At 38.7% G+C, this 59,963-nt stretch overlaps 1 protein-coding gene across 4 annotated transcripts; it reads left to right on the forward strand.

Annotated features, from left to right (window-relative positions):
• Positions 1 to 1,230: 1,230 nt before the first annotated feature.
• On the forward strand, positions 1,231 to 57,413 carry Tab2 (TGF-beta activated kinase 1 (MAP3K7) binding protein 2). 4 transcript variants are annotated; one of them, XM_085688434.2, is made up of 8 exons: positions 1,234 to 1,577; positions 23,486 to 23,626; positions 35,629 to 35,816; positions 40,304 to 41,804; positions 48,811 to 48,971; positions 49,180 to 49,273; positions 50,261 to 50,341; positions 55,446 to 57,413. In XM_085688434.2, exons 3-8 carry the CDS (start codon positions 35,715 to 35,717, stop codon positions 55,586 to 55,588), a joined length of 2,082 nt encoding a protein of 693 aa, XP_085544560.1. In that variant the 5' UTR covers positions 1,234 to 1,577; positions 23,486 to 23,626; positions 35,629 to 35,714; the 3' UTR covers positions 55,589 to 57,413. The 4 variants fall into 4 exon arrangements, with proteins under 4 accessions (XP_085544567.1, XP_085544563.1, XP_085544560.1 ...); XM_085688426.2 differs by lacking the exon at positions 23,486 to 23,626; XM_085688441.2 differs by lacking the exons at positions 23,486 to 23,626; positions 49,180 to 49,273 and having other exon boundaries at positions 1,231 to 1,577; positions 55,446 to 55,583.
• Positions 57,414 to 59,963: the final 2,550 nt, after the last annotated feature.

A 59,963-nucleotide genomic window follows, 5' to 3' on the forward strand; every position in this document is an offset into this window, starting at 1 on the left:
CCACCCCAGGTTTTTTTTTAATTAGTATGAAAAGAAGTGGAAGGGTTATATTTAAATGTTAAGAAAGAGTTTTTAAAACAATAAACTCCCACACCCGTAGAGTTTATACTGGAAATGGAATAATAAAAACAGTCCTTCGGGATTTTTCTCGGGAGTAAGAATTTCTTCAAGGAAGAAACTGGCAGCGATATGCACGTTTTGGACAGGGTCAGAAAAAAAATTTTTTTTTTGGACATACGAAAGCGCCAGGATTTTCAAATAAATATATCTTACTTTGTGAGAAACATCTGAACGTTAAACATTTCCCCCCCGAAGGAAAATTAATCCCATATATCTTTAAGAAGATAGAAACTCGAAGTGTCCCCCTCTCCCCTCCAAGCTAGTGTCTTTGGCTCGGCTTCTAGGACTTCTAGGAACGCGCAATTAAAATCGAAACGACTCTCTTGCACTAGTGAGATCCTTTGCTTTTTCTCCCCTCCACACAGCGGCTCAAGGAAACTCCAGAGCCCGATCCAAACTCCGCGGCTTCCAGGACGCGTTCCGCACCCGCCCGGGCTCCGTCCCCGCGCGCGGTCCCTCCCGGCCTCTGCCCGGCCTCGGCGCGGCCGGGCTCCAAGGGGGTGTGTCCGGCTTGCAGGCCCGGAGGTCCCGCAGGCCCGGCGCTCGCCTCCGCCACGGGCCCACCTGCTCCGCGGCGCACCCCGCCTTCGGGGACAGCCCCGTGAGTGGCCGCCGACCCACCCGGGCGGCCTGTCACCCGCTTCCGGCCCCGCGCGCACGAGCCCCTCGGCAGTGAAGGCGGCGGCGACGCGCGCGCGGGTCGGGGCTCAGCGCGTCCCTCTCCCGCCCGGGTCCGAGGGAAGCCGCGCTCGTCTCCCCAGCCCGCGCGCGCCCCGGCTCGCCGTCCCTCCACCCCCTCGCCTCACCCCCGCCGCCCCACTCCACCACGGCGAGACAGACGGGCGTGGGGACCGCAAGCGAGCGCCGGAGGTGGGGCGGGGAAAAGAGAGCATCCCCGCCACCCGGCGGAGGGAGGCCTCGTCACAGCCGCCGCCTGGGCCGCGGCCGCAGATCTCGCGGTGTTTGCCGGCCGCCGCGCCGCCATATTGTGTGGCCGTATTTTGATGCGGACTGGGCTGGCGGAGCCGCGGCGGCGAGAGCGAGCGAGAGCTGGGGGGTGGGGGGAGGGCAGGCAAGCGGCCGGGGGGTGGGGGCGGAGGGAGTCAGGGCGGCCGTGCGAGCCGGAGCCGAGCAGCGGGCCGCGGCCACGGCGCCCCGGCCATCGCTTTGATCCGCGGCAGGCGCCCCAGGCCGACCCCCCTCCCCTCCCCCTCAGCCGCGAGCGGTGGCGGCAGCAGCGGCCGGAGGGAGTTGTTGGCGGCAGCGGCGGCGGCCGGGCGGAGGGGGCTGAGCGGGGAGGGAGGGAGGGCTGAGGTGTCCCCCCTGCCGGGTGGAATCGGCGCTGGCGGCGGCCGTGGTGGCGGAGGCGGCGGCGGCGACGACGGGGGAGACGGCTGCCCAAGTAGGAGAGGCGGCGGCGGACGAGGAGGAGGGGGAAGCCGCGGCGGCGGCGAAGGGTAAGCGGACGGCGCTGCGGGGCCTCGGCGGGATCCCCCAGCCCGCTTCCAGTGTCGGCTTCGGGTCGGGGACCGGCTGTCCCCGGCGCGCGAGGCCCTTGTGGGGGCGTCCGCGCCTTCCTCGCCTTCTTCCTCGCTCCGCCCGGGTCCTGCCCGGGGTGGCGAGGCGCCGGGAGGCCCCCAAGTCCTGCAGGGCGGGTGGGGGCGGGGAGCATAGGGCCTGGCCTGGGCTCCAGGGCGCCGGGGGAGGGGGACCGAACGGGCCTGTCCTGGAGCTCAGCGCCGGGGAGAGCCGGGGTGGAGGTGCCTTGCCCCCGGCCCGCCCCCAGGCCTGTGATCTGGAAGCGGGAGGGAGGGAGCCAGACGACTTTGAGGGTGGGGGGAACCCAGTCTGGATAAAGCTGACTCTAGGGGGCCGAGAGTTGAGGGAGAACCAGGGAAGTTATGTGTGTGTGGGCTGAAGAGGAAGCACATCGCTCCCTTTCTTTTCCGATTTTGCTTTCCTGCCGCCTTCCTCGAAGTGGGGAGCGCGCCCCGCTGTGACTAGGTGGCCCCCTTAGAGTCACCAGATCCACCGTGAGACTGTGGTTGAAAGCGGGAGGCTGGCGAGGGTCTCTGGGCGTAGCTGACAGGTGACAGGTAGATCTGTCTGTTGCGGATGCTGTAGAATTGTCCCTGCAGGGTTGTAGACCCAAAGTGTCAGGGAGCGTGTGAGTTTGTATTTACGTGTTTGGCCAAGTTTCATTCCATATATAGTATATTTGAGATGCTAAGTTTCCATTCAAGTCAGCTTAATTGTTAAGGAGGAATTCTTCAAATGTTTCTGATAAGAGGGGTTTCCAGGAGACTGTAGGGGATGTGCAGCCACACAGCGCTTTTCTGCTAGTCTCTTGAAATTTGGGTTCCCCGAAGCACAGGAGGCTGCTGGTAGATGGGCTTTTATTCATTGGAAAGTTCTCGGACATTAACGTTGTATTCAAGGCAACAGCCAGGCCGTATAGTTTTGCATCCATTTTGTCGGTTCTAGGTAAGTTAGTAAAGTGCCAAATTTTAGGGTCAGGTTGATTGACATTTTAGATTAGGAATTAGTTTCTGTCTTAGCATACTCAAAGATGTTGCTCATTATGCAATTTTAGATTTCATTGGGAATTTTGGTGGGTACAGTTCAGACTTTTTTTGGCTTTCGGTTACCACTCTTGGTACAATAGCAGATTTTTGACACCCTTTAAAAAATACCCTTATTGTTTCTGTGAAGGTGAATCCGGAGTACTTTTTAAACTTGACAATTTGAAACTTTTTTGAAGACATAGGCGTTTCTAGTAAATGAAGAGTTGCATTTTACATTACTGTGTATGCTTTAGCTGTCTAATTTGACTCCTTAGGAAGAATTAGATTCATGAGTTAGGAGCTGATTTAGTAGTGAGATAGTTCAGGAAGGGTTCTGTAGCTTTTAAGTTGTGTGTGGAATGAGTATGTTGAATGGTGGGACTATCCATGTGTTAACAGGAAATAGAACAAAAATTCCAGTGATTCAGAACTTCTGTTTGCCGCCCCCCACCAGTTTGTAATAGAGAGGGCTTTATTTTTTCAATCTTAAAGAATCAAACTGAAAGTTGAATATGTTAATTATTATGTTATCCACTGAACATACGCCATCACTTCACTTTTATTTGTTTCATGAAGTATCTTTTTCTGAGTTAGAAATGGTTTCCAAAGGACACTATGAAATATCACTATTCAAAACCTGTGAACTCTCACAAAAGAACCTATGTTTGTGTAATTCACTTAATTAATAAGTGGATGAAATTATCAGAGGTGCAAATGATACGCTTCCTGTAAAGCAAATTTTAAGTCAATCCCATTTGATTGAAGGAGTCACCTGTGTTTGGTATTCCATGGAAAGAAGCCCTTGCCTTTAGCTAAGAAGGCTATGGTAAGTTATGACGCCTAGTAAAATGAGGGAAATTCTGCATAGTTAGGTGGGTACTACATAGACCCTAATTACGTCAATATTGAGTGTTTTATACTCTGCCAAAAGTCAACATGATTGGTTTTGTGCCTTGACAGAAATAAAAGCTTTATTCTACTTCTGTGTAAGGAAAATTACAAAGAACTGTGTGGAAAGCTGTTATGTACCCGTGAGCCGCATACATTTTGTAAGATAGGCATAATGTATATAGATTGCTTGATTTTTATGAGTTATGTTCTAGCAAAGCCCCTGTAGGATGAATTTTCTAAAACTAAAGTTACACACTTACACATTAAATGTTTATTTTTATCAATATCAGGATACTTTTGAAAATAAATTTTGCTTTACTCTATTTTTTTAAGTTCCTAGAAATATTTGTAATATATGAAGTTCATAGATTTAAGTTTTATTTCGTATCTGCTTGGCCAGATTCACATGCCCCAGGAACACCAACAATGATTTTTTTGTTTTGACTGACTTTTGCCATCTTTCTTTAATAAGAACTCTTTAAAATCGAGGGTTATGCTATGATAGAGACAAGTGTGAAGATAAGTACGGCAGGAATAGGGAGGAAGATGCTAGTAGAGGATTGGATAAACAGTTTGCAGAAGTGTAGAAATGTGGGTAGTGATAGCTGCAAGCACTGGAAAGTGGCGTCTGGACGATGTTAAGGAAGTTTCTTTCTGATGGGCTCTTGTAAGCTGTGTTTGTCTCATTTACCACTATATTCAGATGGTAACAAATTTGGAGATACTGGCATTAAATAAAAATTAAATGTATGTTCTTATTGTTGACTTCAGGCTTATGTTTCCCAAGTATTTAACAGTATTCTAATATTTTATGTCCCAATTCTGATTTTTAAAAAATTAAGAACACACACTTTCTCAGAAAGGCAAAATCCCTAAGGAAGTACTCTTGGAGTTGCTAGGTACTCTAGCCTGCATCCTTTAGTTAATCTCATCTGTGAATGTTGTAACTTGGAGACCAGCATTAAGGAGAAGGCTCTGTCTTTCCTTTTCTAAGTATCCTCATCTTTCAAAACAGCCTGTTTATTATAAGTGGTGCTTTACCTTCTAGTTTTTGTTTTTTAAAGGAAATGGGAGGGGGTTACATATTTGACTTAGATTCTCTTGATTCTTTGCAGTGTTTCCGATCATATCCTGAGCATGATGAGAATTGACAGCTGATAAGTTGTTGATGTTTGAAGATTTCTGTGAGATAGCTTTAGGTCTTGGCAGTTAAGAAGTTTATTAATTCAAAACTTAATTTATGTAGATCCTCACCTCCATCTTCCAGTGATGTTTGATAAGTAAGGCTTACTGTGACTGCTTTATTGAGCTCATTCATTTTGTTTATTTGTTTGAGATGGTGGTCTTCATTTGAGCCCAAGCTGGCCTCAGTCTCCTATTGCAGTACTTACAGGTGTATACCTGGCCTGTCTCATATTTTTAATCATAAGTTTCATTTCAGAATTTGGTACAACACACATGGTATTCTTGTTAGCAAAGAGAATGATTCTAATGATCAATGAATTCCCACTGTGTACCAAGTTTTCATTCACTTTTTAAGTATTTGGTAAGCCCTAGTAATGTCTGGGACTCCTCTAGATCCTAGAGATGCAGTACTAAATAACAGACAAAATTTTCTGTTCTCATATAGTTTACATATTAGTGGTAGAAGATACAGTAAATGAGTAAAATATGTCTGGGGGCAAACACTGGAGAAAGAAAACAGGGAAGCTGAGCAATGAACAGTGCTTATTTGATCTGAGATCTGCAATGAACACCAGTCTTAATTTCAGAAAATAGAACTATCCAGTGACTTTCCTTCTTAGAAGAAGAATATCCTTTAAATCTTGGAAACAAAATTATATTTGTGTTTCAGTATTACAAATTGTTACAGAGCTTCAATTAGTAGGGATTTCCTATTGTTAGTATTTTTAAAAGCTACTTTGTGACTCAGTAGAAAATTCCAGAATTTACCATCCTTGTTTGAACCCTACTTTTGGCCACTTACCACTTTGCCACTGTATTTGGGGCCAGTTATGATTTCTGAGGTTCTCTGAGCCCATTTTCTAACCTGTAAAATAAATTGTCTAAGGTTTCTATGGTGATTAAGTGGGACATTTTATATGCAAGTCATAAGCAGTAGAGTGTGGTTAAGTTGTACCATTTTTGTTTGTTGTCTTTCTGGAACTCTGAGTTGGTGACTGCAGCAAGCTCTCCCAGCACTATTGGACATTGTCAAATCTACATTTCATTTGGCCACTTAAGGCAGCCTCATCGTAGTATAATGTTAATTAAAGAACAGTCTGTACCTGGTGCTTTCTGGAGAGTTGATGTATGTCATGTAGTCAGTGTAACAGAGGAGTACCATTATAGCTTCAGTGGAGGAGCATTGTGGACCTGGCATCTAGGTTGATAAGCTGGATCTAAACACTTTGACAAATGGACAGCAAGTACTGTATAAAATTCCAATTCATGTTAGTCACTTGACATTTAGCACAGTGCATGCGTGGCACATAGAAAAAGTTGAGTAAAATGTTCACCTGTCAGTTTTTCCTTTATTTCAAAGACTTTACAAAATATTAAAGAAAACATTTACAAACGTGAAATGTGCCACTTGTGAATGATATTTTCAAGAAAAACTGAATAGCCATTCAAACTGGAAATCTTTATAACACTGGAAGATCACTAAACTGAGCTCCTGGGGTAGAGCATGCCTTCCTTTCCTTGTCTCCTTGGTCTTACGCTGGGCAGTGCTGGCCCTGTAACTAGTTCAGCAGGATGTATCTTGAGTGGTTTGTAATGGACATCTTTTGTTCCACTACCACTGTTTTTGTGTTTGAGACAGGTTCTACTGTGTAGACTGGACTGGCCTTGAACACACAGAGATCTGCCTGCCTCTGCCACCAGAGTGCTGAGATTAAAGGCGTGCTTTGCACCACTATTTTTAGTAGTAAACTCCTGTGTTTGGAAGGTTAGATGTTACACTAGATTTTGTTTTGAAGCAGAGGTTTGCTGCGTACCCCAAGCTGGCCTAGAATTCAGTGCTTCTCCAGCATCCTTCTGCTTCTCCAGTGCTCTGATTATAGATGTAAGCCTGGTTGAACTTCTAATCTTAAGTATAGCCTAAATTGTTATGTAAATTTTTTTAACTGTCATGTTTTTAAGCCTAGAAAAACTCTTGAGAAAGAAAAATCCTGGAAATCTCAAGGAATGGATTAATTATTTGCATCAAGGCAATTGTTTATAAACTGTTCCTATGCTTTTGACATGAATGTGAAAAGGGTAACAGTGCTTCTTCCTGCATGGAGGACCAAACTCCGTGCGTGCTAATCAAATACTCTGCCATTAAGATGGAGCCCCCATCCTTCTTTCTTTTTTAGTTTGGTGCACGGTCTGGCCAAGTTGTCCAGACTGACCTCTAACTTACACTTCTGCCCCAACCTTAGGTGTAGCTGGGATGGAGGCATGTCTACCACATGCTGTGGAATGTAGCAACTTTTAAAGACAAAACAAAACTAATTCATAGATAATTATATACCTTAACTAACTTAAAGTTCAAGCTTATTTAACCTCTTTGAGGTAGTTTCAGTGGTATTGTTGATCTGTATTGAGTTTATGAGTTTAAATGGCCCAGTCATTTACTTCAGTTCCTGAAACTGAAGATAATGGTGTTTCCTCAGAAAAGAGAGAACCAGCACTTTCCTTAGCAGTGACCATTCTTTGTATGTTTAAATGCTCACACCGGTCAGCTTTTTCCTGTTCTGATACAACCTGCCCTCTACCTGATGGATAACAACTGGATTTCCTAAAATTTAAACCTGTCTAGGTCAAAGACCCTTTAGCCATTTGCACAAAACATTTTTTGGATTAAGAAAGGGGGAAAAATTCACTGGCCTGGAGAGATGGCTCAGCAGGTGAAAGTGCCTATGTGTAGACAAGCTTAACAACCTGAGTTTGATCCCGTGGACCAACATGGTAGGAGAGAACCGAATCCTACATGTTGTCCTCTGACCTCTACAAATGTACTGTCGCAGGTGCATGCACATGCGTGCACTCACAGACACACCCAATAGTGATAAACCGAAAAAACACCCTCACAAACCATGTACACAATGCTGTCTGTTTAAATCTGGATACTGCAGTATTATTTGGGAAATAGATGAAGTGCCAGTTGAGTGGCTATGATTCTGTGGTCGTTACTTGTCTGCTAATCAGCTGTGGAAAGAAGATAGCACGAGGTGTCAGTCACCTGCTGAGGCTCTTGAAAGAAAGTCTGATTCACACACAGGTACAACAGAAGAGGACAGAAATAAAAAATTTGTTCTAGTTTATTTGCCTTATTTAAAAAAAATGGCATTCTTGTTTCACTTAAGGAAATACATGGGTTAAACCCAGGTGTCCTAGTTGAAGTCCCAGAAGCTAAATACTAATGTAGAGGTGGAAAGGTCCTTGGAGGAAAGAAGTGAGACAAGAATGTAATACGAATTTTAGTAGAATTGTGTAGATGCTGATCATTATTAATAGAAAAGTGCTTGAATCCATTATAGACTAGTTTTGATTAGTGAATTTTTACTTCCCAGTTTATTAATTACTTTGAGTTATTAAATATGACTAATTTTGAGTGTTAACATTTTACTAACCTTTATTTGCATTAATGAAATTTTCACTTGACCTTGTATATATTAACATTAGCTTTATAATGTTAGCAGAATTAAGCACATCATGGTGGTTTCCTGACTGTTAAGTCAGGTGGTCCAGTGATACTGTTAGTCATGTCAATGCAAGGCCTATGACAGCTCAGCGGGATGAGAGAAAATACTTGTAAATACAGATGAAAATTTCACCTGGACAATTTGATTGTGCAAATCCAGGTAGGGAGTTTTTTCGGCAGAGAAACCAGTGAAGTCTGAATTCTAAAGAACTGGGGCTACGGGTGTAGAAAATTCACCTGATTTTATTCCCCTTAGAAACTGGGTCAACACTGCTTTTGAGTTAATCTCTTTGTTAATCTGTCAGATTGTCAGTCTCTGTCATATCAATTAAATTCCTTAATTTTAGTGTATTGGAGGCTTGATAAGAAAAGATCTGGCATTAAAAATCACTTGAGTCAGTTTCAAATTACTTAGAGTTATAAAATAACTTGTTTAACTGCTCTGTTATCATTGAAGTTTGCTTGTTAAATTAATCATTCAGATTTATTTAAAGTTTTTTAATTATGTATTTATTCAAAAATTTTAAAAACCTGTGTGTACACATGAGTGAGTCAGATGCTTGGGAGCTGGAGTTACAGCCACTGATTGAGAGCCATGTGATGTGGGTATTGGGAACCAAGCTCAGGTGCTCTTCAAGACAAAATGTGCTCTTAATGGCTTAAGCCATTTCTTCAGCCCCTCTTTCAAACTTTCTGAGCCAAACTTGTCTTAAGAAAATGAATATTGTATTACCTGATTTTATATTTTCTGTATTTCTTATTTTACCTAGCAGAGTACCTATCTACCAGAAACCCAGTAGGCATTAATGAGTAGCACCAAAAATGTAAAATGGATCTTATACTTTTAAAAATAATATTCAACTGTACATACAAAGCTTCTTGTATAGATAAGTATTTGCTTTCATATTCTCTTTTTGTGGGGGGAGTAGAGCAGGTTGTGAGCCTAGTCTTTAAGGGGTGAACCATCTTTCCAACCCTACTTCCTTATTCTTGACGTTCTGTGGACTGTTTGTATCTCCACTTTTACTTATACTAACCTTTATAGATTATAGGTTTTTATTGGTGCTTATCATAAGTAGACATAGAAAAGTAGATAATGTAGACACAAACAGTTTTGATTTTAAAAAAAGGATTTAAGAATACCTGTAATCCCAGTACTGGGGTGGCAGGCATCAAGGAGGCTCATGGTTATCTGTAGGTTCATGGTGAGTTTGAGTTCAGCTTGGAATGCATAAGACTGTCTCAAAAAAGGAGAGAGAGAGAGAGAGAGGGAGAGAGAGAGAGAGAGAGGGAGAGAGAGAGAGAGAGAGAGAGAGAATTCAGAACAGATTGCATGTTCAGTTTAAAGCCACTGAGCACAAACACCAGTATTCTTTGTGTGCACTAAGTCACGCTGTGACTCGCATGTTGCAAAGGACTTGAGTAAAGTATTACTCTGCTATTTTTCTGATAATTTCCCAGAAAATGGGGGAAAAAAAACAACATACACACATGCACACGTGGAAATGGGGATTTCAAAAGAAAATTCCCACTTCCACATATGGTAACTCTACTTACATAGAAAAGTATACTTGCATGCTTAGAGATTTTCAGACTGAAGTGATTGGTTGGCCTGAGTGAGATACTCATTCTCATGAAATTTTCCACTCATGAACAGTGACATACATTCAGAGGATGACTGTCAAGGGCTGTTGTTGCAGTTTTGAAAGTGGAACAAGTACCTTTTGAGGGAGATAGCTAGTCCATGGGAAAATTAAGCTAATGATGATAACTAAACCTAGGTACTAATCAGTATTTCAGTATGTTTATTGTGTCACATTAAAAGAACGCCAAGATGACAGCATAGTCTATTGGCTGTCTATTTATTATTACAGCTAACTCAGAAGCTTTGGGTTCCTGCTCTTTATCAGGTACTTACTAGGTAAAGGGGATAGTCAGATTCTAAAATGTTCTTGTTCTAGAGATGTGTGCAGAAGAGTGTGATACATTGTGATAAATGCTCTAACCTGGTTCAGCAAAGCCCTTTAGGAATCTACTGGAGGGATCGCCTGATTGAGTGGGCAATAAAACAACACAAAAAAGACTGCACTTAATCTCAGAGTGAGTAAGACAAGGTAGAGATGCCATTTCACACATAAAGAAGCATGCCTAAAACGGAGGTTAGAAGGTCTATAAATTATGAATAGTTCCATGATACACAGAGCCCTGGTGGTGTTGGAAATGGAAAGTTAGGGAGAAGACAGAGCATAAAGATCTTGTGTGCTCTGTAAAGAAGACTGGCTTCATCTTGTTACTGATGGACACAAGTACTGAACATTCTAAAAGACTGACTGCAGTGGAGCTGGTTTAGGAGGACATGTAGACCTTATGCTGTTTGAGAATTGACAGGGATGGGATCAGAATCCAGGCTGTTAAATTAAGGAGGGAGTTAATAATGACTTGAGGAAATACTAAGTGGGAAGTAGAGGTAAAGATCACACATGCCTGGCTTGTGTTCCTGGTAAATTCTGACAACGTTCACCAATATGGAACAGACCAAGGGAACAGCGGATTTTGGAAGCTGTTAGAATTTGAAAAGAGAGCTTGATTTCTATGTACATGGAAGAAGATGGGAATTTTTGTGTAGATAGTTTTTGAGTAAGTATTTGCATAAAAAATGATAAGTGTTACTAAATATAAGAAGTAGCAAATGCAGAGACCTATGCACGGGAGCCTATTTGCTATCTCCTAGCAACTTGGGGGAGTGGGAAAATAGGAAATGATTTATAAGTATGTACTTTCCATGTAGATTTTGATTGTGCTAAGGACTTCAGATTTTATTCAAGATGAACTAGGAAGCCAATAAGAGTCTTAAGATAAAACTTAGTTTGTATTTCCCTTGTTTTATAGAACTTATTTCTATGGCTTATTAATTGGTGTTTCTATATTAATCTTTTTATAATGTATACATATTTTGTAGTCATAATTAGACTGCTGTCAGTACTTTGTAATCGTCACTAAGAAACTTTTTTTGTCATCCTTTATAGTCTAGCTGTTTCCTTCAACCTTAATCCTAGAAAACACCAATTTGTTTCTTTACAACACTATAATTTTATCGTGGAAAATTGCTTAAATGGAATTATACATTGTTGTTACCTTTTGAGACTTGCTTTTTATTTTGACTTTACCTAGTACCCTTGATCTGTGCAAATTGTTGTATAAATCAATAGTCATTCCTTGTAATGCTGAGAAGCATACTATTGTTAGGATGTTCTACAGTTTACTTAAGCATTCATTAGTTTGAAGAACTCTGGGGTCTCCAATTTGACATTATAAAAATAAAGCTTGGGATTATGTGTTGAGTGAGCACATGAATGTACCAAGGTAGGAAGTGAAGAATCAGTCTGGTCTTCCTCATTCATGAGGAGGATTCCAAGGTTTCCTTACTGTTCTCTGTGTTGTTGGATGAAGTACCACTTTTTACAAAAGACAACATTGCCAATTTCAGCAGAAAAGACTAACTTTTGGAAAAAGTTTATTCTTGAAAAGTAGCCAAATTGTGTGCAGTTTCTTTGGTCAGGACCTTGCTTGAGACAAGTGGAAGGAGGGGGGGCTATTATTTTCCCTAACAATAAATGAGATTAGGGGACAGCGAAGTGTACCAAATAGTCGATATTCGTTGGAAAACAGCATGGTACAGAAAATCAGAGTTCCAGCTAGGCCTCAGAGATGTGGCATATCAATATGTAAAAGTCAAATACATGTGGAAAGGCAAATAGATTGCTGAATACGTGGACAAAAAGAATATGAGGCAGTAGCAATAATCGAGGCTTTAACATTGAATTTCTGTGTGAAATACAAACACAACTCCCAGCTTAAGTTTATAACCGCAATTTAGAGAACCTAGTCCTTCAAATTAGCATATGATTAAACTGTAGTTTTCAGCATTAATGAGAAATGAACTGTTAATACATGTAACAATTTAGTTGGACCGAGGGCATTAGAAAAGCCATACCTCTGTTTGGTATAAGCTCCTCTCCAAATCATGTATATAGCCTTTAGATCCCAAAGGTTGATGGTATGTACATATGTATATAGGTAAGGAGATTTACAATGAACAGTTTTGTACATGTTTTCTGTCAGTATTTTTCATCTCAGCCAATCTAATAGTTGACATCACATCATAGCTTAATTTGTATTTCCTAATAGCTGGTGGTATAACTGTCTTCGTGTGCTTCTTTGCTCTCTGTGTTTCCTTGGTTTGACCACAAAGGATGTATTGTTTCCTTCTGCTGAGGCTAGAGATTCTTTATGCCATCTAGGTCCTTGTCTCCTGTTAGTGATTTGCAGACATTTTCTCCTAGCATGGGACTTCTCTCTGTCTTCTTAGCAATGTCTTTACATAGAGAAACTTTTGATTTGGATGAAGTCTAGCTGTTCATTGTTTCTGTTCATTTTATTTTTTTTGGATTGTACCTTTCTTGCCGCCCCTCAGAACTCATCTGTTCTCAAAGATTTTCTCCTGTTATGAAAGTTTTCTAAAAGCTTTATATATAACAATAGAGATGTATCATCTATTTTGATTTAATTTTTATGTTATAATCTGATGTTTAGGTTGAGTTTTTTTTTACTTGTGAATGACTATTTGTTCCAACATTATCTGCTTTTAAAACTGTTCTTCCATTGAATTGCTTTGACAAAAATCACATGGCTGTAATTGCAAGGGTCCATTTCTGTTTTGTTTTTTTTTTTCCTGATCTTTTGCTCTTTAGATCTGTCCTTCCCACTAGTATTATACTATCCTGATTGCTGTAACTACATGGTAACTTGTCAGATTTCTCTAATTTTATTCTTTTTTAAAATTTATTTTGACTATTGTTTCCTTTTTATATTTAAAACACACATACACACACACATACCCCACTGGGATTTTGTTAAGAATCATATTACCTTGTGGTCAGTTTTGGAGAAAATTTAGATTCTTACTCTGTTGACTCAGTTCATAAATGTAGTATCTTTAGCCTTTTTAAAACGTTTTTTATGTCGTTCCTCAGCATTTTGTAGTTTCCAGGATGTAGTTCATACACATTTTGTTGGATTTATACCTAGACTTTACAAGCAATTGTAAGTAACTATTATGTTTTAAATTTTGACTTTTAATTGTTCATATGCTAACAAATATCAATATAGCTGATTGCTGTGGATGCACATTGTGTTCTGAGACTTTTGAAAACTTTTTAAGTAGATTCTGTGAGTTTTCTGTGTACTTGTGAGCATAGACTATTTTAATTGATTCTCAGGTTTTGTGCTTTTTATTTCTTTTCTTAACTTACAGCTCTGGCTAGCTTTTTTTGGGGTCTTAGGATATATTCAGTCTTTGACCCCAAAGGATGTGTTGGCTACATTGTTTTCCTAAGTGCTGTTTATCAGTTCCCTTTCTAGTTATAGTTTGATTAAAAGTTTTTATCATACTGGGTCTTGGACAATTTCAGATACTTTTTATATATCAGTAACTGGTTTTATGGTCTTCTTTTCTTTAAACAGGTGACTCTTTTTTTAAACATTTACTCTGAAATGTATGGAATAGATGAGACTAGAACAAAGATGTAAAAAAAAGAGACTATATTGAAAATGATTGCAATGATCTAGATGAGAGGCTGTAGTGGCTGGAAGTGGGGTAGTAACAGTAAAGGGTGAGAAAAGGTCAGATTTTGGATGTGTTTCAAACCCTGTGTGGGCAGGAATTGCTGATGAATTATATGTGGAGCATGAGAGGGAATTCAAGAATGACTCCCAAGGGTTTTGGCCTAAGCAGTTGGAAGCATGGAATTGCTGTTGACTGAGTTGGGAAGAGTGGGGAAATGGCAAGTTTAGACTGGGCTAGGCAGTCAGGAGCTTTCTTTTGAACACATTAGCTCTGAAATGCCTTCTAGACGTATAATTTGTAAAATCAAGTAGGTAATTCATTCAATACGTAAAATGGAATTAGGTGAGAAATTCAGGCTAAAAATAAAATTTATCAGTAAGGTGATATAGCTAGAGTTGTTACAGATTGTAATTCCTTTCTGTTCAGTACATTTAGTCTGTTAACAAACTAAATTAATTCGTGAAGGTGTGAACTGGTTCTGTTTACCAAGAGACAGTTGAATATCCGATGTTAAGAACGCCAGAAATGATATGGTTGGGAAAGAATTTTGAGGATAGATATTTTGAAGATTACATTTGTCTTGAACCATACTTACTTGGTAGATGACTGTTGTACTATTGCTCATCTGACAGTTTTTACTACTAATTGGGAGCTTTGTCCTAAGCCTTTATAAACTGAAGGGCCCTATGCCTATTGTGAAGAAGAGCTTGACACCCTGTTCAGTTCCCTGACAGCAGTTCTTGTCTATGAAGCCACCCAGAGAGACAGGAGAAACCAGGATGTGAAACAGCTGACAAGGAGAGCTGCAGCTCAGAATCAGCTGGCGGAGTGAATGAGATCTGAGGACAGGCACATCTTCTGGGTCCCACCCAGATCTCTGCACGTTGAACCTGAGTATTTTTAAAACACCATCATTTTTTTCTTGCTACAACTAATCAGTAGCTCTGGCATAATATTTTCTCATTGGTGATTTGTCTATTGCTAGCATTGCTTTATTTACTTCTATTTGCAGAATTTACCAACTTGTATTGATAAGTTAATTTTTCAGTGTTTTGTACTAAGTTGTTTTAAATATTTCTTTTTCTTTTGGAAAAAAGAAAGTTCACAGAGTATACTGCAAGGATACAGCTGGTGTGGCAGTAACAGCTACCTGTCCCAATAGTCCTTTAGCACATGGACAATTAGTAAATATTTGTGAATGAATGATGCACACATCCTACCGAAAGTTTAAAGCTAGTTCATGAATTGACTTTAAAAACAAGTGCATTTACAATTCAGGTTACAATTGCATGTCTTTTAGGAAATTTCTGTGCTCTATTTTCTATCTAGCCCTCTCCATTTTCAGGTAAATGGCAGAAGTAGGTATAGAACAAAGTTTTCTTTGTTGGTTATTATGCTTATAAAACATTTCCATACACTTTTTTATTTTGAGCTGTATGAGGCAAACCCTGAGCCATTACTGTTCTGTCGTACGTTTAAATAGCAGGGAAGTTAGTAATTTCTAAGTACTGTTTATACGTGGGTACACATGCATGTGGAGGCCAGAGGATGGCCTCCAGCGATCCTTATTCCTTAGGAGTTAGCCACTGTTATTTGAGACAAAAATCTCTCACTGGCCTGAAACTTACCAATTCAACTAGGCTGGCTGGACATAAAGCCCAAGGGCTCTGCTTGTTCCTGCCTCCTAAAGGCTGGGATTGCAAAGTCCCATCACCATGCCTGACTTTTCCAAGACATCGATCTATACTGTGGATCAAGTTTGAGTCCTTCCAAATGAGCTGGCTAATAGCACTAAAGTATCTTTATTTGCAGTTGTATAGTGTGTTGTGTGGAGATGTGCATATCTGTATATACATTACAGTTAGTCAATCTATGACAGACTAATAGAATGTATATGGTGCTCTCTGATACTGTTGACACTAAGATTAAGATATTTAGTGACCTTGTTTAAGCATCTTGAATAAGGGAAAATAGTTGTATACTCATATTTATTTTAATGTTGTGAATGAAACAATATATGCTCAACTGAATGATTATGTGGACTATTAAATGAGCAAACACTTAAGTCATTTGGCTGAGTACCTGACACTTGTTATCAAAAGCTTTAAACTTCTTTTCCTTAGCCTTCTTGATACTTGAAAAAACAAAACAAAGAAACAAAGTGGTCTTATATAGACTAAGCTGGCCTTGTAATTTATACGTGTTGGAATGGGGGCATGAACCGGTACAATGAGCTTGATACCAATTCTCTCTTGCTTTCATGGAGCTAACTTTCTTTGCTTTGTTTTTCAGGTTTTCTTCTTAGCTTTCCTCTTTTGCATTCCTTAGGTCAAAACACTCAGTACCAATCAACTTTAAAATCCCTTGCTTCTCATAGGAAGGATATGATGTGACCCAGTTTGTATTTTAGACAATTAGTAGGTTTGTTGCAGTTGTAAAGTACAGCCTGGGAAAGCTGTTCAGTAGGACAAGGTATCAGATAGGAAGCTGTTAATTGGTTATCAAGGTGCCACTGAACCCCTGAACATTCAGGAGGGAATAGGAGTGGGTACAAGGCTTTGGAGTGATCAGTGAAACTCTGCCATTGGTTATATGAAGATAGCAAAGAATCAGAGATAGGACACTGGGGTTCCTGACTTCAGAGCCTCACAGCTTATACCTAATAGAAATGCATTGTTGGGAGGAGGCAGAGTTGTAGTTGAGTTGTTTAGGATGGTGGTGTGTATTGTCGGGATGCTGGTTTACTTGTTCCAGACCCACCCTTTCTCTCCCTCACTGTCTGAATTCCATTGCCGTTAGTCTAAGAGCTTCCTTTAGGAAAAAGTATGTTCTTTTTAGTCATAGCCAGCAGCAGAACTTATTACATGTGGAGAGAAATTTATTTCCTACCCTAGTTCCTAGTCTCTTGAGATCTCTGTGCCCTGTGTGAAGATGACTTAGAGACTATACCATCATTGTCACCCCACCTACAGGCCGAAGATAGATTGGTTTTATTTCACTTAAGTGAAATAAATGAAGCAAGTTCTTAGAGCTATTTGAAGAAAGCTACAACTATATGTTGTGTTTACAACCAAATAGTAATCAGTCCCGGTAAATGAGGCATGATTCATCTCATATCACTACGTAAGACTACTTGCATAAAGTTATTAAAACTTAACCCCCAAATATGTATTTATAGATTTTTCTATAGAATTTTTTTAAATCTCCATCGTGTATGTTATATAAATCTAGTTAATAAATATATGTTTTATTCCAAGTCTATTTGTATATATTTCATATTTCTCTGCCTTCTGAATTAGGGAACCTTATATACATGTACCTACTTTGCATACTAAATCTTTTTGTAGAAGACAATGTTTGCTTTATAGCTTCAGAATGAATCAGAAACCCAGATTTTAATCCAAGGCCTGCCACTAAGCTGTATGAGAACTTAGTTCATAGAATCTAGGTGCATGTTATAGGTGCTTAGCGGACACTGTAGAATGAAACATTTTATTACTACTTTTAAGATATCTCTTCCCTAATTTACTAAGTTAATAATTCATGAAAGTTCTTACTGCCCAGTAAATAAGCTTGCTGGGGGTTTTTGTTGTTGTTGTTGTTTGTTTGTTTTTGTTTTGGGGGGGGGGTGGTTTTCCAAGATTGAATTTCTCTGTGTATCTTTGGAGCCTGTCCTGTTCTGGAGCTTGCTCTGTAGACCAAGCTGACCTTGAACTCACAAGAGATCTACCTGCTTTTACCTCCTGAGTGGTGGGATTAAAGGTGCCTGCCACCCCCAGACAGCCCAGGCTTGTCGATTCTTGAGTAGTGGTATCTAGGTTCTCATTGGGGTGTTAGAATATCCCCTTTAGCTACTTAGTGGAAATTTGGCCTTCTCAGTATATTTTCTGATATTTAAAGTTGTAAAACAAGCCTTAATAGTGATTTGTTGAGCGCATTTTACTTTTTTGTATACATTATGTGTCTATATTGTATATAGGCAGTATTCTATATTTAAGCACATGTCTCCATAAGAGCAGAACAATAAGAGAAAAAATTATGAATCATGGTGCTTATTGGTCCACAGGAGCATTAGTAACTCTGAGTGTAGAGCCCCTGTGGACTGAAGCAAGGGAAAGGATTCAAGGTCAAACTAGAGCTGCTTTTGAAGAAGTGGTTTTAGTGTCTGTGGAGAAATCGCATTCTAAGCAAAAGCATTGGTCATTGAGGGGGAAAAAGGGAGGTTGAATGTGTTCACCAAGCCTGAATGGATACCGACCTATATAGGGCTGATGGGCGGTAAAAGTAGGTAGATTTTAAGAAAATAGATAATAATGAATGCTGGTGAAACTCTTATATTTACTGCTAGTGAGAATGTAAGGTAGTCTGGAAACAATGAAAATTAGTATAAAAGCCTCTCAAAAACCTAAAATTAGATCTACCATAGGATGCAGCCATACCACTCCAGTGTTTACCCAGAGATGTCCAAGTCAACAGTCACAGAGGTAAAGAGGCATGGATAAAGAAAATGCAGAATATGTACACAAATGGAATGTTTTCGATCTAAAAGAACAAAGTTACATGGTTTGCAGGAAAATGAGTGTAACTGGAAGTTATCTTAGTAAGTGACTCAATCCAGACTCAGAAAGACAAATACCATTTGTCTTACATATATTCTCATTTTCAATTTCTAGATTTGATAAAAATACATAAAACCATGTATTTCTCCTTTGTTGCTGTTGTTGTTTGTTTGTTTCTCTGTGTAACTTTGGAGCCTGTCCTGGAACTGTGTAGGCCAGGGTGGCCTTGAACTCACAGAGATCCACCTGTCTCTGCCCCCTTCCCCAGTGCTAGAATTAAAAGGCATGCACTACCACTGCCTGGCAAAATCATATATTTCTATGTAACATAAAAGTAGATGTGAAACATTGTAGGAGAACAAAAGGACTGTTTTCTTTTTGTGCTGGTTTTCTTTTTGAGAGGAGAGGCTAAGGAATGTGCTTGATGTTCAGAATGGACTTGTATGAAAATGTCCCTCTAACAGGACCGTGTATGGTGAATATGCTCAAGGATTTTTTTTTGAAATGTAAAGAAATATTTCAAGTAGGTAAATTTAAGTGTGTGTGTGTGTGTGTGTGTGTGTGTGTGTGTGTTAGACAGTGGGTAGAATGCTTACCTAACGTGTAAGGCCCAGAGTTCAATCACAGTACAACATAAGCCATGCATGATGATGCCCACCTGTTATTATGCAACTAGGGAGGTGGAAGCAAGAGAATCAGCTACCAGAATTTGACCCAGCCTGGAATATATGAGATTCTGCCTTTTCTTTTTAAGTTAGAGTCAATAGAGTTTAATCTAAATTTCATGATCCTAAAGATGCTGAGGGTAGAACTTGAGGGAGAGGTGCATGTGGCAGTGAAAAGGGTTTTTATTGAGTTCTAACGTAACTTTCCCATTTCTCTCTGTTAGGGTTTTAGAAGAAGCAGACCACAGAGCATCAGTAACACCTTTTTCTTTAGTGCCATAGACACTTCTCATGTTATGCTCTAGATGTGGATGTCTCTGTGTAGTTATACATATTATCACTTTGGAATTTAGATATATAATTGTTTGGGGCTCCTGCTAGGACTTCTTTTTTGTGTTTGGTAGTAATTTTTTAAAAATCACAGATAAGGTTAGGCTCGTCATGGTGACTCATGCCTTTGATCCCAGCACTCTGGCGGCAGAGACAAACAGATCTCTGTGAGTTCAAGGCCAGCGTGGTCTACATACAGTGAGACCCTGTCTTTGGGGGAGAAAAAAAAGGTAGCTGTGTTTCACTATCATTCTTCCTTGTCATTTATCTTGTGCCATTGAAACCTTGTTTTCACACACCACCAACAACTCTGTCTTCTCATTGGTCTACTGGTTCAGCCTCTGGTGTAATTGCTATTCCCAACTCCAGTATTATGCCTGTATCCACGTTTGGGCATGTCACATTGTACCTGATAATATGACCATATTTCAATAAAATTAGCTATCTTTATAATCATGAGTATTTTATGCATTCAAAACCACTCTGAGGGAATCTGTAACTTTCTTGAGACAACCAAAAGGCCCATGACCTCTGATAGTAGACCCAAACTGGAGAAGGGATAGGGATAGGTTTTAGTGGGAGTGGCAAGGAAAGGAGCCTAGTGAATATAGTTTTTTATTCGTGTTGTTTCAGTTGTGGTTTCTTCCATGTTTCTTGCTAGCTTCCTACTAGATAGACTAGGGTGTAGAGGGCAAGACCTGTGTCAGCAATTTGAATAAGTAGCTTTGTGAATTAATATTTGCTAAGTAACTTTAAGACTTAACTGGCAGCTTTGGTGTATGAATGTGGCAGGGTGTTTAAGATGAACTAAGACTCCACACATGTTCATAAGTTAAGGGGGGATACTGAAAAGCAAGATGCGGGGAAGCTTTCTCAAGGGAAGTATGAAGGAATAGGGTCTGGTCTCAAATAAAATGAAACGATGAGAGACATTCCCTTACCAAGAGTAACAAACCTTACAGATTTTAAATTCTTTTTTGAATTTATAATTGAATTCTTTTAAAACTTTTAGCCTCAGGTAACTATTTCAGAACATAAAGAAGAAAAGGTGAACTTTGAGTTCTTTTTTACAAAGCCAAACATACCAGGATAGTAAAATAGATTAAATAAGACTACAGGCCGTCTTAGGAAAGTTGATGGAAAAATGCTTATGATGAACTTACAAATGGACTCCAGCATTATATACTGGAATAATACTGTAGGTTAATTCACATTAATGGTAAGCATGGGTGTGGATATCTTGAGGGATGCCAAAAAGTGGAATAGGAGAATTTCAGCATTTATTTTGACCAGAGTTCTTAGTAAAACAAGAATAGAGAAATATTCCTAAATTTTCACATCTCAGACCAGAAACCACCATTTTGTTACTAGAAATGGTAAGATGCTAGAATTCTCATTTTGGTCTTTAGTAAAATGCTAAATAACTAGTAAAAAGTCACGAATCAAAGCCTGTTGGGATGTTGCTTATAATTGTACAGGAGACTAAGGCAGACTAACACGTTTCGGGCCAGCCTTGGCCGTGTAATGAGACTGCCTCAAATCTCTCTGCTGTCTTCCTTAGCTTCAGTGTTACTGTTACATAATATTGTCATGGAAATACTGAATAAATACAGTTAGACCAGAAAAATAAAATGAAATCGGGTATTATTTACTATTATTTAACATTATATACATGGGGGAAAAAAGCAAAGGAAATAACTGAAATGTTACTACAAGTAATGAGATTTCACTGTGATAGCTAGTTATAAAATTAAAAAAACCTCTCAGGTTGCTGAGAGGTGGTAGCACACGCTTTAATCCCAGCACTCAGGAGGCCTTGAGGCAAGTTGGTCTCTGTGAGTCCAGGGCCAGCCTGGTCTACAAAGTGAGTTCTTGAACAGCCAGAACTGTTCCACAAAGAAACCCTGTCTCAACAAACAAGCAAACAATACTGATTCATTTACAGAATTTTCCTTGGTAGTCTTTACAGTGAAAGCCCACCATGAGAGTTAGTGACAGAGACTATACCAATAAAATTCTATCTCTCCATTTTGAGTGGTATATTTCCATTTTAAATTTCTAAACTATTTTGAAAGAAAGTTGTGGTAATGAATACATTTTGAGTAACTGTATGTTTTTTTTTTCTTAAATTCCTTGTGGCTTGTGACACTTGCTTTATACTTGGTAAATGGCAGAGAAGTTGTAATCTGATCTTCAAGCCATATTTGGTAAATAATAATTTTCTGTGGAGCCCGCTGTTCTATCAGTAAGAGGGAAATTATTGCCCATATGTAGTAGAAGGCTTTTCTTTGCTTTAACTGCAAAAAGACCAAGTTATGTCATGGACTAATTACTTTCCTAGGGTTTTGTTGGTGGTGGTTTTGGTATTTAAGCTCTGTATCCCAGAGGCACGTTTAAGAAGACTGTTGTACCTATATTCTACTTTGCTGGGAGAGAAATTTTTGTTCTTGTTTGCTACAGACTATCTTTGTATCCTAAATGTAAATTTTTACATCCTTTGTTTGTCCTCAACTCTGAGAATTGAACTGTCTTCTAGTTATTCTGAAAACAGTGTTAATAAATCAATTACTTCTCTTGAAATGTGGTGCAGTTTAATTACACATACAGCTTATTGAACATACCTGTTACTTTAGCACTTGTGAAAATGAAAGCTTAAGTAGACCTTTGTATTCAGAGCATAAATAAAGCAAACAGGAAAAGAATGTGTTTCATTCTCTAGTAATGCAGAAGGATGTGTTGGAAACCTGATATGCAGCAGACTAGGTGCTTATGTACACAAGCGAAGTTGCATGGCAGCCCAGTGAAGTGAGCAACTCTCTGCAGTTTGATAAAAAGGGGACTTTGGATGGAAAAATTTTAATTCAAGGCCATATTGAAGTGAGATTTGAACCAAGGTTCCTGTCTTCCAGGATTCTTTTCTCTACAGCATGCCATCAGAAAACATGAAAAGCTTTCACACACACACACACCCGCCGCCACCAAAATGACTTTGACTGTGTTTTTGCTGTGTTGGTATGTGCCAGAAATAAACAGAGTTTACTTGTTAGCCTTTATCCATACTGCTTCGTCTTTGTCCCATTACAGTCCTCATGTTTGATAGAACAGAGATTTCACTTTACTACTGTAGGATTTATTGTTAGAGGAATTCCTAAAGGTGCCAGCCTACTGAGAATCAAGTGTAAGGACATCGTTTGAGGTCTCTGGAAAGCTAATTAGTACATTGTCTACCATTGGCCTACCATTTCTCTAACTTTGTAGTTGCCAATTTGTTTTTGTTTTAATATGGGCCTAAGAATTTATTTTAATGAATGAATCTATTTTGGTAATGGGAAAATAATTTCCAGTGAGTTAGGAAGCACATCTTATAAATTGTTCTTTGCCACATTCTTTAGACATTACCAGTTGTTTTTGAAAATTGCAACTTGAGCCAGATGTGGTGGTGTACACCTCTAATTCCAGCACTCGAGAGGCAGAAGCAGGTGGAGCTAGCTCTGCATTCGAGGCCAGGTCAGCCTGGTCTACTGAGCGAGTTCCAGGACAGCTAGGGCTGTTAGAGAGAAACCCTATGGAACTTGGAATTGAGTTTGTTGCCTGAATATCAAACATTCCTAGGAAACCTCTCTCTGACCTAAGAAATAAGAAGAGCAGTTAAAAGATGATAGCAAGGGAGGAGTAAAATAACCCGAGAGTGAAGGGTTTCTAGTTCCAGTTTTATCACTCAAAATGGGTATTGCTGCTCCTGTGTTACAGTCACACTGACCCCTGGCAGGCAGGCTTCTGTCCAGAATCGTGGGAGATTTCCCAAAGGCTACTTTTCACCGGAAGTGAACTGGGCAGGTGAAGAGTATGCCTCTCTGAAGTAGTTTCCTCTGGCCACTGTGTTTAGGAAACCTTGTCCTGCTTGAGAGAGGCTTCAGGGAAACAACCAAACGGCCCACCCCACCCCACCCCTGCGTGCGCTTGAGATCTCAGAGTGTTGTCTACTCATTCCTTATTCTGCCTGCCTCTAGTTTTACTGTAGTTTCTCTTCTGCTTTCAAGGCTCCAGACCCAGTTCCTGGACCTGCCCTGGAAAAGAAGTATCCAGTAGAGATGAGCTCACTGCAGTTACTTAATTAAACATTTGTAAACTGCAAATGAGCCAACCAAGGACAGCTACAGTTTGAATTTTTCTATTTCCAGGTATGCGAAAGTTGGGCACAAGCATAGACTGTGTGATCTGTAACAACACACAGTTCACAACTTAATAGCTCTCTGGCTTTAAAACCGAGTGACATAGTAACCGCCCTAACATCTAGTAACACGTGGCTAGCATCGACTTGTAGCTTAACTTTTGCCTGAGTAGTTCTAGTTGAATTTGTTTGCTAATTGTGACAAACTAATGTAAAAACATTTTAAGAGAAATAATGCTGAAGTGCTACGTAGTCAAGCCCTGCAGATGTTCAGAATAGTGCTCTGGTCTCCAGTGAAAGTGAGCATTGACAGCACCATCCTGCTCTAAGGTCAGGTGTGGGACAAGCAATATTGGGAATTACATGAATAAAGCAGGTTTTCCTTTCTAGTGTCCTTAACTGTTACAACTGATACGTTTATGAAAGTTAGCACATTCTCCAGTCACTGGAAATGATAGGCTTTATTTACAGATTAGACCAAATACTTTATTTACATGGCATATTTACCAAAATTTAATTGTATTTCAATGTAATATTTGCACATATATGCAACTATATATACATGCATACACATGTAACATGAGGGGCCGGCTTGTTGGGGTATCTGTTCCCGCCCAGTACCCCACAGCTGGCAAGTCCCAGAGAAAATCAATCACACAGAGATCTCTATAAGTTATAAAGCTGATTGGCCCATTAGGTCAGGCTTCTTGTTAACTCTTATAACTTATGTTACCCCATTATCCTTATCTATGTTAGCACATGGCTCCGTACCTTTCTCAGCTGGGCAAGTTACATGCTGTCTCTTCGGGGGTCTGCACAGGAATGGCAAGAGAGCTTCTGCTTCCAGAATACTCCCAGTCTCTTTGCTCCACCCCTACTTCCTGTCTGGCTTTCCCGCCTATACTGCCTGCCTGGCCAATCAGCGTTTTATTAAAATATGATTGACAGAATACAGACAATTCTTCCACACCATACACACACATATATTACTTGATTGCTTAAGAGAAGTCAAATAGGAAAGTGAAAAATTATGGTGATTGTCCCAGAGTATAACTAAAAAGGTGAAAGTTGAGGTTTCCTAGTGCATTAGATTTTAATCAAGAAAAACATTAGGGAGTGAAGTCAGTTGGGTTTGGGACTTTTAAGGGCTTTAATTAATTTCACTTGTTTATATAGATTTGAAACAGTATTTATAAAGCATTTAGTTACTGAATATATAGCTGTGCATATCTTTTGATTTTAACTTCATTATCCAAAGATAACCCAAAATTGAACAATGGGATTTTGTATCCCAGCTGTGGGTTTAACCAGTGATCCTAGTGCTCCAGCATGTGTTTGACTCCTTCCTTCTCCAGTGTTAATGCATAATGAGTTACTGTATGAGAGTATATAACCTTATGGTTTTGACAGAACCGTGGCTCAGTGATGTTGAATTACAACTAGAAAGGAAGCAACTATAGCAGCTATGAGTGTCATTACCCTATTAAAGTCAACTAAAGGGGAAACTAAGGAAGGAAATGTTCATGAGTACCAAGTCTTGCCATTTTCAGAGATGCTGTTAATAATAGTGAAATTTTCTCTGCTGTTGAACATACATTGTGTATAAGACACTGCCAGGTACAGTAGAGATAGAAATGAATGATCATTGCTTTCAGTGAGCTTACAGGCAGATAAAGTGGGCTCTCTACTATCTCCAATACTGTACCAACCATGGATCAGAAATTTGTTAGGACTGTACAGGTTGCCTATGTGCTTTACCATATACAGGTTGTTGAAGAATGTTATTCCGTAAACAATAGACTGACAAGTATTTGCCTAGGATTTACATCGTATTTGGGTATTAGAAGTAATCTAGGGTGTGTATAGGTCATATACAAAAACATGTCCCTTTTTTGTAAGATGTTTAAGCATCTGCTCATTCCAATGTCTTGGAGGGGTGGGAGGGGGGCGGGTCTTGAACTAATCTTCCTTGGATATTGAGGAAGAAATATAATATAAAAATCAGAATAGAGATATAAACCACATGCTTGATTGCCCTAAAGAATCGCCTTTGTGAAGAAGGCTTTCTGCTGAGCATTGGAAGATTAGATTTTTAGCAAGAGTATTTCTTAATACAGATGTTCTAAAAACTGAGTAGTAGTTCAGTGTACTTAGAGAATAGTTGGTATCTGGTGAGAAATAGAGCAACGGTATACATGTTTCAACTTCCAGTGCAAAGAGTTTGGGCTTGGTATAATAGGCAGTGGGAATTCGTTGAAGACTTCTTAGAGCTAACTATGCATGAAAGTCGGTGAGTGCTTTGAAGAGGCTGGGGTAGAGTAAATGTTATTAATGTTGAAGAGTGTGCAGTTGTGAGCCTTTGTCCGCCTTTGCATATGATAGTTTTCCATAAGGGAGTTGTATACAACTTAACAAAAGGGGTGGGTCACAGTTTTTCACCCAGAGGCTGTCTTAAGGTGAACTGTTTACTCGAACCCTGAAACTCAGTAAGTTGTACTCATCTACTTATGAGTTTAATTGGTTAAAAGAAAGGTAAGAGTAATAAGAGTTCCCCAATGAAAACTGCTAAAGCTTCGTTCAGAGACCTGAGGTGGCCAACTGGTACTGTGGCGATTTGGCGACTTCATTAAGATCACATTCGTATATTTTAAGAAGTTTCTATTGCACTAGGTTTCCATACCACTCCTCAAATGTCCTCAGTTCTAGCTGCCCTCCTCAACGTCCTCGCCCTCCCTACCTGATCCTCCCATTCCAGCCCCACCTCCCCTGCCCCCAGTCCACTCATAAAATCTGTTTCCCCTTCCCAGGGAGATACATGCCATTGTCACCCACTGCCTCTACCCCACCCCGTCCCTTCCTCTATACCTAACCTCTCTGGATCTACAGATTGTAAATTGATTATAATTTACTTAATAGCTAATATCCACTTATAAGCAACTATATACCATTATATACCATATTTATCTTTCAGGATCTGGGTTACCTCAGTATGATTTTTTTTTCTAGTTCACCCATTTGCCTGTAAATTTCATGATACCACTTTTTTAACAGATAGATAACACTCCATTATATAAACATAACCACATTTTCTTTATCTATTTTTGTGTTGGGGGACATCTAGGTTGTTTCCAGTTTCTGGCTATTGTGAGTAGAGCATCAATAAACATTGTTGAGCAAGTGTCCTTGTGGCAGGGTGAATCGTCTTTTGGGTATGTGCCCAAGACTGGAGGGAAAAAAAGAAGAGGAGGAGGAAAAGAAAAGAAACAAATCTAGGCAACTGTCTATGGTGTCCTATGTTGTAATCAGAACTGTTGGAGACTGAGACAGTAGGGTCATGAGTTTGATGATGCCAACCTGGGCTACATGGAGAAACTCTATCTTCCAAAATGAAAGCAAGCAAGAAAGATTATAGAATTGGAGCCATATCTTTTAAAATTTCCTTCAAAACGTTCCCTATGTATTTATTTTTTTAAGTCTCTTTAGAAGATATATTTTGGACTTTATATATTGAAGGCTTTATAATATGTATGGATTCTGTGTCTTGATATTTTCCTTAAGTTTCTTATATATAGTAATTTGGATGTCTTACTCCACTAAGAAAAAGACTGATGATTTTCCTTAATATGGTTATGCAAGAATTTCTTTCTCCTTGAAGGTAATTGTTGTTTGGGGTAAAAGGGAGGGGAATTGAGATGGCTCTGTAGTTAAAGGCAGGCACTGTTACCAAACCTGATGATAGGAGTTTGATCACAAAGATCCAAATAGTGTAAGGAGCAGCCCAACTCCCAAAAGTCAACCTCTGACAGTAACGTGTTAATAAATATTTAACGGTATTATCATAGTTTTCATGTATCAGGTTAATTTGTTTCTTACAAATGTTTATGGTTAGAAGACCAGAACATAAGCTTTTCTTAATATTCTGGTTTTCTTTTCTCCTCTTTTTATCTATAAATAAGAATTCGTTAACATGCTTAGTCCCTGTTTTCTTTTAGATGATATTTATGAACAGGATAGATTATCTGAAAAATTGCAGTGAAAGGGAGCACTGGAAAGTAACTTTGTTCCCATATTTAAATGCTAAAGAATTGGAAAAATAATAAGATACGAAGTGGAAAATACACACAAGGTAGTCAATTATGTAATATGTTTGTCTCAGATTTATTGCACTTTTCTTAATCCATAGAAAATGGCAGCATCCACCACAAAACCATAGAACACCAATTGCCAAGTGTGGCTGACTTGCACATTCCTTTAAGAAGAACTTGTAACTTAACTACTGAGGCATAAGAAATAGTCAGCATTTATATCCTTAAGGCAATGCATTAAATGAAGAAATTGGAAAGATTTCTTTCCTTTTTTTTTTCTTTCTCCATCCCACCCCCTCCCCAGCCTCTTTTTTTAAATTATTTATTTATTTATTATGTATACAATATTCTGTTTGTGTGTGTGCCTGCAGGCCAGAAGAGGGCACCAGACCTCATTACAGATGGTTGTGAGCCACCATGTGGTTGCTGGGAATTGAACTCAGGACCTTTGGAAGAGCAGGCGATGCTCTTAACCTCTGAGCCATCTCTCCAGCCCCCCCAGCCCCATTTTTTAAGATTAGGTTTCTCTAAGTAGCTCTGACTGTCCTGGAACTTGCTCTGTAAATCAGGCTGTTCTCGAACTCAGATCTGCCTGTCTCTTGCTTTCCAAGTGATAGGATTATAGGAAGGTTTGTTTTTTTTAAAAAGAGAGGGCATGAGTCATTCTGCACAACTATTGGTGTCTATTCTTTTTCTTTGGAAAGTTAATTATTTCTGGGCTTGTAAAGTTGCCCAGTTTTTGGTAATACTTAATTTCTCTCTTCAAGTTATTAAATATATTGGGTTAGGCCATAATAGCTAACTTAAAATAATTAGCATTTGGATGACTGGTTTGGGTGTATTGTTGTCTTAACAGTTAATTGATTTTACAATGTGACTCCATGCAAATTCTATGATAAAGTTAATTCTGAAGATTGTTTATAATCTTTTTTTTATGTTTTTTTGTTGCTTAGTTTTTGTTTTGTTTTGTTTTGAGACAAGGTCTCTTTACATAGCTCTGATTGTCCTATAACTCACTACATAGACCAGGCTGACCTCCAGCTCACAGAGATCTGCCTGCCTCTGTCTCCCAAGGACTAGGATTAAAGGCATGTACTACCATGCCTGTCAATTATTTTTATTGTAAGTGGTGATAATATTTAAATTTCAGATTTCTAGTCGACTACCTATAATTTTATTTCTTTCATGGAAAAATACTGACAGATATTTTGATATGTTCCTAAAATTATACTTGAAGAAATAAACTTATACTTATTAAAAGTAAAATAACATTATACTTGAAGAAATAAAATTCCAATATTTGTTAGAAAAATAATGTTGATGACCCAGACATGGTGGTTCACCCCTTTAATCCTAGCACTTGGGAGGTGGAACCAGGTGAAGTGAATTGGAATCTAGCCTGGTCTGTATAGAGAGTTCCAGGAGAGCCAGAGTGAGGTAGTGAGACCTGTCTGTGTGAGAACAGGAAAAAGAAGAATCTTGACTTTTTTACACTGGTTAATGACATTTGTAAATTCTTTAAAAATGAATCAAATATCAGTTGTTACCTACCTGGCCTATACTATTGCAACAATGTAAAAAAATACTTGAATAGTATTTTTCAAGCACTTGAATATCTATGTTTAGATAATATGATTCTGTCTTAAATTGGAAATCTTCATTGAAATGAAAAGGTTTTATAGCTTCCTTTAACTTTAAAAGCTGGTAACATCATCTAGCTTTTCCGGCTGCACATGAGTCTTTTTTATGGTTAAAGACATTATTTCAAAGTAACTCACTGAAGCCTGCTAATGTCAGCCCGTCCACATAAGCAGCGTGGAACTGCTGACAGGGAGAGAGCAGCTTTCTGCCTTCCCTCTGGACACCTGGAGAGCTTACTGTTTCAACAGCTGGTAAAGTCAGGGGAGTTTTGACATGTATCTAGTTCTGTTAACTTTTGATGCTCATGTTCCTAAAAATCACTATGAATTATAAAAGTATCCCTCCCTAAAACAGCACAGAATGATAGGGGGAAAGTGAGAGTAGAGATACACCTCTCAGAAATGTTAGTCATAAACATTTTCAAAAGCTAAGACCGTTTTTAAAAGATAGTACAGTTTTATTCATGTTAAAGTCAAGAAATGTGTATAAATATTACAATAAATATTGTACTTTATCTCGAACAAGATCTGAAATTTGCCTGTGGAAGTGAGCTTTATGAAATAGTGAACAAAGAATTCTGAAACCGAAGAAAACTGTGACACAGGATGTGGCTGGTGTAGTTCATAACACACAGAGGCAAAAGCTGGTAAATGTTAGGGCTGTGTTTTTTGTGTACTTTTTGTGTTCTTGTGTGCAGGTTTTCTCAGCCAGAGGTTGTTTGGGTTTTTTTAACCTTTGCTTCTCCAAATGAAATTGTAGCGAAGCACACATAATGTTCAAATAATTGTCTAATAAGTCAACTATGTTAGAACAAATTTATCACTTCAAAATAGATGTTACAACCAAGCTGATTTCTAGCTGAAGGGAAGGGAAACATTGAACTTGAGAGATTAGGTACTGTTTTAGTAGCCTTCAAAACTGGGTGTAGCCCAATCTTTAGAGATTTATCGCAAAGAGTGTGTGTGTGTGTGTAAGTGTGTGTAAGTGTGTAAATGCAGTGCCCAAAGAGGGCTCACATCTTGAGCTAGAGTTACAGGTTGTTATGAACTAGACTTGGATCCTCTGAGTTAGCAGTACATATTCTTAACCAATAGCCATCTCTACATCCCCTCCGTATACTTTAAGGTACTTCATATAGAGCAGTTAATATGATAGTGTCACTACTATGAAACGGTGAAACTGATGTTTTTATGTAGACAGTGTTGTAACCAATTGGGAATTGGTTCTGAGTGGAATTGGATTGTGAGTAGCACAAGCCCACTGTGATTTTTCTGGCCTCTTAAATCCACTCCTTTCATCCAGAAGCTTCCCAGGACTCTGCCTATGTCAGCATTTCGTGCTTTATAGAAAGTCATCCCAGAGTCAATTTTAGAATATAATCTTACCTTCTTATTCATAAACTGAGGGAGAATCCTAATGTGATTGAGAAGTGAGGCTTGTGTATTTCTTTATATTATTGTTTTGTATTCAACAGAAATATGCTTTTCTCTTTAAAATAATTAAAATTGTTCCGATTAAACTCATTGTTATGTAAGAATAGAACAAAGATAAACCCTGCACTTGGAAATTTGAGGCAGGAGGTGGGTCATGAGTTCAAAGTCAGGCTGGGAATATATAGCAAAATCTTGTCTCAAACAAAATGATATATGTACATTTTTATGTAATAATATCAAAATTGTACTGTAGGTGTATCTCAGGGTCTCTAAGAGAAACCACCCTACAGATGAAGTTTCCCTTCTGTCATAACAACTCCACACCCCATGTGCCCTCTTCCTAGTCCCCTTCCTTCTTTCCTCAACTTCCCTTTCTTACTCTTCTCACACATCATCATCTCTGGAATCCACCTACTATTTGGTCTTGCTTCATCTCTAACATTATTTACATAGCTGTCCTTTATGACTCCAACTCCCTCAGTTGAGATCTGTTTAAATACACATAGCATAGTTTATATTGCTCCAACACCTGGACACAGGCTTGCATAGTGATGGGGTCTTCATTTAGCCGTCTCTGTTTCTAACATATATTAACTTGTTCCATGAACACTGAAAAGGAACTCTTTGAAGATTAAGTCAGCTTCAATATTCTGCAGCCAGAGTAGCATGAAATCCTGTTTACTAAAAGTTTGGTCCTTTCTACTTTAGTAATATAATTAACATACACTGTGTAATCTTGAAACTCTTGCTATTTATTCCATTTTGTTAAAAATAAAATTGTGGTATCACTGTCTCATTGATACTTTCCTGTGTGTTTTTGCTGTCATTGTCATCTTAACATGATTACCCGTTTGATTCTCATGACAGTTGAATGACGTCTTTAGAGGAGGAAACTGAAGGATTAAAAAAGTCAGTGATTTGCCAAAGAGGAAATTTCAGGAATCCTTAGATTTCTACTTAGCAACTGCTATGTGTCAAATATGTGTTCAGTATACATTATTACTTCATTTAGTTTGAGATAAGACGGTGTTGGTTGCTTCCACTTTTAACTGTTAACGTTTTTCTTTTTATTTCTTTACCCCTTTTAACTAAAAAAAAAATCCTCTAGAAACAGACATGACTAGAGCTAAGTATTGTTTCTTTTACGCTTAGGAAAGTTTGCTCTTGTCACAGCTGATACTTGTCATGTTTGAATTATGTGAATCTCTTAAGAAGCTTATAGAAGGTACCTTGCCAGTTTCTTTTATTTTAAAAGATGACTTTTTGGGAGCTCAGTAGATGGTTCAGTTTGAGTTAAATACTCAGAACACATGTAAACATGCTAGGCATGGTGGTGTGTCTTAGAATTCCAGCAATGGGGAAGCAGACAAATGGCTCCCCTGGCTTACTGGCCAGTCATTCTAGTTTAATGGGTAAGTTCCAGGCTAATGAAGACTCTTTTAATTGCCATATTTATAGGACAGTATTTTCCTCAGGTGTTTCTACATAAGATATTTACCAATATATGGCAGGATGCTCTAATTTTTGGGATATTTGGCATCTTCTTTACCGCCTGTAGTTTACACTGCATCTTAAAGCAGTAAAGAACCCGCTAACTGTATCTCCAACATATTGCCACCAAAAAACTTATTTTCTGTACAATAGTAACATTCCTTGAAATGTACTTAAATGGTAAATAACAAAATGAGTGACACAGATTTCAAATAAATTTCTTAAAATTAGAGTTGTTAAATTTGTTCTTGTTTCTTCTAAACTTAATCATCATACCTTTCAATGTCTTAAGAGTCCTGTATGCTTATTTCCTGCTAACCAGAGACCATAGTAGCTCTTTACAGCACTGCAGTTCTCTGTTTATTTTAGAAAAAGCTTAGTATGGCTTTATTAGAAACAGGCATCCGGCTGTGTTGTATATAGCACCTAAAGGTCCATCACAAATATGGTTCACCTTTGATATCAGTTAAAGAAACTTCAGAAAAGATATATTGTAGCTGCTATGAACTGGGTCGCATAGCATCTTACCATAGGAAGTAGTCTCTATTTGCTGTGAGAGGTAATCTTCCAGAAGAAGGTTGTTAGAATGTATCTTGTTTTTTTATACTGAAATTCAGTGAATGCCATTAGTTTGGTTTTTCTTTATAGTTTAATTCTTCTACAAGGGCTTTAAAATGGTTGCCTGGTTATTTATTTTCTTGTTTAAGGCAAGAAGATTTTGAGTTTCAGAGTAGGCTGGGCTACATAGTGAGTTCAGCACCAGCCTGAGTCTCAAAAACTAAAACAAAGAACATTGTATTATTTAATTATTTATCTGCTGTCCTCCACTATTACTAGTAAGTCAGTACTCAGATGGGCATGGTAACTGGCTCCTGTAATACCAGAACTCAGAATGCTGAGGCAGAAGGATTGCACCAAGTAAAGACCACCTTGGGCTAGAGAGTGAGCCTTGTCGATAAATATACTGTTCCTCTGACTATAGGTGTCATTTCTTGGGTGTGTTGCATGGTTTATAGCAGTTAAACATATTGGGCCTCTGTATGATTTTCCTTTAGTCACAATTCCATCAGGTTTGTTTGTTTGTCTTTATCCACCTGCTGATCATGTTATACGTACATGAAAGCTTTTGTTACTAGGAGCTGGACCCTGGGGAGCTGGACACCCCGCTCCCGCTTGTCACTCTCACCGTCCTCCAGATTGCTTTAGCTTCAAGTTCACTGGCTTCTTTCCTACTGTAGATAAGTATGTCCAGTGAGGATTTTGTTTCAAGATGTTCTAGTTCTTAAACAGAACATTATTATATACAAATTTCATATAAATGAATACATAAATATAATTCTATTTCCTGAGAAGTCCAAGTATATTTGCCCCTACATTCATGAGTATAGTTAAGTAGTTACTTTTAAATCCATTTTGCTAATTCCAGTAGCCAAGTTTGGGCTTATTCTCCTTTGGTTGCCTTTTTCTTGAATATGGTTTGGTTTTTTCTGTTTGGTTTTAATTGTTTGGGATGACAAATAGAAAGTCTGGATTCTTTTGTGTTCCCCCAGTGGATAAGCATGCTTGGTTTGTTGTAAAGGACAGTTAACTTGACTGAACCCAAACTATAAACCCCGGAATCTCAGATGGGTTATTTGAACTTCAGTCTGGCTCCTCAAAATGTCTCTCATGTGTGTAGTCCAGAGATCTAACTAGTGGGCAAAGTGTGCGCAAGATTAGGCTTTTGACTTGTGGTCCTTGTTTTCCATGAACCTCTCTGTCCTACTGGGGAGTGTAGTTGTGCATTTGAGTAATGTTTCTCATTTGTGTCCTCGCTATCTAGAAAAGCAAGTCAGTAGTAAACATGACTGTGCACACTTTAATAATGGAATAAATTAGAATTTGTTTTCATTCATCTTAAATTAATGAAGGGGTTTCTTATTTGCGTGTTTATTTGCCCATTTCTAATGTTGTGTTTAAATTATTTTTTCTAAGTCTAAATTATTTGAAATGTTTTAAAAACTAATGTGAAAGAAGCTTCACAATAAAATTTCCATCCAGTGAGTGTTGCCTGCTCTGTGAGCCTAGAGTGATGTAATCTCAGGATACAATAGTGAACTTCAGAGTTCTTGTCCTCTAGAGGTCACTTACGAATGTGACAATGGAAAACGTAATGTGCAGGTGGGATTTTTTTTTTTCTTTAACATAGGCAGAGTGGTCAGGAAAACTGTCTTTTAAGTGAGTGGCATTTGACGAGTGACTTTAAGAAAGTAAAAGAGAGCCTTCAAATAGCTGAGGTAGAAAATGTCAGAGGCAAGACCCTTAAAGGAAAAACATGGTTGTCCTCTTTGAAAAGATACCAGAAGCCCATTAGCAATTGAGGAAACAAGGAATGTGGTAGGAAGTGAAATTAGAGGGTATTAGTTAACAGGAGGCTTTGTGGTGTACCCATTGTTTTGAGCCATAGGGATAAGGTAGATACTTTGTGTATTTTTCACAAAGGCTTGTACAGGGAAAGACCATTGATGTGAAAGGCATGGATACTGAAACATAGAATGGAGGCGGAGACGAGACCAATAGGAGACTTCTGCAGTAATAACTAAGGTGGATTAAGGTAGCTCAGACAGAAGCCGTACAGGTGAGAAGTAATTGTCAAATAAAAATAGTTTTGCAGTTAAAGACAGCCAAGCTTAGTGGTTGATAAACATGGAACAAGAGGAAGAACACCTATGTGTGTGATACAGTGGAAAACTGAAGTAGGAAAGACTTATTTTGCAGAGTGGAGTTGATTGTGCATTTAAGAACTGGATATAAAGCAAGATACAGACTGGAGCATTAAGTTTTAGAGAAAATATACATAGTCTTCTATGGAGCCACATTTTCAGAATTTTTGTTTGTTAGTTTGGTTTTTTGAGACCGGATTTCTCTAGCTTTGAAGCCTGTCCTGGAACTAGCTTTTGTAGACCAGGTTGGCCCCGGACATATAGAGATCCGCCTGCCTCTGCCTCCCGAGTGCTGGGATTAAAAATTGTGCATTTTCAGATCCTTAAGGGTTTTAAGTAAACAAGGTTTTGTTTCCAAGTCTCTCCTGTGGTTCTGGCTTCTTAGAAGAATGAAAAAAGACATCCTCGCCACAGCTTCTTCATGTAATGCACTTGACACTGCCGGTGTAGAGCCTACAGATAGAGAGGAAGTAGAGATCATTGCATAGTTTGCTATTAGAAGTGGTAGTTTGTGTGGAAATTATTAAGCCTAAATAATACTTTCATGGTCTATATTGTTAGACACTAAGGCACAGACTCTTCATACTGTAATTATAGAGTCACAGCAGTATTCATTCTAAAATTAGTTCTCATTAAAAAAAAATTTTTTTCTTTTCACAGAAAATGCTTGGCCAGAAGAGATGAGTACTAATTCCACTCAGGCCTAGAATTGCCTATTAAGACAGTCCTGAGTAGGTGACACACGAATGGCCCAAGGAAGCCACCAAATTGATTTTCAGGTTTTACATGACCTGCGACAAAAATTCCCTGAAGTGCCTGAAGTTGTTGTATCCAGGTGCATGTTACAGGTTAGTGTTCAATGATTTCTAAATTTATTGATAAAAAATACTAACTATAAATTATTAAGCTGATGTTTTTTATGTATCAGAGGAAAACTCTTTGTCATTACTGTGCTGTAATGAAAAGAAATGATCTTTGGTGTCTCATAGTAATGTGGCCTGTGGCAAAATGGGGCTCTCAGTACCTACCTCTAATATAGACATTGTCTGTGGTGTAGATAGGAGAGCCAGATGTATGCGTATATCTAACTATAATCTCACTCTTGTTTCCTCATCTTCTTGTGAGATTTTTAAAATCCCAGATTGTTGTGTAAAAATGAGGGAAAAAATCATTAAAGAGTCAAAAAACCTTGTTCTTCTATTGATTTGGTACTTAAAGCTTTTGTCACCCTGTTTGTGTGTCAATTTCTTATCTCTGCCATGAGGGATTTGTATGAACAGTGCATAGTTCCCAATTGTAAAGAAAAAATGTTTTGTATTTCTGAGTTTACTTTAGATGTTTTCCAATTAATCTCTTCGATTTCTACATTGTTATTAGTATACAAAAATTCTAGAAATCCATAATTCTAAATATTTAGTAATAGTTGCAGTGGGCCGTTTATTTAACCTGAAAATTTTTTCTAATAAAAGTATTATGGGATCCTTCATATATGTCTACAAATTTGACAAGTTATTTTTAAAATTTGATCAGCATGAGAATTTTAGCAAGTCTGTATTTTATAGTGACTGCATATGTTTTGTCCACACCCTTATCTTTTATCTGTACTTTTAATTGGTCTTGTGTGCCTTTAGCCTTAACTTAGTTTGGGTTTCACCAATCTAGCTTACTTTCTAGATGAAGATATTGCTGTTTCTTGGCCTTTTAGCTAAGATCAAGTATAAATATAGATTGCTATATATTTCCTTAAATTTTTCCATGTTCTTCAGGATGAATGTTGGGTGTCTTGACTGAAGTACACTAGTCTGTGGTTTGGAATCCCAGCTTACTGATGTCTTACCTCATACTTTACACTGTAGTTATCTTGGGTACATGGGATTCTTCAGACTTACCCTGGTTCCTTTAGGCATTAGTTAAGTGTGTGTTTTGGAGTCTTAAAAGAAGCAGACTTGAGTTCAGGTTTTGATGGTTACCACCAATAGCATCTTTCACCCTTATTTTTACCTCATCTCTTTACTGTTCAGTGAGAATAAAAATCACCACAGAGAAGTATAACCTAGGTAAATTCACTAGTAGGATATATGTATGACTTACTACTAAAAAGAGAAACAGTAGTGAAAGTTCCCCATTATAAATATTTGGTGAATGAATCCGTAGTTCATATTTATCAATATAGAATGTAATGGGGAAAAGAAAGTGTACTAGTTAGGTCTATTGCTGTGGTGAAGACCAAGACCAAAAGTAACTTGAGGAAAGGATTTAATTTCATCTTATACTTCCAGGTATAAGGTCCATCACTGAGGGAACTCCTAACTCTAGGCAGGAACTGAAGTAGAAGCCGCAAAGAGGAGTGTTGCTAACTGACTGTTCAGTCTGCTTTCTTAAACACCTTAAGTACCTACCTACCCAGGGCTGGTACCAACTTCAGTCATTAATCAAGAAATGCCCAATGGACTTGTCCATAGGCCCATCTGATAGATGCAATTCCTCAGTTAAGATTCCCCCCTCTAGATATGTCTAGGTTTGTGTCAGGTTGACAAAACCAAACAGCAGAAAGAGTAATAAGGTAGAAGCCAAAGTTTTAAGAAGGTGGAGAAAGCAGAGATTTAGGTAGGGAGGGGTAAACCTTCCCCTAGAAACCAAGACTAGCTTCAAATAAAGTAGAAGGCAGCACTTTATAGGAAAATAAAGCTATACTATGGGTGCTCAGAGAGCTATTGAAAAGCAATAGGAAAATAATGTAGGTTAACAAACTTCGTAACTTTATGCTGGAAGAACCATCCAGCACACTTCACTTGCTCATAGCACAGTGCCCTCCATCCCCAATTTTTTGTTTTGTTTTGTTTTGTTTTGTTTTGTTTTGTTTTGTTTTGTTTTGTTTTTTGAGATGGAGTTTCTCTGTGGACTCCACCTGGCCTCCACTTACCTCTGCCTGGTGCTGGGATTAAATGCATGAGCCACCACTGCCTGGTGCTCAGTAATGTTTTAAAATATATTAACTGGGAATGAAACATAAAGTCCTTTATAGAACTGCTTAAGGTATTTTCAAAAGATGGAGAATACTTCTAATGTACACTTCAGTATAATCTTGATGTACTGAGAAAACAAACCAAGCATTCCGGAGGCAGAGCACTGGGGGAAAAATCAACCATTTTTCTCTTCTTGTTTGTTCATTTCTTGTTCAAATGGTGTAGACTATCCTTTTTTCCTTCCTTCTTCCTTCCTTCCTTTCTTCCTTTTTTTTCTTCCTGTTTTACATCCCAGCTGCAGTTTTCTCTCCTCACAGCCCCTCCTCCATGCCCTCCATTCTATTTCCACCCCCCCCCCCCCATCCACTCCTCTGTTTCTGTTCTGGAAAGGGCAGGTATTCCATGGATATCAACAAAACATGGCACATGAACTTGCAGTAACACTAAGCACCTCAGGGACTATTGTTTCTTAAAGAGTTCTAGGATGATTTTTATCATCCTAGATGATAAAAATGACTAGAGACATTTTAATGCCTTTGATTTTTCTCTGGCTCCTAATCCTCCAGTTCTCTGAAGTTTTCCTCTGGTGTTGAGCTGTGTTGTTTGGTCTCTTGTTACTCGTTAGCAGATTTTTATTATTGCCCATCTTTTGATTGGCCCCTTTGCCAAAAGAGTATTCGTCTCCTTGCTTCTTAAGTATGAACAGAATTGTCATCCCAAAGTATTCTTTTGTTTGTTTGTTTTCGAGACAGCGTTTCTCTGTGTAGCTTTGGAACCTGTCCTGGAACTCGCTCTGAAGACCAGGATGGCCTCAAAGTCATAGAGATCTCTGCCTGTCTGCCTTCTTAGTGCTGAGATTGAAGGCATGCGCTACCTACCACTACCGGGCTCCAAAATACTCTTTTGTCTTTACTTCTCTGTTGTCTGTGTTCAATAGCCTTCCCACTTAATAAAGACCAAACTGTAGTGTTGTTTATTTTTTTAATCCTCCGCTACTTAATCCCAGTCTTCATGTGTTTCACGAAGTTCCCAAATGTGAACCTTCACTCTAGTTAAATTTGCTTCATTCACTTTGTTAACATGGCTCAGCTAATTATGCCATTCTATTCACCAAGAACTTGGGGGATTCTATGTTGCCTTTGTTTTAGTTTGGGAAAGGGTTGTCTGTTTTCTGCTTGTTTAAATTATTATATGTGCCCTGTGAATAATCATGCTGTACCTACCTCATTAATCTAGTCTCGGGTGTGTGTATGTGTGCATTAATGTGTATAGGTGTCCATGTGTCTATGACCATATATATACATGTACGCATGTATAGGCCTGAGAGAAGCCTCGAGTATTATTTCTCTGGAGCTTTCCATGCTGTTATTTGAAAAAGGGTCACTGTAATTGTTCTAATGTACGTGTGTTTAGGGCTGACCATGTAGAATTGGGAGACTCATCTCTGGAGAAAACTGGTTCTCCCTCTCGGCAGCCATCAAGTGCCTATAGCTCCTCCTCTAGGGGTGGCCTTAAGGAGTTTTCCCTGTCCACATTGGTGTCTTGTCTGATATCTCATGTCTTATTTAGGTAGCCATATTGTTTTGATTTCATGGGTGTAGCTTCCCTGTCATATCAGAAGACACTCGCAGCAGGCATCCTGGTCCTCTGGCTCTTACAGTCTTATCATCCCCTCTCTATGGTGTAGGGGTTGTAGATGTACCAATTGGTGCTGGGCACCTCACAGTAGATTGTTCTGTGCAACACTTGTAGATTTCTTTAATGGCCTCTGTCTGTTGCAAAAAGAAACTGCTTTGATGAGGGGTGAGACCTCTCCCTCTTTGTGGCTTTAAGTATAAATATTTAGAATTTAGCTGGGGTATTATAAACCTAGCTAACTATCCTTGGCTAGAGAGATTGTAGACCCTAGAGAACTGACTACTGCCATTTTCCAAAACAATTGGTTTTGGGTTTTGCTCTGGAATGGGTTTTTGTGGTGCTGTGTTGAAGACAGAGACACAAACTTGTTCCTTAGGTAGCTGCCGTGTGCTTGCATTTCATTTGTAGATGCATGTCTTATAAAAAAAGGAAGCATATGGAATTGATGACTTGGTACTAACTTTAGATTTTTTAAAAAAACTTTTAAGCACTAAAAATTCACTTGCTAAGACAATGGTTTTTATTTATCTATTGCTGCTCAGTTTTCCTATTATACTAATGGTAAGAATTAATAGTTTGTATACATAAAGTAGTTCTAAATCAAAAGATTTAAGTCTCTTACAATTGTGTTACATATTCACGTGTTAATTGTATAGTATTTCTGTGGTAATGATAGTCTTTGTGTTCACTTCTTGTGACTAAGAGTGACCTGTTTTTATTTTACTCTGTAGAATAATAACAACCTGGATGCCTGCTGTGCTGTTCTCTCTCAGGAGAGTACAAGGTATCTTTATGGTGAAGGAGACTTGAATTTTTCAGATGAGTCTGGAATTTCTGGTCTGCGCAATCACATGACTTCTCTCAACTTGGACTTGCAATCACAGAATGTTTACCACCATGGAAGAGAAGGAAGTCGAGTGAATGGAAACAGGACTTTAACACACAGCGTTAGTGATGGACAGCTTCAAGGTGGGCAGTCCAATAGCGAACTGTTTCAGCAGGAGCCACAGACAGCACCAGCTCAAGTGCCTCAAGGTTTTAATGTTTTTGGAATGCCCAGTACATCTGGTGCTTCAAATTCAACACCACATCTTGGATTTCACCTAGGCAGCAAAGGGACATCAAACCTCTCTCAACAAACTCCCAGGTTTAATCCTATTATGGTAACTTTAGCCCCAAACATACAGACTGGTCGTAGTACTCCTACGTCTTTGCACATACATGGTGTACCTCCGCCTGTACTTAACAGTCCACAGGGAAATTCTATCTATATTAGGCCTTATATTACAACTCCTAGTGGTACAGCTCGGCAGACACAACAACATTCTGGCTGGGTATCTCAGTTTAATCCCATAAACCCTCAGCAAGCCTATCAACCTTCGCAGCCTGGTCCTTGGACTACTTATCCTACGTCCAATCCTTTGCCACATACCTCAACCCAACAGCCAAACCAGCAGGGCCATCAGACCTCTCATGTCTACATGCCTATCAGTTCGCCAACTACTCCACAACCGCCAACAATTCATTCATCTGGTAGCTCACAGTCTTCTGCCCATAGCCAATATAACATTCAGAATATCTCAACAGGACCTCGAAAAAACCAGATCGAAATCAAACTTGAGCCCCCACAAAGAAACAGTTCTTCAAAATTACGTTCTTCTGGACCTCGAACTGCCAGCACTTCCTCGTTGGTCAACAGCCAGACCTTAAATAGAAATCAACCCACTGTTTACATAGCTGCCAGTCCTCCAAGTACTGATGAGATGATCTCCCGTAGTCAACCTAAGGTCTATATTTCAGCCAATGCCACCACAGGAGATGAACAGGGCATGCGGAATCAACCTACACTCTTCATATCCACAAACCCTGGGGCATCTGCAGCCTCCAGGAGTATGTCTGGGCAAGTGAGCATGGGTCCTGCCTTCATCCATCACCACCCTCCCAAAAGCCGAGTATTAGGCAGTAACTCTGCAACATCTCCTCGAGTGGTGGTCACTCAACCCAACACAAAATATACTTTCAAAATTACCGTTTCTCCCAATAAACCCCCTGCAGTTTCCCCAGGGGTGGTGTCCCCTACCTTTGAACTTACAAATCTTCTAAATCATCCTGACCATTATGTAGAAACTGAGAATATTCAGCACCTCACGGACCCTACATTAGCACATGTGGATAGAATAAGTGAAGCCCGGAAATTGAGTATGGGATCTGATGATGCTGCCTACACGCAAGGTAATGCTAATGTTAAAGAAGATAATGTTTCATGCTGCATTTATTGTCCATGTGGTTTCCCAAAAGAAGGCATCAGTGTGCCTTCTCTTCTGTTCTGTTTTGCTGTACTAGCCATGCTAAGCTAAGTGCTCTTCCACTGGGACTGTCTCCCTGACCCAACTTCCGTCTTTTAATGTCCCAAATAATATTATTTTAGTATTTGAACATATTCATATAAATTTTAATTTCAGTTTTATGATCATATAATCTGGAGTGAAGTTTTGTAGTTATTAGCTCTTCTGAAATCAATTTAGGCTTGTTTGTCTTAAAATACTTTTTAAAGATTATTTGTTTTAAATATATAGTGTTTTGCCTATGTGTGTAGCATGTGCTTGCCTGGTGCCCAAAGAGGTCTGTAGAGGGCATCAGATCTCCTTTAACTGGAGTTAAGGATGGTTGTAAGTCACCACTTGGGTGCTGGGAACTGAACCCGAGTCCATTGCAAGAACAAGAAGTGCTCTTACCCATTGAGCTCTCTAGCCCCTCATCTTTTTCTGATACACTGACTTCATGACTAAGTTTCTTAGAGGAGTCTGACTCTTCCATCTCATTGTGTTTTCTAATTTCATAATCATCTATAGAGATGTCAAAACATCAGGTGCCCAGAACTCAGCTTAAACTCCCGGTTAGCATCTTGGTATAGTGAGTCAATACATCCGTGTATTTTAGAGGTCTGTAGATGATTCTATTTACACTAGAAATTATGTTAAAGCAGATAGCTCCCAATACCTGTGATTAGCTGAAGCTGGTTTTCTTTGCTTTCAGTACTGCCTGAGTTTCTGTAGATTACTAACTTTTCCACCAACACTAAGTTCTTCAGTCAGTCTTGTTCTCCTCTCCTGAAGAATAACAGGCTAGTATTTGCTGATTCTTAAATGTAGAGAAAAATTTCTATGAAGATAAAATCCGATAATGGAATTTTTTAATAAAGTAGATATTCATTTTATTAGGCTGGACATTATAAATATTAAAGTTATTTGTATTTAACATAAGTAAGAAAACAAAACTGTTCCTTAAATACACTGTCTCCATTATTTTTTTTTCTTCACATTCTCTAGAGATATTTGTATTCAAACTTACTGAATCTGAAAACAGCTTCTGGCCTTCCCTCCAGTTTGTTCTTCCCTTCGGCAGTTACTGGCAACTTAATTTTTTAAAACACTCTTGATTCCTTTATAATACATCTTATTTGACTGAAAATCCTATCAGTTATCCTTCCAAGTCTATCCAGAATTCTGTCCTCCTGCCCATGTGGTCCCTTTTCTCATCTAAGCACCACCACTCTCGGATGAGTGCAGTAGCTCACCCGCTGTCACCTGTGCCTCCTTGTGCCCCCCCCCCCCCGGCAGCTCAGCAGCCAGAGGGGTGCTGTTCAGAACTGCATCGGGTCCTGTCACTGTGCAAGTGACAGCTGTAGAGTAAATCTCTTCACATGCCTGCCATCCCTGCTCACCTACTTTTTGACTTTTATTTTTAATATTTTTTTACATTTATTTAGAGAATGAGTATGTGTGTTTGTGTGCTTGATCCAGCCCTACTGGCCTCCATAGGAAGAAAGGCATCCTTTGGGCCTTTGTAGGATGCTGTTCCCACTGTTCAGATTTTCCTGGGGATCACTGAGTTGTAGGCTATATTCTTCTTCCCTCCTGATTGAAACCAGAGAGAGAGCAGCTTCTGGAAAGCAGAGACGCCGCCTGGTCCTCTCCCCATAGTGGCATACTCTTCCTAGAGATGACCACTCAGATAGACTGAGAATAAACACTCCCCTCATTTAGACCAGTTTTCATGGTGGAAGAAAAAATACATATTGTATACGTTAGAAAAGCCAGGCTCAGCAGAATAGCACAGCTGCCAAAATGACTTACCAGTATTTCTTCTCTAGAAACCTCTCTTAAGAGCGATTTAGATGGCAAACTGCTTTTGTTGTTTACAAACACACATACATAAATTGTTATTTTAATAATACTTTAGTGTCTTGTCTCTGGCTATACTTGTGATTCTATTTTCCTATTAATATTAACATAAGTTTTGATTTTGTTAAGCAGTAGCCTTGACTTTGAACCTAAAATAGAAATTCAAGCTAAAAAAAATTGGGAGTTGAAAATAAGTTTATTGATATTTTTATGTTTCTCATTCCTTGTCATTTTCATTATAAATCATAGCACTTCTATTTGAGACTTAATAAAATTCTGTTTGTGATACAAATTAAGTGATTTTTTTTTCTCAAAAGGAAATATAATTCAAATTAGTTATAATTTTTAAGTTGGTACTTAATTTAATTTTATGAGTTGCTGTTTAGAAGTCTCCTATAGAACTTTGTTTTGTTACTGTAATAATGTTATTAAATAATCACCTCAATAATTACAAATTGACATCAAGCTGCTTATGGTTTGGTTTTTCTGCTTGTTTTTTCAAATAAGTCTTCTACCCGTCAGCTCCTCCCACTCTTTACAGGAACCACTCCTTTAATTTGACATCACTCTTAGAGAATTCCTACAGAATTTTCTACCCAGGGTCATCCAGAGCACTTGCTCATCCAACACTGTCATACAACTCCAGCAACTGCAAGTCCATTCTCCAGCTGCCTCCTGAGGCAGCATATCCCATCCTTGGAGAGCTCACCTTAGAAACTAGTATCTTAAAGCATATGCAAATCATTAAAAAGGTCTGACCAAAAAAGAAGATACAGTAAATATGTCTCCACATCTAACCATTTAACTGTTAAATACAATTTTTATTAACATTTTAATCTTTCTCCTTATAGTCACTCATATGTATAAATATACGTACATATAAGCACATTTTTAGTATATACTATGTGCATATGGATATCTATCTGTAAGTACATGGGGGGATCAGATAATCACATCTAACCACGGATTGATAAATTTGATCTGTCAGGATTACATCTATATTACAGAAATACAGACTTTTTCTTATTCATTAGCAGTATAGCTTTATAGCTATATATTTAATGTTTAATATGATATTAGGTATTATCACAAATAATCCAGAGCCTATTTAAAGTATAAGATGTGCTTCTGTGAAAATATTAACTTTTTTTTTGAGACAAGGACTTTGTCTGTGATGCCCAAATAAGCTCTGACTTCATGTTCTCCCTGCCTCACACTCTATAATATGTCCTTACAGATGAGCAGATGGGCTCTGTTCTGCATCACCCCACCCAAGAACCAGATAGTAAAAAATCCCCATCTCTGCTCCATGACAGGAGAAATGCTAGCAGAGCAGCCACAGCCCTAGTTTCTGCGGGGAGAATTCTGTAGGTAAAGCAGGTCTTATAGCCATACCCAGTTCAAAGTAAACTGCAGTTCTGCATCCCACTGTGCTGTACAGTCAATGGGGCTGGTTTCTACATGGAGCTTCTTAGACCTCTTATGTACTCGTCTATGCTCCCTGTTTATGAGCAGAAAGCACTTTGACAATGTCACGAGATCTTTCCTCCCCTTCTATTGAGGGAATAAGTGATTGGGGAAAGAAAATACTTCTTTGTTCTGAGACATACAAATGTATTGTTTGGAGTTTTTTAACTTGTGTTTTTATGAGTGAAGATGAATATCCTTGAAGACACTCATATTTCTTACTTTGTGAGCATGCCTGTTTTTGAAGGGTAGTGAGTCTACTTTCCTAACTTGCACTAACGGTGCTCACTTAATGTTTTTAAATGCTTACTTTTATATATTTAGATTTGCTGGTCTTTTCCCTTCTTGTTTTTGGGATTTGTATCGTAATTAGAAAACCTTTCCATGTTCATTATTTGGAAAAGCAGACAGTAGAAATCTTGTGCTGTGTTTCTCTTTACTTACGATGATACTCCTTGAAACCACATTGAACTGGCCTCATGACATCCCATCACTAACTTGAAGACTGCTTCCCTATCTGCTTCTAAAGGAGAGATCTGTCTAAGCTGTAAGCATCCTAGTGTCTGAAGTAAGCTTTAGAGAGTGTCTGGACCTAATGCTGTAAATTGCACGCAATTTTAGATACAAAGAATGCCAGCAAGGTAGTGCCCAGCACAGGCCTCTTCTGTACAAATGTAAATGATGTGGATGTCTTAGGTACAGAGATCCGCATTAGCCTCGGTTTTCTTGTTGTGTCTGTTCTTTGAATTACAGGCCCTACTGCAAGGTCTGATTTCAACTAGCCTTAAAAATGGCAAAATAGATGAAAACAGGATGCTTTATAAAGCTGCCATCTTTGAATCTTTTGCTATTCAGTCACCAAATAAATGTCTAGTAGTAATACAGCAATATATAAAACAGATACAGTCTCTGCTGCCAACACTATTGAAGTCTAGAATAGTTTAGATTTATTTTAAAAGCTGACTTAGACATATACCTAATTTAGGCACATTAAATCATATAAATTTAAGACTTGGGAAATAAATATCCATTACCTTTTAGTGGCAAAAATTACCCTTTTTTTTTTTTTTTGAAGAATTCTAAAACCTTTATATCTATCAATACTTGGGACAGTTTACAATGGATTGTCTTAAATCTTCTAACAGTTTTGAGTTATATGTGTCTGGAAGAATTAGACATCATTTAAAGCACCTAAAATTATTAAAACAAACACCTTCTAGAATTTGAAGTGTCGTTTTATGGTTTCCAATAAAATTAGGAAACATTGTTGTCCACCAGAAGCTGGCAGTTATTGAGCCAAGGCAGCTTTCTCTGTGAGATGCGCATACTCCAGAAGCGGTGCTGGTAATTAACTTCCCGTTTGTGGTTGTCCCAACAACAGAAAGGGGTTGCGTACTTAAATTACTTTTATCCATTAATTTAATTTTGGAAAAAAGAGGGCTTAAATGGTGCTTACTGTGTTCTGTAATTCCCCATTTCCATCCGTTTAAGGTTTCTTCAGAGTCCTGGTCTTACTGTCTTCTCTTACCCTATTCTCCCTGTTACTGTGAACTCACAGGGCCTCTTTGTTCATTCTGTCTCTACATTGCCTCCGATATAGTAGCTTCTCTGCTCATTGAAAGAATGGATGAGTGGAATGTTTTCGTTATAAACAGCATAAATCTGAATTATTTAAAACTACTTTGTGGACTAGAGAGATTGCCCAGAAGTGGTTTTACAACAAACTTGGATTCAGTTACTAGTGCCCACATAGACGCTCACAACCATCTATAACTCCAGTTCCAGGGGATCCTCTTCCCTCTCCTGACCTCTGCGGGCACAAGGAATACGCATACATGCAGGCAAAACATATACATAGTAAATAAAATCAATATTTTTAAGAATCTTTTTTGCATATCTCTGTCCCAACAAATACATTTAAGATTGCATTTATTGTGGTCACTAATAACAGTTTAAATTATTGTCAAATTTTTGTTTTCTATGTCTTTCATGTTCTTCTTTGCCCACTTGGTTTAAACCATGTGTTCTTTTTCTTTTTGTTATTTTAATTTAGAAATTGAGTATTTCATTTAGAAACTGCACCTTTGTTCCTATCGTTAATAATTCCTAAACAGTTAGCATGTTGACATTTAAGAATAGGTTTTCATGTAAATATAAGCATAGCCCTTAAAGAGAAACACAAGAGAAGATGTTCTTGGGGCATTCTTTCCAAGACCCTGGCATACTTCTCAGATTTTGTACTTCCTAAATCTTTTTTATTTTCTAGCATTTTAAACACTTGGCCTCCAGTCATCTCTGCCATCCTCACACACTCACAGTAGTTGACCTGCATGGTTGTTACACTCAGCTCTTGGTAGTTTGCCGTCATATGCTCTCCTTTTCTTCATTTTCATGTTTAAAAAAATTATTGCAGCAGCTACCTATCATTATAAATTCTCCCAAACTTTGAAAGTGTTTCTACTTCTGTACGCTTGATAATTTTGTTAGGTGAACAAATTGTTCCTTTATCTTCTAGAATTATAATTTTATTTTCTTCGATTTGGGTACACTTTTAAGCATATCCTTCAAATCCTGACCTTTCTCCATACTCTATCTTTCCCTGGAATTCAATTTCAAATGTACAGATATACAACATTTAGCAAATGATTCGGTCTGAAAATTGTGCCATGTAGCTATCCCACTCAACATGCAATTACTGTGGAGTTCCCAGGCCTGTATAGTAATGGTACTGCATCCCTAGATTCTGGTGTAACCTGTATAGCATGTCACTGTACAGTATGGACACTTCAGGCAGTTGTAATACCATGGTAAGTATTTGTGTATTCAAATATTTCTAAACATGTGGGCTTAAGGTATTTTCTTATCTTCTCTGGGTAGCAGCATCCCAAGGTATCTTTTCAGTCAACTGTCCTAAAAGACAAAGTTCCCCTTTCGCAGGGCTGGCCCCCATCAGCATACACCTTTTTTGACAGCTTGATAAGCTTTCCCAGTAGCTCGCATTTATGCTGCAAGATTTATTGCTTCTTTTAGAAATACCGCTAAAGTAGTTTCACAAAATGTAGTCTGAGAATGAGAAAATAGAGTGTTTATCTAAATGAGTTTTTAATGTGCATTTTGAACAATTTGTTAATGTTTGTGTGATTTTCTTGTTTGTTACATACATCAAAATGTATTTACTCCATTACATACTCCCTTAGAAAATATCTGTAAAATTGTCATGTTAGAATATCTTATGCATAGACCAGTGTGTCACACAAGTGGAAAGAGACTTGATCTTTCCAAGAGTCAGATGTGAACTGCAGAACAGCGAGTTGACTATGCTAGAACTGTTTAACTGTCTTCAGCCATAGTGCAGTTTTAATCCAAACCATAAAATCTTTTTTAAGTATACAGTATTTGCTTAAATAATTAAGACAGTCTCCAGATTAAGATTTTTGAAATTGTAAGTGCTTAACAATACTTTGTTTTAATGTAGCTCTGGGGTTCTTGCAAATTGTCACGTGGAAATGTCATTGGATTCCTGTGCCGTGTTTGCTCGGGGTAGCTGCTGCAGTGGGCGGGTGCTCACTCTTGTCATCCTGTTGCAGCTCTGCTGGTGCACCAGAAGGCCAGGATGGAACGGCTTCAAAGAGAGCTTGAGATGCAGAAGAAAAAGCTGGATAAACTCAAATCTGAGGTCAATGAAATGGAAAACAATCTAACTCGAAGGCGCCTGAAGAGATCAAATTCCATATCCCAAATACCTTCAGTAAGTCTTACACAAGCGCTGTGACCTCTGCGCTTGCACAGGAGAGTAGGCTGGCTGCCATAGTGTACAGGCTTGCTCTAGTTTGCTGCAAATGCTCTTAATTCCTACTTGGTTTTCTTCCTTACCTCCCCTGCCAAACTCCATTCTTTCTTAACTAATGACATGATAATTCAATACAAACCTTTTTTTACATGGAATTATTTTTCAGCTCGAAGAAATGCAGCAGTTGAGAAGTTGTAATAGACAACTCCAGATTGACATTGACTGCTTAACCAAAGAAATTGATCTTTTTCAAGCCCGAGGTAAAGTTCAGTGCATACTCAGCTGAAATTCATTGAATTGATCTGCTGGCTCTTTCCTGTCCCTGAGAACAGACTTACCAGTCACTGTCTCAGAGTATTCACCTTTGAGCCAGATAGTGCTAAAGAACAATTGGCTTTTTAGCTCCCCCTTTCCTCCAATAAGTATGCAGTTCGTTCAAGAAGCCAGATATACTCAGTAGCCTTTAGAGCTGCCGTAACCTTCTGCTTAGCCCTGTGGTGAGGGAAGACAACGATCGTGTGTCTGGCTGCATGGTCAGCAGTTTGGCTTCTGTGTGTAGAGAGTCTGTTAACAGGATTTATTACTATGGATGTATCCATGTAACTATTTTACCTTTCAAGAATTGTGTGTCCTCATTTCACTGAGACTATCTTTAATTGATAAAATAGAACATAAAAGTAGAATTATATCTTCTTAGGACCATGATAGGGCTTTATACTTTTTTAAGCAATTCGTAACCAGCAATAATTTCTTATTGTAGTGAAACATACTTATATTTAAGTCAGTTCCATAAAAACCCTAAATAGAATTTTATCACTGAAATCTAATTCTGAAGTTGGGGAAATAATAGAAATATATAAAATTTAAAAAGAGACAAGGAAACTTAACAAAGAAGTCTTGAGTTACACTTCTGTGTGTAGTCCAGCATCCATTAAATTCAAGGTGGTGGATTTTGCTTAAATTGATTTTAAAATGTTAATAAGATATCATTTTAACTTGTCACATAGAACCAGGAGTCTGCTTCTAACTCTTTCTTACAAACATTAATTTCACTTCTTCCCAGTTCACCACTTGCCTCCGTTTATGAGTATTATCTTATATTTTGAGATATGGTTTTGAAATTAAGAGGGTATAATTTAAAGCATTTCTGCATATTTTTAGAAAGAAATGCTTGCTTTAAAAAATAAAATTAAGTATTTTTATATATCAAAAGTAATATTGATATATTTACTTTTTATATATTTCAGGACCACATTTTAACCCCAGCGCTATTCATAACTTTTATGACAATATTGGATTTGTAGGTCCTGTGCCACCAAAACCCAAAGGTTAGTGTATCCAATAAGTGTGAAAACTGTTACATTTTGAAAAGCAAAATCTTAGAAAATTTTAATTTTTTTTTTAACCTTCCACTTTAGAAGTGCTTGCAACTTTGGCGTTCTGGAGTGGATTTAGGAAGATGTTTGTTTATTTTCATTTACATTCTGGTGTTTGGGTTAGAGGATGCAAAAGTGTAATGTGTTTAACTTTAAGATAATGTTTGAGACCTGCATAACCACTGTGTACTCCCAAAACAGAAAGTTTGGGTTTAAAATAAACTACAAAAGTTTATTTTCTTTAAATTTTTAAACAATGATAAGGAAGTCAAAATTTCATTTTTCAAAAACATTGTTCTGTATAATTCTGAGTAATACATCCTGAATTCCAGGTAAATTTCAAAAAGTATCATCCAGTAACATTTTGTAGCATTGACAGTCACAGAATATGTGTGCACCAAACTAAAGCATGTTGAAATAAGTCTGTGTATGAGCCAGGCATTTGAATATGTGTACAAGTGAAATTATGTGCATAAATCTGACTGATCAAAGTAAAATATGTAGGCATGTACATTTAGGTCACTATGACACTGTTAATCATCCATGGTGCATAATTTGCTTTTAGCCCTAAGAGAAATTAAATTTTAAAAAATGAAAATAGACATACGGTATTAAGAGAACAAATTTTGACTCCAAGAACACATAATATGGCAAGGTAGAGTTGGTGAAAGTGTAGCTTTTGCATGGAATTGAAATTAAGTCTTCAGCCAACTTAAAATAGAAAGATAGAACTGAAGGATATCAGTGCAACCACAAAGAAGGGAAAACATACTCTTAACAAGTCTAGATGGTTAAAAAAAAGCAGAGGAAACAAAAGAATCATCAGATAGCAAGGAAGACAGTTGGAAAGGAGAGAGGGGGAGAAGTTGCTAAGTCAGCACACTTTGCAACCAGTGCCTTCCATGGGAAAACTCACCAACTGATGGAGCAAATGGGTGAATTTTAATAAGCAGGATTCAGTAGTCCGCTGAATCGAGAGACTCATTGTGATGAAGACATAAAAACTAAAAAAATCAAGAGATACAAAAACCTATTTTATAAAGTGATTATAAATGGGAATTATGAATGGCTATAATTAATCAAACAGAATTTTTTTTAATCTAAAGTCTTGAAAGACAAAGAATGGGGCTGTAGACATGGCTCAGCAGTTAAGAGCATTGCCTGCTCTTCCAAAGGTCCTGAGTTCAATTCCCAGCAACCCCATGGTGGCTCACAACAATATGTAATGAGGTCTGGTGCCCTCTCTGCCCTGCAGGCAGATATTGTATACATAATAAATGAATAAATATTTAAAAAGAAAGACAAAGAATGATTTTATGTATATGATACACTAAGTAAGAAGACACAAGCATTTACAGTACTGTCTTACCTTAAAGTGTGTTTTAACAAACCTAAGGTCAGAATTATTTCAACCATCTTTCAACCTCAGTCTAATGAAACCAGAAAATTCATGGACAATAAGCAATAACCTCTTCACTATCCACTGGGTCCTGAGGAAATGAACTTGTAAAGTATCTGGAGCATGAGCTAGAAATATGTAGCTCACTAATGTAAATCTACCTAGCAATTCCAAGCCCTAAAGTTTGATCCCAGGACCCCACTTTTGACACAGAAGTATCTAGAAGAAAACAAAAACCAAACACACCAAAACCTGAGAGGCAACAAAAGCAACACAAATGTTCAGTTTCAGAGAGAAAGTCTGCATTTGAAACATAACTCACCCTAATTACACACCATAGGACCTAGCGTAAGAAAGTAGACCCAAAGTTAATAGAAGGAAAATAATAACGAAGGATAAACATAAATCATTTAAAACAGTAGAAAATCAATTAAAATAATTATAAAAGTAAAATTATAAACCCTTAGCTAGACAGATTAAAGAGAGGGAAAATTCAAATAGAAATTGAAAGAGAAGCCATGACAACCTTGAGAAGCCTCAAAAAAAGAAAAAAAATCTTAAGGGACCAATGTGAGCATTTCTGTGTCAACAAACTAGTAACTTCTAAGAAATAAATTCCAAGAAATTCTATCATAGCCTGTTGATAATGAGATTGAATCCATAATGAAAATACCTCTTTGAAAGGTGCAAAGAATTTGATAGCTTTTTGAGTGAATTCTGTGAGGTATTCAAAGAATTAGTACAAATTCTTTTCCCCCTAAAAACTGAAAAGGAACACTTTGAAATCTTGATGAGACCAAAGCTGGCCAAAAACTCAAGTAGTAGGAGGCTTTAGGCCCAGACACCAGTGAGCACATGTGTGCGTTCTTACTGCAGTTTTAACAGTGTCCTAGAAAGACCATCACCAGGGCCAAGTGGCTTTACCCTTGATATATAAGAACTGCTCGACATAGACAGATTCGATTAGTCAGTGGTATACAAGTAGAACAAAGAAGAAGCCATGCCATGTCGGTAGGCACTTACAGGGCATTTGATGAAAATTCATCTGCTCCTGATTAAAGCATAAAATACAAGGTGCCGTAACCCAAAAAGGTTCCTCCTGTGAAGCCTGATGACCTGGATTCAGTCACTGGAGCCCATATAATAGAGAGAATGTACTCCTGAAGTTGTCCTCTAAACTCTATACATGTGCCCTGGCGTGCATATGTTCCCTCACACACATACACACACACAACAAGTTAATAAATATTAAGAGAGTCAGTAAGCAAAGGGGGATTTAACCTCAGCATAAGAAAGGCTGTTTGTCAAAACCACACAGATCATGTCTTCATGGGGGAAGCTTAAAAGCCTTAGGAGTGCCCACCATCTCTACTTTTAGGGAAAAATAAAAATAAAAAAATCAGAAGATCAGATTTTTCCAAATCAGAAAAGAGGAAACAAAATTCCCCCTAGTTGCAGAAACTGATCATGCACTTATCTCCAGCTGTAGTTTCTCTTAATTGGTAGCCAGCTGCTCACATTCTAAAATACCATGTGGAATATCCCAGAAATAATTTATAACATTTAGATAGAATTTATTAGTATAGTATTATAATCTGTTTTACTATGAAATGTTACTCTTAATATGCCTAATTTATAAATTGTTTTATAGGTATTTATATGCTAAGAAAAATTATAGCATGTATCAGGATCAGTATTAGCCATGGTTTCAAGCATCCACTGTTAAATCTACTTAGTGAATTCACTAATGTTACAGTATATAAAGTCATCCTTCAAAAATCTGTTGTTTCTTTCTAATTATGCAAAAGAAATGTATAGGTATCAAGAAAACATTCATTTTCATTCACAGTGACAATAAAAAAGATAAAATACTTTAGAGAGGCAGAAGAATTTTATATCAGAATTATAAATACTAAAGAAGGAAATTAGCAGAAAAATTCATGTTCATGGATTGGAAAAATTGTACTGTTCAGTTATCTAAGATAACCAAGATGATTTACAGATGTATTTTTTTTAATGTACATTAGTGTTTTACTTGCATATATCTGTGTGAGAGCATTGGATCCCCTGGAACTAGAGTTCCACACAGTTGTGAGCCGCCACATAGGTGCTGAGAATTGAACCTGGGTCCTGTGGAAGAGCAGCCAGTGCTGTTTAACTGCTGATCCATCTTCAGCCCCAACCATAGATTGTGTAGTCACTATCAAAATTCTAATGTCATTCTTTAGAAAAAATATCCTAAAATTCTTACAGAAAGGAATCTAAATTGCCAGAGCAATCTCAAGTGAGGACAAAGCTGAAGATAACATAATCTTATTTCAAAATAGATGACAGAGCTGCAGTAATCAAAACAGTACAGTGCTGGGTAAACAGCATGATACCCAGACTGGAGGAACAGAACAGAAACAAGCAAGGTACATTGGTAGTCGCCTTATCTTTAATAAGGTACCAGAAACCAGGGGCAGTGGGTGTTTCAGTAAATGAAACTGGCGAATAATGGGGTTGGCCCCCTACCTCACTTAATATATAAACATCAGCACAAGTGGAACTGGTAGGATGTTTGAATGGTAAAGGGCACTTGGGGCCACCAACCCACAATGAGCTGTGTTCAGTCCTCAGGGTCTACATGGTGGAAGGAACGAACCAACTCCCACAAGTTGTCCTCTGACCTCTATGTGCATGTACTCAACACATGTGCATATGGAAAGTGCATACGTGTTTAAAACAATTGACTAGATTATAATTTAAGTATAAGATGAAATGCGCAAGATGAAAACCTCATTGTTGAGGGTGGTGTGGTGACTTTTTTATGGCAGCTGAAGAGCTACATCTTTAAGGATCTCTGAATACAGTGCAAAAAACTCCCGATTCAGTGCTCTTCCATACCATGCATGATTTTAAAAAATAAAACTGGAAAATGTGATGATTTTTTTGACACCAGCTTACTTTTTCAGCATTCATTATTGACCTAAGTGTAAACAGTTTAGAAAGTAATTTTTTAGGCCAGGCAGTGGTGGCACGCACACCTTTATCCAAGCAGAGGCCAGCCTGTGCTACAGAGCAAGTTCTAAGACAGACTTCAAAGCTACACAAAGGAACCCTGTCTCGAAGGGAGGGAGTGAGGAAGGGAAGGGGGGGGTGAGATGGGGGAGGCGGGACTTACTGTTTAAAAACAAGTTTTATATCACACACTTAAAATCCCAGTACCCAGGAGATTAAAATGATAGGATTGCTAAAATTTAAGGCCAGCCTGGGTTACATGGACAGACACAGTCTCAAAAACAAAACAGTTACTAAAGATTTGTTTGTTTGTTTGTTTTCAGTAGATTTAAGAAAAAATACGTTTAATTGAAACTTCTATTCCTAGTAAGAAACAAACATAAACCCTGCTGGAATGGGGAGTGAAACTCAAGGTCACACTAACAATCTAAAATAACATTCAGGCGTGGTGAAGCTCCTCTTCTGTTAGATGTGAGGGTTTCTGTCACATCAGGTGACTCTGATCAGAGGAGAAGCAGCAGTCTGAGGAGGCTGGGAAAGCACTTGTCTGGTGACAGCTGCCTTCCCGCCATGTTAGAGTCAGTCACCAGTAATTTGGTAGACTTTGTGGAGTTTTCCTACTTCTTTAGCTTTTCTCTTCCTCTTGCCTCCTTACAGATCAAAGGCCCACCATCAAAGCACCAAAGACTCAAGACACCGAGGACGAGGAGGGGGCTCAGTGGAATTGCACTGCCTGTACTTTTTTGAATCACCCGGCCTTAATCCGCTGTGAACAGTGCGAGATGCCTCGGCATTTCTGAGCCAAAGGCCCCGTGTCTCCTCTAAAACCACATCTGAAATTTAAGGAAGTCCTCTGTCGTCGGGGAAATGTTTCACTGCTACATAGGATTTAGTCCAGTGGAAGGTGTGACAGGACGGTGGCGTGCCGTGTTCAGTGTCAGTCCACGGAGCTAGTAATACCTCAGTCTACTGTCACGTGAAGGATGATGTGAGAGACTGGGCTGCCTGCTGCCTGACCATGTGCAGTGTCACTGTCCCCCCACGGACCATCCTCACCTGCCAGTGCCTAGGCGTCCCCAGTACTGCTCCTCTGTCACTACTGATTCTGACAGGAGGAAGGATAGCATGATAGCTTTCTTTGTGTTTTTAAAGTTTTTGGTGAAACACTACATACACGAAGAGAAGGAACAAGGTTTAACTATTTAAAACCTCTGCTGCCGCATAGTGCCAGTGGATGCGGACAAACTTCACAAATCTGTGGTACTCTTGGCCTTGTCTTTTGTCTTCTCTGAAGACGTCTCTGTGAAGCCAGCATCTAGGATCTAATGATGAAAAGGAAAGCAGTGTGCATTGTCTGTACAAATCCGCAGTGAGCTCCCCAAAGCCTTCCCTACTGTACAGATCTCTCACGTCTGCTTTAAGTGATTTCTTCATTATTTTCTTATATTTCTATATGTATAGTGTAATAGACTTTTGTTAACTAATGTTCTTTTTCCCTTTTAGTAGGCACAATCATGTTCCTTTCTAAGCCTTACTGAGAAAAGCAGTGCCGTAAGATAAAAAAGCATTAATGAAATGAAACTATGCACAAACAGCTTCCCTCTCCTGCTCCTGTCCTTTGTCCCGTTGTGTGCCAATGCTCTGAGAAGACATGCAGATGCTGCATGTGAGTTGCAGGAAACGCTGCAGACATGTCAGTAGGTCACGCCATACACTGACTTCAGCAGTGGGTGACCAATGTGTCATTTTGTTTTCTACAGCAGCTTAAAGCAAAAAGTATTTAAGCCCACTTACATCTTGCCCCATGTATGGTGTCCCACAGAACTTCATGGAGGTTCTCACTGGGAACTTTCAGTTTCAAAAGCAGCCACAGAAGTAGTACCAACAGCCTTTTTTCTTGTTGGAAAGAAGTGTAGCTGCTGTACTGTTGGGACAGTCCATTTCTAAACCTGACTTGGTGACATTCATGTATATTTATAAAACATAGTCATCTTTAGGACAACTGAAGAAAAGCTGGAAAAAAGAAAGAAAACAAGCAGACTTGAACACTGAAACAACCTCAGACATCTCTTTATTTTGATGATATATTTTTGTAAGGAAAATAAAATATTCATATGATCAGGAATGTATATAACTAAATGAAATCAAGAAAACGTAACAGTATGCGTTTAAAAAGAATTATGAAATTGTCTGTCAGTGCTTAGAGTGGGGCTAAGGGAAGTGCTGAAATCTAGCAAAGACAGGAAATACTGTGGGTTGTCCCACTGCAGATGTTCACAAGTGGCTATGTTTAAATAAACAGGATTATTACAGGTGAGAGTTATGAAGGTCAGAGCCTTGGCCTCCAGGCTTTGCATCATGAGTATGAAAAGAAATATGGCAATCATCGGTCACTAGACAACAGACCCCAAACCTCGTATGTTTGATGCATTTTGTTTTAAAAGTAGGCCTTGTTTTTTCAGCTTCCTCTGCAGTTCTATGTGAAGATTGGTAAATCAGTTTTTACTTGTTTTATTAATAAAATGTAATTTGGATATCTTGAGTTGATGGTTTTGTGATTTAGCTGGGTAAACTATCTTTGTAACAGATAAGTTATTTATAAAAATTAAAAAACTTATATTCTAATGTGGATTTTGTGACTTGTTTTTGATGTTTGTGGGACAGTTTGTGCCCAATATGTTGCATAGTTAACCACATCCTCTCAAGTCTTTTCAGAAGCTCCCAGCTTCCCTCGGTCATGGATTTTATTTTATTCTTATTTTATTTTATTGTCAGTTTCTTTTGAGTATTTTGATTGCTTGGCTGGCTAGTTTGTTTTTGCAGGCAGGATCTCACTAAATAGACCAGGCTAGCATCAAACTTGTAGTCCTTCTGCCTCAGCCTCCCAAGTCGCATTATTCTAAGTTTGCACCATTTCTGGCTTCCAGGCTGCTTTCTAACTGATGAAAGCAACCAGATTATAACTGAGGGAAAAAGTAGATAGTGGCTTCTTTTTATGGTATATATATTTTTCTCTGATCCCCTCCCTTCCTCTCCCCTCTCCTTCAACCCTCTCCCATGGTCCCCATTTCATGTTATATTTTAACTGTTCATTTTTATTTTTTAAAAATGTACCCCATTGTACAAAACAAATGTGACTTCTTGGATCCTTTGGCCTAGCCAATTTGTTTACTAAGCCTATGATGCATTGGTGCTGAGTGTGCGGTGGTGCTTCTCTGAAGAAAACTAATAGTCACACTTTTCAAAAAAGTTAGGACTCGTTTTTTCTGAGCTTGAAAAGTAAAACCATGTCTGCTGGTGTCTTTGACGTATGTGGTCTATGCGTGAAGGCCCTCCAGTGAGTCTTTGAGACCTTGTGGGAGAGGAATTTTCTTTGCCGAAGAATGGGAGGCCTGAACACAAGACAGTGGTCTGGACACCAACTGTAGTAAAACTGTGTTGAAATGGAACCACACACTTGAGAACCTCCCAGAAGGATGTGCCACCATCCTTAGATACTGACACACTGTATTCCGGGATGGGGGTGGGTACTTTATAGAAACTGAACATGGGGACACTCACTGAAACTTAGCCAGGGCTAGAGTGATGGCTCAGCTGGTAGCTTGTAGTGCCCAGAGTCACATGGTGGGGAAGAGACAAGCGGCTCCCAGAATTCTCTATCTGCTGTGCAAGCGCACAAATAAACGTACACACATAAAACATCAGTCGGCATCTGTTACTGTATATATAGACCCAGGCTGTGGGTTTCTGGGAAGAAAATGTGATTTTCTTAAGTTACCATTCCTACGTTTTAGGCATTTTGTACAAGGTTTTGCTTGCCTAGGCTAGCCTCCCAGGTGCAGTGATTCCGGTTTATATGTCTCCATACCCGGCCATTTACTTTCTGGGTGTGGGTGTGTACATGTGAGTAGTGCCCGCAATGTGAGCTCCCTGATATGAGTGTTGGGAATCAAACTTGGCCCTCTGCAAGAGTAGTATATTCTTACCTGCTGAGCCTGCTCTATGTCCCCTCTTTTAAAATAATAATAATAATAATCAAACAGCCAATCTATTGTGTAAAATTAATTTTGTATTGGAAAGTTGAAATCATACATAAAATTGTACTAGCATAGTCCAAAACTGTTTTAGCTACTGTAAATGATAAAAACCTTTACAAACACCAAAATTAACTGACATTTTGTGAGTTTCCTCTTCCTCGATTTAATGCTAGTGGGAAATTTTAGTGAGTAATGGAAGACTCAGAGGTGAAGAATGTTCAGTCCATGGCCTTGAAACTGGCCTACTTAGCCTTGAAAAATAAGTGTTTATACCAGAGTCCATTGCCAGAATTAATGTCTGCTCACCATTCGCATAATTCCCTGTTACATTACAAAATATCTTCCTTTACAGGTGAACATACTTTGGGCTCCAGTTTATGTTTTATTTATTGTGTGTGTGTTTAGTTTACTACTTTCCTATTGTTGTGATAAAACACCACGACCAAAAGCTACTTAAGAAAGGAGTTTCTTTTACTTACATTCCAGAAGAATGAGTCTAGTATGGTGGCAGACACAGGCATTGTGGCAGAAGCATGAAACAGTGAACTGGAGGTATGTCAGAAGACTTGAAAGTCACCTCCCACCCCACTCCATGACATACTTCCTCCAACAAGACTGCATCTCCTAAACCTGCCACTTCCTGGGGACCAGTTCTGCAAGTCCCCTACACTGTAGGAGACCCTTCTTATTCAAATTAGCACAACATATGTGGTAGGTAGAGGACCCCTTGGTTCTCTTGGTTCTCACATGGTTTCTGAGTTGGAGCTCATGGGCAATTTCACCAGTAGCCCTGACTCTAGCTTTTGTTTTGCTTGAAGCTACAATTTTCTATCCGTTTTACTTGAAGATTCAGTAGTACTACTGCATTTTAATTATTGCTTCCACCTGAAAACAGTTGAGCAGCTAAGAAAACAGAATTTGGGGGCTGGAGAAGTGACTCAGTGGTGAAGAGCACTGGCTGCTCTTCCAGAAGATTCCCAGTACCTAAATGGTAGCTCACAGCTGTCTTTAACTCCAGTTCCAGAGGATCTGATGCCCTCACATCCAGGCAAAATACCAATGCACGTGGAAAAGAAAAGAACGTTTCCAGCTGGTTACTTCCATGCCTAAGCCTATTTCGAAAGAATATGGCAGCGGA

The sequence above is a fragment of the Myodes glareolus genome, chromosome 1, assembly GCF_982192425.1.
Source record: "Myodes glareolus chromosome 1, mMyoGla1.1, whole genome shotgun sequence".
NCBI lineage: Eukaryota > Metazoa > Chordata > Mammalia > Rodentia > Cricetidae > Myodes > Myodes glareolus.

Coding starts and splice junctions, on each gene's coding strand:
- Tab2 (XM_085688434.2), top strand. CDS start 35,715: ATGGCCCAAGGAAGCCACCAAATTGATTTTCAGGTTTTACATGACCTG. Junction 41,805..48,810: donor TGATGCTGCCTACACGCAAG/GTAATGCTAATG, acceptor ATCCTGTTGCAG/CTCTGCTGGTGCACCAGAAG. Junction 48,972..49,179: donor CCATATCCCAAATACCTTCA/GTAAGTCTTACA, acceptor ATTATTTTTCAG/CTCGAAGAAATGCAGCAGTT.